Genomic DNA, 70,468 nt, shown 5'->3' with positions numbered 1-70,468 from the left:
AGGCGAGGCTGAACTGCGTTGATGGAACGGCTTTAGCCTCAAGTGATGGACTGCAGATGGAATACCCCTTTGGTCTCTACCCTGAACAACCTAAAATATGTTTAGAGCAACTACATGCTGTTCTCTTCCACTAGAGACGTCATGGATGCCTCTAGATTTACACATAGGCCTGCCGTGGAATGTTAGTGGCAGATGCGATGTTATAGACAGATTCTGTATGCATGTAATGTGCTTTCTTCGCAGAGAACTTCTTTCCAGGTTTGGTCCAGCCATGTCGAACTAGCGATGGATTGTTTGCTGTTACGGGTGTTCTTTTGGTGGCTATGGTGATTTTGGGGATTTGGTGAGTACATAGTATTTGTATGAAAATGAGATGCTTTCATTTATTAAATGATTTGCCAACTCTCGAGGTACGATGAGGTGCCAACTCTCATAATGTTATGTCCAGCCTACAGAAACATTCGTCGAAACTCCCAAAACGAGATGGATAAGAGGGTTGTGTCTGGCCAATATGAAGATTTGAGATCCTTATACAGAATCACACAAGCTGCCACTGCCAACTATGTGCCTCTAGCTAGCTGCTACTGCTCGCTATGTGTCCCTTGCTAGCTGCTACTGCCCACTTTGTGCCTCTAGCTGGCTGCTAATGCTCGCTATGTGTCCCTTGCTATTTGCTACTGCCCACTTTGTGCCTCTAACTAGCGGCTACTGCTCGCTATGTGCGTCTAATGGCGTTTTTCCAACGCGGGTGCGTTTAGGCCCAGTACGATTTAGGTCTGGTAGTGTAGGTGGCGGTTAGGCACAGCCCCGTTGCGGCTCGCGTTTCCACCGCCGACAGTACACTTTATGGTAGGGTGGGGTTTAAGCCGGATGGCGATAGCCGCGGTAGCTACTAGGGGTGTGACGAGATCTCGTGCCACGAGATCTCGCGTGATTAAACTTGACGATATTACCCGTCGTGTAAAAAAATCTGTCTCGCGAGATTTGTGATTTATCCAAACTTCTATTTGTCGCCTGTAGGGGCAGTAATGCGCCTTTGCTACATCTAGGCTGCCAGAACCTAAAGAAGGAGAAGGAAAAGAAGAGGAGGAGAAGGAGGGGAAGCAGGGGAAGCATCAAAAGCAGCCATAAGCTGTGTTCGAAATCGTTCCCTATCACGGATATAGTGTACTATATAGGGTGCTCGCCATTTTGTAGTGGTGTTCGAATTCTCAGTGGTTAATTTCATGCACTATATAGTGCACTTAAAATACCCAAAATTTGAGTGTACATACGATGTAGCCTACATGTTACTCCCGTATACCACAATGCAATGCAGTCGTGTTTTTCCGGAGGAGAAGAGGCTGAATAACCGCGAAAACGAATACATTTAATCAAAGTACATTTTGGGTACTTTGATTTGGTTTTGCACATAATATTGTTTGCAATATTGTTTATTTAATTTAAAGGTTGGGTATGGGATTTGCGAAACTCCAGCAGATTTTGAAAATAAACAACTCAAATGGTCCTACCCCCTCTCCTTCAACGCTGACTCTGACTCCACCCATTCCAAGTACCTCGACGCACAATCATGCACGAGCGCGAACAGAGATGCGCAAGAGCGAGCCAGGCTAGCGTAGGTTTTCATTTAACAACATGGCACTACATTCAGCTGTAAGTTGCACCCAGTACCGCGGGAAGTAGGGGTGCTGGGGGTGCTGCAACACCCCCTGTCTGAGGCCCTGTCTTATCACAGAAAACGATCATTTCTAAAAACTCCGGCCAAAGTGGAGATTTCTGAAAACGCCGGTTATGTGTTGTCGTGTCAACAGGGAGAAACGGGATTTTAGGTTCTGAACGTCACATTATGCACCAGGAAATGCTTGACGTCATGTGAGCGCCCGCTGTACCGTATTGGTCCGAATATAAACACAAACCCCATTGTAAGACGACCTATATTTGGAAAAAAGATTTGAAGACCAGATCTTGTTTTTATGAATAAATAAATTGTATTCATTTAAATTGTTAGCAGGTGCACTACTAACACAGCAGGAGTCCAACAGTGCAACAACAGAAAAGTAGACGAGACGAGTTTTAATCTTCAGCCTCAAGGCATATTTATTTTATAGTGAATAACTAAACTGCTCTTCCAGCCTTCATGTTGGGAGCGGGCTAAGAGAGTGATCAAGTCCGGAACATTCATATTTATATGGGGCATGACGTCACCAATCATATCACATCTCTTATCAAACTGATAACACCCCCTTGTGGTGTGGAACAGATATACAGTACAGAATACATCACAGTCAATCATACATACTTATGTCAACATAAATAATATACGAAAATAAAAAGGCATAGAATAAAACACTGCATTGCCACTAAACAGTAGTGCAAATAGGCCGTACTGATGTGTACACCAAAGACTATTCCTGACACTCCTCTGCCCCGCTGTGTTCGCTCTAGCTGTGGTCGTTCCGAACTGTTTCGGCCCGTGGCAAAGCGAGTCATCCTCGCTGCTGTCCAAGGCATTTTGAGACGCAGCATTTATTTAATGCTCATATGACCTAGTGCTGAAAAAAGGTTAGATGAAAAAGTGTGAGGGGAGCGGTGGTGCGCTAAACTTGTTCTGTGAGCAGCTGGATGTGAACCATGGTGTGACGGAAGTGAACACAACGATCGATTTTCAACTGTGCGCTCATGCACTGGTGTAATTTGAGCTGCGCTGCTATATATCTTTTTTATCAATGTAACGAGTTGCGAGTCTAGTGCAGGCCGAGGTTTTTTTTTCCAGCACCCCCTGCTGAGAACATTACTATTTTTAGAAAATGTATGTTTGTTTCATATAATTGTATTGGAAGTCCTGGTTTTTACTAGGGTTGACGCGGTGTGGACATTTTCACACCGAGTAATACACTCGTCTCAACACCGGTATTACCGAGTATAAACGGTATCAACTTTGAAACTAGGTCAACCGCCACACAAGCATCGGTTTTTAGACCCTTCTCGTCCTTCAGTTGCCGCAAACGTTCGAAAGCAGCGCCTAGGATTATTCTTGATTTCAGTTTTTCTCTTTCAGCGTTTTTATTATCAATTACTCTCTGAAAAAGAGTTTTCCTTCTCTTTGCTGGTGGTGGTGGTGGTGGTGGGGATGGTGGCGTCTTGTCTGCCATGGAAATTGTCTTCTACTGCTATGTCCAAATGTGGATTAACTAGTTCCAGTAGCTACCGCAGGATAACAACAAACAGGAGCTTGCTCTGGGTCACGAGCTCTGGGTCACGAGTACTGCACGAAGGGGTCGCACGCGGGGCGCGGGGGAGGGGGAGTGCAGTACGACCGTTTGATTGACGTACTTACTGTCCAATGCAACTAGGTGGCTGTGGAAATCATTGGCTGGAGTTTTTCGAGCCCTGCCCGTTCCACAGATGATTGACTTGTTTAATTTTCATGTCAGTACTTCTAACTCAGTGGCCGTAAGTGGGTTATGATAAGGATTTCAAGTAATTCTGCAAAAATGGCCAAAAAAGCGAATTCCATACCCAACCTTTAATTTAACTTTTATAAATTTTAGTTTTAGTTTAAATTTCATGCATGTAAAGAGTTACAATAAAACAAATCTCGTCTCGTTCTAGTGAACCCAATATCGTGTCTCGTCTCGTCTCGTGATCTGAGTGTATCGTCACACCCCTAGTAGCTACGCAAGCATCGTGAAGCATCTGTCGACCAATCAACGGAAGGCGTGTGTAGCTCAAACCTTTTGGCTCCCTTTTAGGCCGCTTGGTGCCCCAACGGATGAGCACTGAGAGATAAGTACGGCTAATCGCGGCTAAGTCTGGACTCCGCACACTTTTGCCGTTGGAAACGCGAACCGTGCCGCACATATTCATACCTAACCGCACTGCTTCCACCGCTGGAAACGTGTCATAACTAACTTCTACTTCCATCTTTAGATGCTTTCCCACATACACATAAGTCCTGCTTCTCCCGCTATTCTATGTGTGAAAGAACTATCCTGACTTTGGTATCCTGAAAAACTCCGGAAAAATGAACACCTGTGGTAGTATTTTATCCGTAGGGAATGTCAATTACCTTATATTTGAATGAGGAGTAGAAAGTCTGTATTTCTCCCACCACTTGCATGTCATTGAGTATTTGTCTCTAACTCATGCTCCAATCTTTCGTGACATGAATTACAAAACAGTTTGATACAACTGCGCACTGTTATTGATCGAGCACCTCACTAGCCACCCTAGGATAATTCTACATGTCTGTGGAAGTGTGCAGGTCATTACCATTATTGACGCAAAGAATCACGTGACAGTGTTTTCTTAAGCCAATATGCTTGACTTTTTTTTTGATGCATAACTTTATTAGACGTGATTATTCTTATGCATATTTGTGTTTTAGTTACCTTTTTGTTAGATGTGTATTTTAGTATTTGTAAGGATGGCACCAGGCAGCTTGAGTGTTATTTCCCTTCCTGAGATGAGGTTGTTTGTATCAGGCTTGTGATGTGGTGTTCTGTGCTATACTTTTTTTGACACAATACAAAACTGTTATTCTGGATGCTAGAAGCCATTACCCTGGCGGTTTGTTTACATTAATGGCATCACAAGAATTCCGTTACCATTTTGACTCTGTTACACTAAAAGGAGCAGTAGGCTACATTTTGATGAAATTCCCCCTGCCCTAAGCACCTCTCAATCAGGGGAAATATTGTGATATTCCTGGTTGGCAGCTACAAACTATCCAGTATTGGTGTTTTTTTATGATATTCCTGATGTAAGTCACTTCGGAAAATGTTCATCTTTTGTATAGCCTTGCTGAGCGTTCGCTAGAATGTTTCCTTGGTGGAGCTGGCATATTCCTTAGCAGCTTTATATTGCTAGTTTCACCCCATTCACCTTTACTCTTACCATGGTTTGTCTGCACTGAATAATGTACTCGACGTCTAATAGTACATACAACATGTGGGGCCAGAGCAACAGCAGCACAGAGACTTCATACCATTGTGCACCAAGTGCCCACCTCTCAGGACATCGTCCTTAAAGCAAGTCAGACTTATTGCATTGAAGTTATATCGTCTCCAAATCTCTTGCAGTGTGCTACAGTCTGCCAGTTTACTTTCACACTTGCATGTCCTTACATTAATGGTCCCGAGCCGAAACGCATGGCTCAGATTTCGCTCCATTCGTATTATATTAGAATAAATCACTATATCCTATTTAACTATTAACCCTATACTAAACAATATATATGATATATCACACATATCGCGCTAATCAGGATCTTCACACTTAATCAGATGGAAGAGAGAATCAGATAAATTGCCTTTCATAAGTCCTATGTATTCCAGAAAGAAATAGGCTAATTCAACTTGCTCTGTCAATGCTCTGTCAGCTCGCCCGACTGCATGTCAGGCTACCCGGTGTACGTATCACACAAGGGGACAGAGGGGGAGCTGACTAGATTGAGTGATGATTGGACTAGGTTGTTCTGAGATCCAGGCTAAAAACGACAGCAAGTTCCTTTATCCTAAAACAATTGACAATTATCCTAAAAATATATATTTGTAGTGTACTTTTCTCATTGTTAAATAAATAACAAAAACCTTCCTGGCTCCAAAAGTGGAACGTTTTAAGAAGCGGTAATGAACCGGTTGAATGAATAAATAAAAAAGGTAAAATGTACAACATATAAAAAAAGAATGCTTAGTGTGATTCATTCTTTCTTTATATGTCTGGAGACCATTAGTATTCTCTGCTCCAACAACTCAACATAACAGGTCGATATACAGATACTAACATAACAGTTTACATACATGGTTATGTTTTACCGATATTAACACTACAGTTTACCATACATGGTTTTGTTTAACGGGAGGAATATTATGTTTCGTATGCACATTGTTGTGTGTGTGTTTGTGTGTGACTTCTATGCAGCTTTAATATCCCTATATTATTTGCCATTTCTAGCTTTCTATTTTCTATGTTTTGACTGAACATCCCCTTTCTAGAGGGGATGTATATAAAAAAAAGGAATATGTTTCTGCCGGCGACCCGCCGCCCACTCTCGCGTGAGTCTCGGGTCTCGCGAAGTAACGAATTGCTTTACGGCACAGACCCCCAAACACGGAACCGGCTCGATATAAACACGAGTCATAAGGGATTGTTATATTCATCATAGATCAGCCGACTAAAAATAGACTGAGAAACCCAATGTCGGAGGAACAGAAGAAGAGAAAAGGGAGACTGACCGGCAGAGAGGCCAGACACGAGCTGCAAATCAGACGCCGACCCGGCCGTGTTTGAAATTGAAAGTACCCTTGGGTGGCCTTTGTCTTCGTGGTATTCTTGATGTTGATAGTCTCTGTACAAATGTGTTTGCTCAACCATTTTGTTGTGAGCCCTGTAAAAAATGTTTTCTCGACGGTTTTGTTGTGAGCCCTGTATGTTTCTAGCTTGCTTGTTTGCAACCATATAAACACCTTTGTTTCCATGGGTGTTTTGCTGTTCGTCTGTCTCGTCCCCCAGATACAGACTGAATCCCCGAATCCAGGTTCTTGTTTATTTAGATTATTATGTTGGCCAAACCTCTTACACTGATTGTTCTGTTCAACCTAAGATAAAACAATTATAATCTAGGATATAAACTCTCCCCGTCAACTATAAAAAAGGATGGATTTATGTTTATTGCAATACAAATACACCCTTTTAAAAATGTATAACCTTGCCTACACTTTATGAACATCTACTTTGGACATGGCGCCACGCATTCGCCGGCTTCTTTGAAAACAAATGCACATGGCTCGCGTAGAAGTGCATGGGGAAGGGTCGTCAACGAGTTGTTACGACAGTGTTGTGAAATATCTACTACGAAGCTGTAGAGGCGCTGTGTAGAGAAATGTGCGTGCCAAAACCAAGAAAACAGCGAAGAAATGCCCGAAGTTGCATAGTGGGCCTTTACCATTTCACACCCTGATCACATTGTGATCATATTTTGACAAATATTCAATTGCCTGCAATATGCAGTTTCCAAGCGAGTGTATGAATTTTACTTGTTTTGGATATTCTGATTTGGGTGAAATATTGCTGATAGGATATCCTAGTAACAATGTGTTTGTGTGCACCTTAATAATCGTTCCCTACAACTTCAAGTTTGTGTGCCTGGAATGTCTTGTTGGGGTCATGGTTGGCCTCAGCAGCCCCAGAAAGGTTGAGAACCACTGACGTAGAAAGCACAACAACCCACATCTGACAAAATGTCTTCTTTATTTTACAGTTCAACCATCATCAAAGTAGTGAGACACCTGATAAGACTAACTAAAACACATCAAACTAAACTACCTACATCCCTTATCTCTATTTGTGATGATAACATTATATGTTTATCTCATGTGTCCAGCAGTAGTTACCACAGGCAAATGGCAAACCGCACCACAGGTACCACAGTGAACTCAAGTGGATCTTCAACCCCATGTTTTTACACTTGATAAAAGATCCAAACTAAAAGCTGTATATGGTAAGAATCAAGCACAATACATAAGTGATTTAGAATTTGTTCAAGCATGTGGAAGGACAGATCTTATCGTTTTAAATTCTTATCAGGAAGCCACAATTGTTGACATTTTGTGTCTGCAACAGACTGCAACGATCTGTTGGAACTAGCAAGACATATTTGTGGTTATGCTACAAATAACCAAACCATTCATCAGAACATTTCTTCTCATTAAACAAACACAAAAAACATTATTCCTAATAACGGCAACATCACGTAGAACGTATCATTCCATCCTTTTGGAATACATAGTTTGCCTCTTTTTGAACATCATTTGACAGCTTCTTACCCCAGGAGACTGTAGAGAGGTGGATCTGGTATTCTGATGGGCTGGGGTTGCAGACTTTCTCCGTAACTACATGTAGACTCGCAGTCTGACCTATCTCGCTCTGTGTAAAAACAAATTGATCGCACTGACAAGAGAACGCTCGACAGTTGATGACCACAATGTAAAAAATTGATAGATAGGACAATAGGGGAAGTTTGAGCCCCGACCACTGTGGCCTGCTAGTTTTGAAAATGATAAGCACTTTGAAAAATCACCCACATTAGCATTTCACCTTTCACACATTGTGTGTTAACAGGGATTAACGTGTTCTATAGTTACACTTTGTGTGTATTTGTTTCCTGACCTTTTTTCTTTGTTTTATTTTGGACTAAATCCGCATGAACCTCATCCTCTGAGGCAGCTTCTTCGGCTTCTGAAACACAAACATTTAAATCGGTCAATCGTTACATAAGGACGAGGAGAGGAGAAGTTACTCTGTTGGGGATGAGTCATATTTGTTGTACAGGAGGAGAAGGTGTGATTGATTAAGGGAGACTTAGGAGGAGGTGGAGGAAGTACCTTTGCGACTCCTTCTCCAGCAGCATCCTCCCACTACTCCCAGTAGAACCATCAGGAGGAGGGGCGGTCCAGCGTAGACAAAATGGGAGGAGCAGGTGGTGATTGGTGGGGGGGGGGGGGGTTCGGTGAAGGTGGTTGCTGAGGAAAGGAGATCACCTCATAAGCAGAAAGACAAGCAAGCCTGCTTTGCTATTCAATCATCCGAAGACCAATCAACAGACGCCCACTGAAAGAAGTTCACGGCTGATATCACACTACAGATGACGGATTGCCCCACATTGTTTAATGGTAATTTCATAAACGTTGTTTTGATTATTAAATGATAAAGAAGTTCTACCATAGTCCTCCTTTAATGTGACTGTAGAACTTCACCATGTGGAGACCAAGCAGAGCTCACCTCTGACAGCCAGCAAGCTCCCTGGAGACTCAACACCAGAGAAGGTACACGTGTAGAGGCCTTCATGAGATCTGTTGACAGCAGCAAAACTCATCTCTCCCGTCAAACCGACCCCAAAGAGCCGTCCATCTCTGGAGAAGGTACAGGACTGGTTTATCCGGGTCACAACAACCAGCTGTTTACTGGACTTGTGGGACGTCAGGCAGCGAAGTGTAACAGGACTTCCTTCTGGTACAGGGTGGACAGGACTCCCTAGGATCACAGACCCTGCTATAGAAACACAGCAAACTGTCAACCCAGGTCTCAGGGAATTAAACTATTGAACCACAACGCAGGTTGATGAACGACGTTAAGGCCAGGTGTAAAACTGGGTCACATTGTCCATAGGGATCATTGATCAATAGTTCAGTGTTATAAATGGTGAATAATGTAGTGAGAGAACCAACTGGTGACAAAGAGACACACATACCAGTCACTGTGATGTTGACCGCTTCCCCTCGTTCTCCAGAGTTAGAGCCACACCAGTAAGAACCGCTGTGATGTTCTCCTGCCAGTGTAATATTACATTCATGGATCTTCTGAGAGCAAGTAACTGATTTAGAGTTAGTCATTATACGCTCATCAGCTCCGCAGTATAACGTGAAACTCTCCCGTTTGAAGAACTGAGTCCTGGATGGGCTGATCCCCAGAGACCGGCCGAAACATGGACCTGTAGTCAGCCGATCAATACATCAGAAATACAAACAATTAATATAGACACAAATCAATCAAAAGATTATAGATAAATCAATACAAAATTAACATTAGGAATCAATAAATAAATCTCGAAATCAATGAATTTGAATGAATCAATGCATCAGAAATCATTCAGTCAATACTTGTAAGACGGTATAAACTCACTGTTTTCCCGGGTGAGGTGCAGCAGGACCAGGATTAAAGTCAGCCCTGAAAAGCACCATGAGCATTAATTCATGATCACATCACCCAGCCCTGCTTGATGATTAGTAGGAATGTGTAATATAGTTCAGATAGATATCAAAAATAAAATAAAAGAGATCTAAAAAATGCATTACTGACCAGAAGAATGTGTCATGCACATGTATAATTTTCTATATATAAACATATTCAGTATAGACATTTTGAGACACTGCAGTTTAAAAAAAATTCTGAAATATTGCACGGATAGATTAATAACATCCTACTTACAGAACATTGGACTTCATAACATGCTACTGAGCGTTAGATTCATAACACTGACTGATTCTCAGACAGACTGATTCTTGCTGTGATGTCTTGTGAGCTCTCACACATGCAGTGACAGAAGGATGTGCTTTGCTTTGGGCGTTCAGTTCCTCCTGCCTGTGCGCCCACAAGTAGTAGGTACAGGTGTGATGTGAATCAAATGTTTCGTAATATGTTATCAATCCAACTTTGTGCAATATTTATCATCTATATATATTTATATATATATATGTTTTTAATTGATTACTAAATGTATTTACTGAATTTTAATTAATGTAATGTTATCTAATGTATTTATTGACTTCAGATCAATTCTTTTGCCGGGCTTGGTTCTTCAGACGCGAGAGTTGGACTTCATACTGTGGAGCTGATAAGAGAGGAAAGACTCACTCTTCGTAGTTTTTTGTTCTCAGAGGATTCTCTCCACATGGAGTTCCCAGTCACTTGAAAATCATGTCATGGAATGAATGGAATTAACTCCTCTATCTCTATACCTCTTCGTCACTCTTTGCCACATCGTCCTCTACTTAAAATCATTCATGACATTGTATCCCTTGCCCATCCCCCACATGATGTAAATATTGCTGGTGACACATGGGATAAACAGAATGATGTCAGAGGAAATGGTTCAAATAATTATTTGGATGGATTTATGTAATTCTGTATCAGGTGACTGAGTAGAGAGATGGTTGTGTAACACAGAAATAAACTTGGCTATTGGTTGTTCTGCTTTCAGTGACACTAACATGGACGGTGGAGAATGCAGCTTAAATTTTGTGGAACTACAGACAACAGTGCAGACAGCGGTTGGTGTGTGTGGGCGTGAGACTGCACGTATGTTGAGCTTGTGGTGAGAGTTCTGTGTATCTGGCGCTGTATGGTGCGATACTTGACATTGTTAGCTGCAAGAGCTCTTATGCATCGTAATTCTGACATTCTTTTATCCCATCAGACTATAATCAAATATTTATTTATTTGAACAGTAAATATATATATATATATATATATATATATATATATATATATATATATATATATATATATATATATATATATAAAGAGTGAGAGATAAAATGCATATGCTGAGTGAGTTCACATCTGTTAAGGAAATAACCCCCCCCCTCCCTACAATGTATTGAAATGTTGCTGATCCGATGATCACATGATGGACGTATTCGCAAATTATTTCTGTGCTCACTTTGAAATGTTCTAACGTTATGCGCGCGTTCCGTTGACTCACTCAACATGAGCCCCCCTGGTGGCGAGGCCCAGGGCTGCAGCCCTTAAAGCCCATTTTTCATGGCCAGGATGGACAGTCCTGTCCATCCTGTCCACGGGATGGACAGGACTCTCTAGGATCACAGTCTCTTCTGTAGAAACATAGTAAACTGTCAACCCATGTCTAAGGGCATTAAACCCTTGAACCACAACGCTGTTCGATGAACAATGTGGAAAAGAGATGAGCAAGTTGATATTCTGGCCAAACAAGCACTCAAGGTATTACATGTAGATCTCCAGGTTCCTCTGAGCAAAGCTGAGGTAAAATCCTTCATCAGGACATATGCACAAAATACATGGCAGGGGCATGAGTGAAACAGGTAGGCATTTGTACAGTATCCAAAGACACGTTGGTGATTGGAGGAAGGTGGGCTTCAAACGTAGGGATGAAAGTATAATCACTCGTCTTAGAATCGGGCATACAGGTCTGAACTATTCGCTGCATAAAATAGGCAAGCATCCTACTGGGAAACGCCAACACTGTTACCAGCCAGAAACCGTTGAGCATGTTTTAGTTAATTGTAGTGAGTACAATGCCCAGAGAGACCACCTTTTTCAGACATTAAGCAAGGCAGAACACACCAACTTTTAATTATCAGGGCTTTTGGGAAAAACAGCAGGCAATGCCTATCACAGCATTATTAAGTTCCTAAGGGAAATTGGTCTAGTAGAAAGAATCTAGTTTTGTTTGTTTGTTTGAATCTTTTATTCGTATTTTATTTTATTTTTATTTTATTTCCTTTTATTAGCTGCAATATCTCTCGTTCACACTCCAGTCCAGTTGGATGCGGCAATGCACCTACCAGTTGGTTTGCTAACCGCCAATAAAATCTAAAGAAGAAGAAGAAGTTTGGGTGTGGTTGGAATTGCATCTGTGAAACGAAAGCGTATTAACCTGCATGTTAAAACGTGCACATCGAAAACACATTTCCAAAGAAGTACAAAGGTAAATATGTATTATGTTGGGACATCCTCTCCATCTGTAGGCCTACGTGTGTGCCCTGTGTGTCCGTCCTGCGTGTAATAAAGTTATTTAGGCTATTATATCATACAATAGCCTACATAACTATTATCAATCCGGACTTTCACTATTGCCACGTGTTAAATTACCCAATCAACTCTCTGGTATCTCAAGTATTCTCAATTTGAGAATAGGCCTATTTTGGATACCTGAGTGTTGATTCTGGTGCCTGTGAATTAAAGCTCTGGTATCTCAAGTATTCTCAAATTGAGTATACTTGGGATACCAGAGAGTTGATTCACAGTTAACTTATTTTCACACGTTTACAGGTGTAGAACCTCAAACATCTACACCACAGGCTGCTGACTGTAGGACTACACCTGTAAATGTGTCTCATTTTGAAAGTTTAGCTAGTTTGTCAAATAGTTATTGTGTCAATAGATATGAGCGCATCAACGCACTTCCCTGTCTCTCTTCGGTCCTGTTTTAACAGCTCGGTGAATACAGTTGAAACACCCCAAAAGCTGCCCTGGCCCCGACATTTACAACACAAAACAGTTGAAAACAGAATGAATTCACACATATGCCTGCATTTAAAGAGATCGCTGAAGATTTCCCTTTGTCTTGGGGGAACTTCCTCCTTTACTTTCGCACTTCAGGAAACAGGGAACACGTTAAGCTCCGCCATATGGTTTGTAAATAATATAGATTTTACGCATATCAAACGCTACATTATCAAACTATCCAAATGAGTCGAACGCAGGTACTAGTCAATAGCACTAGTCAACATGGATTAACAATTGTGTTGAGGTTATTTTTTAATCAATGGCATTGAATTGATATAGATACGTATACGTATATAGATTTTATTGTTCATAAATGATACTATTATTATTATTTATAAAATAATAATAATAATAATACTGTGCAACTTTGTCAATCATGTATAATTGTCAGTTTGGGTAAGGATGTGCATGTTTTAATAACATTTATTGTTCTATTTCAGGTAAATAAATAATAATAATGTATTATTAGTCAGAGCAACCTCTTCAGGACTTCTCATGGAAGTCCTCGTTCTCCTGTTGATCTGCTTTTCTGCAGGTAAAATATCCCATAATTACCAATACTCTTTTTGGATGTCATACAATGTCCATATGTTACTACTAGAATCAGAGGAGAGTGTCCAGTAGCAGATCATCTCCCGGCCAGGTGTAGCAAGGTTAATGATAGATACTTGGGCTGTGTTCCCCAACCTCACCTCCTCTTTCTCTTCCTCGGGTCATCTCTCTGTCTAGGGGAAGCTCTTAACGTGAGGGCACTGGTCGGTGACGACGTCACTCTGTCTGTCGATACTCAGACGTCGTCAGACATCAGCGAGGCTATAGTGGAGTGGTCCAGGACAGACCTGAATCCTGATATTGTCCATCGGCATGAAAACCGTCGGACCATTTATGAACATCAGAATCCGGCATACAGAGGCAGGACGATGCTGTCAGCAGAAGATCTGGACAGGGGAATCATCTCCCTCAAACTGTCAAACGTCCGACTGGCCGATGAGGGGAACTACACCTGCCTGTTCAAGTCCACAGAAAACATGTACTCTGTCCATCTCCTTGTAGGTAAGACTGCCCACGGTAGGTTGGAACAAGACCCAGACCATTTTATAGTAGGTGAGACAGATTCTACTACGAATATAGTAGAAGTACCCCCCCTTACCCCACCCTCAGGGGCACCCTCCTCCACCCATTCATAACCCTAACCCCACCCTCCTCCCAGTCATAACCCTAACCCCACCCTCCTCCCAGTCATAACCCTAACCCCACCCTCCCAGTCATAACCCTAACCCCACCCTCCTCCCAAGTCATAACCCTAACTCCACCCTCCTCCCCAGTCATTACAAAGCCAACGAATGTCTTACCCCCAGGTGCAGCCTCCTCCCCAGTCATAACCCTGGAGGAAGTCAAGGGTGAGGTCCTGGTTCTGGGCTGCCGGGCTAAAGGCTGGTACCCACAACCAAAGCTCTCCTGGTGGACAACTGAAGGAGCCCTCCTGCCCGCTGTAACCATGCCTGCAAACCAAGAAGAAGACCGACTCTACAACATTTCCAGCACCCTGGTGGTGGAGAGGAAGAGTCCGAACAGACACCTCATCTGTAGAGTTCATCAGGAGCTCTTCAACCAGACCAGGGAGACAGAGATACACCTTCCTGGTAGGTCCTTTTTTGTCTTGTGATGTGGTCACTGGATGTAGCATCTTTGACATCACCCATTGGTTAATGCAAGAGTTCTATGACTGTGAAGACTTCATGGAGCGTCAGCACTTAGCTAATATGTTAGCAGTCAACAACAGACACCATCTATTTCTGGCAGCACAGTTTATAACATTGAGAGTCTGGCCAAAATGTATTTGCATTTAATCCTTTATGACAATTTGAATAAATATAATTGTCAACTAGGACCTTGGAAAACGGATCCTTACATACGAGGAAGACATTCGTTGGCTTTGTATTTAAATAATGAAATCACATTCCTTCCCGTCAAATTAAAATGGAGCCTTCGCTTTCTGCAACATGCTTAATACTGCAAACCACCTACAGGCCATTACAGGAACTTTAGCCTCTACCATGGACCTCTAAAGGCTCATTTATGCTCTACGTTAGATACGCATTCAGATACGGACGGAGCCTTCTGTCCGTACTCTGCGTACATTTCACCCGTATTTCTGCACGTATCCTGCAAGCTTGCGGATGCGTGCCAAAACGGACCAAACGTTGCAGTACCACCGGGAATCATGGGGGCAGTGTCGGGCATTGTACACAAAATAGTGCCATGAATAGCATACACAATCTTCTCGATCTGGCTTCCCAGAAGAAAGAGATAATCTCCCCTCTTAAAAAAGCCTTTAAGGATTCACAGAGGGTGGATTTACTAACATCCGACATTTCATGTATGGACAAGAAAATATCGATTTGCGTATAATACACTTAACAAACGACTCATCCCCAAGCAGAACATTACTAAAACGCCAAGGGCGCCGCGTAGCTTTCTTTGGAAAAAAATATTTGCAGAACCACAAGCCCATGAACAGAGATGACAATGCCCTCATATCTGCAGTCCTTAACCGAGGGTAATAGCTGATTATCAATTAAAAAGCTTTTTCGGACATTTGATCCATGATTCGACATTCACGGTTCTGGGCTGGTTGCATATCTCATGAGCGCTCATAATCCACGCCTGAGCAAGGCGAGGCTGAACTGCGTTGATGGAACGGCTTTAGCCTCAAGTGATGGACTGCAGATGGAATACCTCTTTGGTCTCTACCCTGAACAACCTAAAATATGTTTAGAGCAACTACATGCTGTTCTCTTCCACTAGAGACGTCATGGATGCCTCTAGATTTACACATAGGCCTGCCGTGGAATGTTATTGGCAGATGCGATGTTATAGACAGATTCTGTATACATTTGCTTTCTCTACAGAGAACTTCTTTCCAGGTTTGGTCCAGCCAGGTCGAACTAGCGATGGATTGTTTGCTGTTGTGGGTGTGCTCCTTTTGGTGACTATGGTGAATTTGGGGATTTGGTGAGTACATAATATTTGTATGAAAATGAGATGCTTTCATTTATTAAATGATTTCCAGCCTGGTGCCAACTCTCATAATGTTATGTCCAGCCTACAGAAACGTTCGTCAAAACTCCCAAAACGAGATGCATAGGAGGGTTGTGTCGGGCCAATATGAAGATTTGCGATCCTTAGACAGAATCACACAAGCTGCCACCGCCAACTATCTGCTATTGCTCGCTATGTGTCCCTTGCTAGCTGCTACTGCCCAATTTGTGCCTCTAGCTGGCTGCCACTGCTCGCTATGTGTCCCTTGCTATTTGCTACTGCCCACTTTGTGCCTCTAACTAGCGGCTACTGCTCGCTATGTGCGTCTAATGGCGTTTTTCCAACGGCGGGTGCGTTTAGGCCCAGTACGATTTAGGTCTGGTAGTGTAGGTGGAGGTTAGGCACAGCCCCGTTGCGGCTCGCGTTTCCACCGCCGACAGTACACTTTATGGTAGGGTGGGGTTTAAGCCGGATGGCGATAGCCGCGGTAGCTACGCAAGCATCGTGAAGCATCTGTCGACCAATCAACGGAAGGCGTGTGTAGCTCGAACTTTTTGGCTCCCTTTTAGGCCGCTTGGTGTCCCAACGGATGAGCACTGAGAGATAAGTAGGGCTAATCGCGGCTAAGTCTGGACTCCGCACACTTTTGCCGTTGGAAACGCGAACCGTTCCGCACCTATTCTTACCTAACCGCACTGCTTCCACCGCTGGAAACGTGTCATAACTAACTTCTACTTCCATCTTTAGATGCTTTCCCACATACACGTAAGTCCTGCTATTCTCCCGCTATTCTATGTGTGAAAGACCTATCCTGACTTTGGTATCCTGAAAAACTCCGGAAAAATGAACACCTGTGGTAGTATTTTATCCGTGGGTAATGTCAATGACCTTATATTTGAATGAGGAATAGAAAGTCTGTATTTCTCCCACCACTTGCATGTCATTGAGTATTTGTCTCTAACTCATGCTCCAATCTTTTGTGACATGAATTACAAAACAGTTTGATACAACTGCGCACTGTTATTGATCGAGCACCTCACTAGCCACCCTAGGATAATTCTACATGTCTGTGGAAGTGGGCAGGTCATTACCATTATTGACGCAAAGAATCACGAGACAGTGTTTTCTTAAGCCAATATGCTTGACTTTTTTATTGATGCATAACTTTATTAGACGTGATTATTCTTATGCATATTTGTGTTTTAGTTACCTTTTTGTTAGATGTGTATTTTAGTATTTGTAAGGATGGCACCAGGCAGCTTGAGTGTTATTTCCCGTCCTGAGATGAGGTTGTTTGTATCAGGCTTGTGATGTGGTGTTCTGTGCTATACTTTTTTTGACACAATACACAATACAAAACTGTTATTCTGGATGCTAGAAGCCATTACTCTGGCGGTTTGTTTACATTAATGGCATCACAAGAATTCCGTTACCATTTTGACTCTGTTACACTCAAAGGAGCAGTAGGCTACATTTTGAGGAAATTCCCCCTGCCCTAAGCACCTCTCAAACAGGGGAAATATTGTGATATTCCTGGTTGGCAGCTACAAACTATCCAGTATTGGTGTTTTTTTATGATATTCCTGATGTAAGTCACTTCGGAAAATGTTCATCTTTTGTATAGCCTTGCTGAGCGTTCGCTAGAATGTTTCCTTGGTGGAGCTGGCATATTCCTTAGCAGCTGTATATTGCTAGTTTCACCCCATTCACCTTTACTCTTACCATGGTTTGTCTGCACTGAATAATGTACTCGACGTCTAATAGTACGTACAACATGTGGGGCCAGAGCAACAGCAACACAGAGACTTCATACCATTGTGCACCAAGTGCCCACCTCTCAGGACATCGTCCTTAAAGCAAGTCAGACTTATTGCATTGAAGTTATATCGTCTCCAAATCTCTTGCAGTGTGCTACACAGTCTGCCAGTTTACTTTCACACTTGCATGTCCTTACATTAATGGTCCCGAGCCGAAACGTCCCGAGCCGAGCATGGCTCAGATTTCGCTCCATTCGTATTATATTAGAATAAATCAATATATCCTACTTAACTATTAACCCTATACTAAACAATATATATGATATATCACACATATCGCGCTAATCAGGATCTTCACACTTAATCAGATAGAAGAGAGAATCAGATAAATTGCCTCTCATAAGGCCTATGTATTCCAGAAAGAAATAGGCTAATTCAACTTGCTCTGTCATTGCTCTGTTAGCCCGCCTGACTTCATGTCAGGCTACCCGGGGTGTACGTATCACACAAGGGGACGGAGGGGGAGCTGACTAGAGTGAGTGATGATTGGACTAGGTTGTTCTGAGATCCAGGCTAAAAACGACAGCAAGTTCCTTTATCCTAAAACAATTGACAATTATCCTAAAAATATATATTTGTAGTGTACTTTTCTCATTGTTAAATAAATAACAAAAACCTTCCTGGCTCCAAAAGTGGAACGTTTTAAGAAGCGGTAATGAACCGGTTGAATGAATAAATAAAAAAGGTAAAATGTACAACATATAAAAAAAGAATGCTTAGTGTGATTCATTCTTTCTTTATATGTCTGGAGACCATTAGTATTCTCTGCTCCAACAACTCAACATAACAGGTCGATATACAGATACTAACATAACAGTTTACATACATGGTTATATTTTACCGATATTAACACTACAGTTTACCATACATGGTTTTGTTTAACGGGAGGAATATTATGTTTCGTATGCACATTGTTGTGTGTGTCTTTGTGTGTGACTTCTATGCAGCTTTAATATCCCTATATTATTTGCCATTTCTAGCTTTCTATTTTCTATGTTTTGACTGAACAGCCCCTTTCTACCCTTGCTTCGAAAAGCCCTTCATACATTTCATCACATGTACTTAAATTATCTGCATTTCATTCTACCATGAATAAAAAAATAATTGATTCTCGGCTGATGCGTTTTTATCATTATTTATGATAAAACTTGTTTTGCCCACCTTTTCATGAGTCTCTCTGTACCAATTTACTACAGGTGGAAAATAGCAGCATGCTAAAACCTGCTACAATGCATCTCTCCTTGTTTTAAACAAGGTTAATATTTCTTTTGTACATTGTCCCTGTTCAAATTTAGTCTTAGAACGATTCTATACAAAGCAACTATATAATTAATGTGATGGGTCGTTTGCTGATCAACGTCGCCCTCTGCTGGCAGTTGTTAAAACACGACCAACCTTTCATATCAACAGATAAAACAGGATTACGTCACGAGCATGCTCTCAGTTAAACTTAGCATTAAAGGCTATAAAGTTAACAATGTTTAACTATCAAATGTTTGGCAACATGTTATCAATCCAAATTTGTGCAATATTTATCTGCACATTTATATCACTTCAATATAAATGTCATCTTTTCAATATTGATTATTTCATGTGCAATAAATACCTGCCTGGATCAATTAATGCATTTAAAGGGTATATTTTCCTGTACATATATAGCCCTTCTGTATTCAAGTGTAATTCTTTTTGTATTAATTGATATCTAAATGTATTGAGTGATTTCTAAATGTATTTATTTATGATGTATTGACTGAATTCTAAATGCATTGATTTAAATTCTAATGTATTAATTGGTTTCTAAATGAGTGTTATGGTATCTAATGCGAACCAGGGCTTAACCAGTAACCATTGGCGTAAATTCCAGTACGGTAGGGCTGAGCGAACTGGAGCCCCGGGAGGCTGGTGGAACATGGAATGCAAGTCATATTTAACATGGGGAGCTAGTGAAACTTGAAGTATATTTATTGTTTTACTTAAAGTATTAACAATATCATTTTGACTTAATGTTTTAAAGGTCCCATGACATGCTATTTTATGTATTCTTTAATATAGGTATTAGTGGGCAACTAACACAGTATTCAAAGACGTTCCTGAAATTCAGCCGTGGTGCAGAGTTACAGCCACTCCGAGCCAGTCGCACATTGAGCTTCCCCCAAATGCGCTGTTTCGGTGGGCGTGTCAAGGAGGAGGGTGGGGGTGTGGCCCTGAGCAGCTTGCAGCCACGGACGGTACCGTGCGCTCTCTTTACAGTGGATGTATCGCAATGGCGAGGCGCACACAGCCTTAAGCCGTGTTCTGTAAATATTCTAGAACACACGGGAGTCCTGGAGCTCTATATCTAAATATTATCATATAGCCTACACAGATATCTATATCATATAGCCTAATATATATTATCACGGCCAAAAGCTGTGTGAGCCGATATTATGAATCTCAAACGAACGCGTTGGGTTCTCCGACGTTCCTGGTTCTTCAACGTCCACATCAATGTGAATACACACACTGTAACGCAAGTGTTTCTTGTCGGTTCTTTGACGTGTCTTGTATTTCCACAACGAGACTGTCGTGGGGGTTATCTGAGCCATGGTTGAGAAGGAATTGGGGGAAAGGAACTTTGGTTTGACTCGCTGAAGTACATGAACTACGAAAAGGCAGCCGGCAGCAGGCAGCGCGCGGTTCAGTCGACTTCAGGTTGATGTGAAAGTGGAAGAACCAGAGACGTCGCAGAACCCGACAAAGTCGTTTGTGATTCATAATATCGTCTGGAGGCGCACACAATATGTTATATGATATAGATATCTATGTATTATGATATTATTTAGATATAGAGCTCCAGGACTGTAACGCAAGTGTTGTACACTTCCTTGTTATTTGGATAACCGTTCTGCTGTTGGTGTGATGGCGCATAACACGTCGGACTCTCGTCTCTGGTATTTCTACAACGAGACTCGTATTGGGGGTTATCTCAGCCAAAGTTGAGAATGAATTGGGGGGAAGGAACTTTGGCTTTGACTCCCTCAAGAACATGAACCACGACATGGAGGAGAAAGGGATTGTTGGCGGCGAATGTCTCCCGCTTGAGCCCCGCTGAAGCGCTGCCCGGCAAAGATCCCTTTCTCCTCCTTGTCGTGGTTCATGTTCTTGACTTGAGGGAGTCAAAGCCAAAGTTCTTTCCCCCCAATTCATTCTCAACCTTGGCTGGGATAACCCCCAATACGAGTCTCGTTGTAGAAATACCAGAGACGAGAGTCCGACGTGTTATGCGCCATCACACCAACAGCAGAACGGTTATCCAAATAACAAGGAAGTGTACAACACTTGCGTTACAGTCCTGGAGCTCTATATCTAAATAATATCATATAATACATAGATATCTATATCATATAACCAGTGGCGGGCCGTACTATTAGGCAAACCAGGCATTTGCCTGGAGCCCCGGGCCCCATAGAAGGTTTTTGGGGCCCCCAATTTCTTTTTTTTCTTTTTTTTTTTTTACCTTTATTTTTCCCGATAAAACATTAAGAACAGTTTCTTATTTACAATATTGATCTGGTCAAGAGGGCCCCAATGCATATATTTTGTCCCCATATTTATTATTTTTATAAAAATCTCTTCACAATAGTAGCATCGGGATGTCTAATTATTACTCATGTTTTGACGATCTTTCCGTGTGCACCCCCCTCCTTCTGCACTACATGGACTATTCCATGTTACGCGCATCACGCTCATCATGCGTATGCGGAAATTATGTCAAATTCAAAACAGTAAGCGGTAAGAGAGAGAGAGAGAAATCGAGTGAGACATAAATCGAGTGAAACATGAAGCGATCGTACGAAAGCGGGTCACATAAAAAGAAAGACCAAAGGCAGGACTTTTCTTTCAAAGCTGCCAAAGCTATCCAGCTGTTTTACAGCCACCGCAGTGGCAGCGGGACCATCGGCGGATCAAGAGCAGCCGTCAACGTAGTTTGCTGTCACGTTACTGCTCCTTTCATTCCAAGTGGCTCTGGCTCAGCCAGCAGCGATGCTAATGACGTGTGTCAACAAACTGACGGAGATGATGCACAACTGGTAGTGAATATTTCTCACTCTCCTTCTTCCACTTTGGTTATTGAAATTTATGACAATAACGATAACAATGACTGCGAGACACATATTCCTGTGGATGACCCAGCACTCTGGCCCAAGCTGCTGTGTCTTGGGCAGATGCACACATATTCTTGTGGATGACCCAGCACTCTGGCCCAAGGGCCGCAGATTCACAAAAGCATACTATTACATAGTAATGAAAAATGACAGCAGATAGCTGCTGTGAGCTACTGGAAACCCTCAGGTAAATGAGGACTTATGGTTAACAGTCAGTGTAATGTGTCAACATAACTAATCTTATTGTTTTGTATGTTATTCTCAATTTGTAAATAGATAATTAACATTTGCATGAAAGAAGGATAGTGACTTTTGTTCATCCCTTGTATGGAGTATCTCATTATGCGATATAAGGTACTGAGACCGGTAGATGCAGGGGCCCCAAAATGACTGTTTGCCTGGAGCCCCCAAAGGGCTAAGTTCGCCACTGCATATAACATATTGTGTGCGCCTCCAGACGATATTATGAATCACAAACGACTTGGTCCGGTTCTGCGACGTCTCTGGTTCTTCCACTTTCACATCAACCTGAAGTCGACTGAACCGCGCGCTGCCTGCTGCCGGCTGCCCGCTGCCGGGCGATGGTGCCTCGCGGCAACCGGCGGCATGTCGCAGTTCATGTACTTCAGCGAGTCAAACCAAAGTTCCTTTCCCCCAATTCCTTCTCAACCATGGCTCAGATAACCCCCACGACAGTCTCGTTGTGGAAATACAAGACACGTCAAAGAACCGACAAGAAACACTTGCGTTACAGTGTGTGTATTCACACACACACATGTGCCGCTCGCACGGTCGAGTCTCATTGGCGGGCCAACGTCTCTGGGAGGGCCAGGCAGAGTAAGGGGAGGAGCTGAGATTCCTCATGACGTCATGAGCACAGACATTCCAAATCAGCGCGCTTGAGCCTCCGTTTTTTCAAAGGCGAGCAGAACAGCTAGTGCTCGTTTTACACCAAACGCAAGTTTTAGCCACTGGGGGACCATAGGCAGGCTAGGGGAACTCATATTTATGTTAGAAAACCTCACAAAGTGAGATTTTCATGTCATGGGACCTTTAACTTTTTTGTGTGAGCTGCATTTAGTCGCGCGGTCGGATCTATTTAACACTTGGATCGCCTTGAAACGAGAACATTCGACAGTTGATGAACTGCTAGTTTTGAAAATGTCAAGTCCTCTGCAAAATCACCTCCATTAACATTTCACACCCTGATCACATTGTGCAACTCAAATGCATATTTTGACAAATATCCAATTGCCGGCAATATGCAGTTTCTATGAGTGTATGCATTTTACTTGTTTTGGATAATGTGATTTGGGTGAAATATTGCAAATATTGTTGATAGGATATCCTATTCATAATATGTTTGTTTGCAGCTTAATAATAGATACATCTCTTATCTCTCTTTCTTACGCCTCGTTTCCACATACGTATGTTTTTCGTGTCTGTGCTTCCGTAAATTTACGGAAGGAGTCGCTCGTGTTTTACGTACGGGCATGAATTTATTTACGGACAAAAGATGTGAGGAGAAATCAGCGGATTGTTTACTCCGGGTAGGAAATGAGTGCCCAAATGAAGGAGTTCAAGTACCTCGGGGTCTTGTTCGCGAGTGAGGGTACTATGGAGCGTGAGATTGGCCGGAGAATCGGAGCAGCGGGGGCGGTATTGCGTTCGCTTTACCGCACTGTTGTGACGAAAAGAGAGCTGAGCCGCAAGGCAAAGCTCTCGATCTACCGGTCGATCTTCGTTCCTATCCTCACCTATGGTCATGAGGGCTGGGTGATGACCGAAAGGACGAGATCGCGGGTACAAGCGGCCGAGATGAGTTTTCTCAGAAGGGTGGCTGGCGTCTCCCTAACTCGGATTAGAGCCGCTGCTCCTTTACTTAGAAAGGAGTCAGCTGAGGTGGTTCGGGTATCTGGTAAGGATGCCCACTGGGCGCCTTCCTTGGGAGGTGTTTCAGGCACGTCCAGTGGGGAGGACACCTCGGGGAAGACCCAGGACTAGTTGGAGAGATTATATCTCAACACTGGCCTGGGAACGCCTCGGGATCCCCCCGTCAGAGTTGGTCAATGTGGCCCGGGAAAGGGAAGTCTGGGGCCCCCTGCATGAGCTGCTCCCCCCGCGACCCGACCCCGGATAAGCGGATAGGAGACCGGTACTTTGGAACATGAGGATCGACATATACAGAGATAAAAACAAAACCAACAGGCTTGGAAAGAGATCGCTGAGGAGTTTGGCCTGCAAGGTACTTAGCCTACAAGTTTTGTGAAAAACATAAAAACTTTCATACGGTATCTCCGTAAAACGACAGCGAAAGTTAAATTTTTTGAACGTATATTACGGACATACCGGACAGAAATTTTACGGAGGGGAGGAGTCTCGGAGGAAAAACTGACATTACGGAGAATCACATAGGAATGAATGGACTTTCGGTCGGAGACGGTTGGATCGCATACAGCAGTAGTTACCCCAGGCAAATGACAAACGGCACCACAGGTGCCTGTCATGGTCCGCCCCCTGGTTTTCCCATTCACCTGCCTGCCACCCTGATCTCTCCTAATTAACCCAACCAGCTTCACCTGTGCTCCCCCTATATCAGTCTTCTCCTTCCAAACATTCCCTGCCAGATTGTCTCTTGTGTTTCATAGTGCTTTCCCGCGACTCGAATCCTGACCCACCTCCGATCCTGCCTGTTCTCTGATCCCTGCCTGTCTGACTATCCTGCCTGTTCTCTGATCCCTGCCTGTCTGACTATCCTGCCTGTTCTCTGATCCCTGCCTGTCTGACTATCCTGCCTGTTCTCTGATCCCTGCCTGTCTGACAATCCTGCCTGCCGCCCAGCCCCTGTCGGCCTGTCTGCTCCTCTGCCCCTGACTCCTGATCCACCAGCCTGCCTCCCCTGCTTTCGACCCTTCGCCTGCCTGACCACCCGATCGCTGTCGAGTCCCTGTCGGTCTGTGTGTTCACCCGTTCCCTACCGCCCATCTGCCCTCCCGTTACCGACCTCTGCCGGCTGACTGCTCTCTGCCTGCCGATCCTGTATCTGAATTAAAGGTTGGGTAGGTGATTTGCGAAACGCCAGCAGATTTTGAAAATACACAACTCAAATGGTCCTACCCCCTCTCCTTCAACGCTGACTCTGACTCCACCCATTCCAAGTACCTGGACGCGCAATCATGCACGAGCGCGAACAGAGATGCGCGAGAACGAGCCAGGCTAGCGTAGGTTTTCGTTTAACAACATGGCACTACATTCAGCTGTAAGTTGCACCCAGTACCGCGGGAAGTAGGAGTGCTGGGGGTGCTGGAACACCCCCTGTCCGAGGCCCTGTCTTATCACAGAAAACGATCATTTCTAAAAACTCCGGCCAAAGTGGAGATTTCTGAAAACGCCGGTTATGTGTTGTCGTGTCAACGGGGAGAAACGGGATTTTAGGTTCTGAAGCGTCACATTATGCACCAGGAAATGCTTAACGTCATGTGAGCGCCCGCTGTACCGTATTGGTCCGAATATAAACACAAACCCCATTGTAAGACGACCTATATTTGGAAAAAAGATTTGAAGACCAGATCCGTTTTTTATGAATAAATAAATTGTATTCATTGAAATAATATACGAAAATAAAAAGGCATCGAATAAAACACTGCATTGCCACTAAACAGTAGTGCAAATAGGCCGTACTGATGTGTACACCAAAGACTATTCCTGACACTCCTCTGCCCCGCTGTGTTCGCTCTGGCTGTGGTCGCTCCGAACTGTTTCGGCCCGTGGCAAAGCGAGTCATCCTCGCTGCTGTCCAAGGCATTTTGAGACGCAGCATTTATTTAATGCTCATATGACCTAGTGCTGAAAAAAGGTTATATGAAAAAGTGTGAGGGTAGCGGTGGTGCGCTAAACTTGTTCTGTGAGCAGCTGGATGTGAACGATCGATTTTCAACTGTCCGCGCATGCACTGGTGTAATTGAGCTGCGCTGCTATACATCTTTTTTTTATCAATGTAACGAGTTGCGAGTCTAGTGCAGGCTGAGTTTTTTTTTTCCCAGCACCCCCTGCTGAGAATACGTTCTCGCTGCAATGGTTGGACCAGATGTTATAAACATTAAACGGTCACATAAATCATTACTATTTTTAGAAAATGTATGTTTGTTTCATATAATTGTATTGGAAGTCCTGGTTTTCACTAGGGTTGCCGCGGTGTGGACATTTTCACACCGAGTAATACACTCGTCTCCACACCGGTATTACCGAGTATAAACGGTATAAACTTTGAAACTAGGTCAACCGCCACACAAGCATCGGTTTTTAGACCCTTCTCGTCCTTCAGTTGCCGCCAACGTTCGAAAGCAGCGCCTAGGATTATTCTTGATTTCAGTTTTTCTCTTTCAGCGTTTTTATTATCAATTACGCTCTGAAAAAGAGTTTTCCTTCTCTTTGCTGGTGGTGGTGGTGGTGGTGGGGATGGTGGCGTCTTGTCTGCCATGGAAATTGTCTTCTACTGCTAGGTCCAAATGTGGATTAACTAGTTCCAGTAGCTACCGCAGGATAACAACAAACAGGAGCTTGCTCTGGGTCACGAGCTCTGGGTCACGAGTACTGCACGAAGGGGTCGCGCGCGGGGCGCGGGGGAGGGGGAGTGCAGTACGACCGTTTGATTGACGTACTTACTGTCCAATGCAACTCGGTGGCAATGGAAATGATTGGCTGGAGTTTCGAGCCCTGCCCGTTCCACAGATGATTGACTTGTTTAATTTTCATGTCAGTACTTCTAACTCAGTGGCTGTAAGCGGGTTATGATAAGGATTTCAAGTAATTTTGCAAAAATGGCCAAAAAAGCAAATCACCTATACAACCTTTAACTCTTGAAACTGTTCTCGTCGCTCGTCGTCAGTCTGTGCACTTGGGTTCTGCCAAATGCCCACGTTACAGGTACCACAGTGAACTCAAGTGGATCTTCAACCCCATGTTTTACACCACAGATCATTCATATTTCGCATGGTGAGCAAGTGAAACCTAATGTATACTTTAAGTATATTCATTGTTTTACTTAAACTATTAACAATATTATTTGTTGTTAAGTTCATGCTTTGTTTTTGTTCACTATACCTCTTATATAAGAGGATATATATGTGTGTATATATGTGTGTGTGTGTGTGTGTGTGTGTGTATATATGTATGTATATATGTGTATGTATATATGTGTGTGTGTGTGTGTGTGTGTGTGTGTGTGTGTGTGTGTGTGTGTATATGTATGTATGTATGTATGTATGTATGTATGTATGTATGTATGTGTATATATGTATGTGTGTATGTATGTGTGTATGTGTATATATATATATAATACATATGTATGTATGTATGTATAATAAATATATATATGTGTGTGTGTGTGTGTGTGTGTGTGTGTGTATAATACATGTGCAATACATTCTCTTTGGGTCACTAAATAGTAATATATTTCTGATTTAACTATTTGACACATTCATACTAATCAAGCTGGGCTGGATGATGTGATCATAAATATTGTTCACGGTGCTTTTCAGGGCTGACTTTAATCCTGGTTCTGCTGCACCTCTAGAAGGTAGGTTTTATTTTACTTATTGTTTCATTGTGTTATATATTTTTTATTGTTTGTTGGATGTTATTGTACCTTCATTACCCAAATATATGACCATAACTATTATACGTTTGGATGACTCTTTATCCTAGTCAGTTTAGACAGGAAATGATTGACTTGGTCTGGAATTCCCATCAAACTTCCTCTTATAACAAGATTCACACTCAGAGACCATGAAGATAAATTCATCAAATATTGACACCCATGTGTGGGTGTCAATATTTGTGGTTTTCAGTTCATGGTTTCAGTTTTCCAAAATATGCCTCTGTTACCAATACAGTTAACTAATGACAACAGTAGGTAGGAAAAGCCTTCCTAACCATACTTATGACATCATTTATTTAACCATTACAGATACCCAAAACAGTATCTGTACTGATAATGACAATACATTAGATAACTAAAATGGTATCTACTGATATTTATAGTACATTAGTTACCCAATACAGAGTTTGTTTGAACACGGATTCACTACAGATACTAAGCAGGCGACACAGCTCAACTGGAACATCGTGGTGAGCGGTTGATGAGACACCCCCTAGTTGCTGTTGTCTCCGGTGCAGAAACACCTGCACCGGCAGGTAACCACATACAGACTACTGCTTTCTCACCATCCACACCTCCCCACAAGCTTTCTGGAGTTTTGTGCAGACACTAAGTAGGCCACCCGACTTTTCCGTAGTAGACGCTATACAGGCCGCCCTAAATCTGTTTCTCAAATAGATAAATGACTCTTAAACCAGTGAGAAAATGCAAGCTGTTGGACCGCGAAATGCAATTAATATTTAACATGGTCAGCTAGTGAAACCTAATGTATACATTAAGTATAGATATATTTTTACTTAAAGTATCAATATAATTTGTATTAAATCTTCTAAATTTGCCTCATTATTGATTCATTATTCCACATAATGCCAGTTCATGCTTTGTTTTGGTTCAATATGCTTCTTATAATATATATGTCAATATATATGTATATATGTACAATACATGTGCAATACATTCTCTTTGGGGTACTTAATAGTAGTGTGTTTTTTATTTTATTTTTGATATCTGAACTATTTGACACATTCCTACTAATCATCAAGCAGGGCTGGATGATGTGATCATGAATTAATGTTCACGGTGCTTTTCAGGGCTGACTTTAATCCTGGTCCTGCTGCACCTCTAGAAGGTAGGTTTTATTTTACTTATTGTTTCATTGGGTGTTATATTTTTGCTTTATTGTTTGTTGCATGATTGTTTCATGTTATGGTACCTTTTATTACCCAAATATCTGACCTTAATTGTTATACGTTTGGATGACTCTTTATTCTATTCAGTTTAGACAGGAAATTATTGACTTGGTCTGGAATTCCCATCACACTTCCTCTTACAACAAGATTCACACTCAGAGACCATGAAGATTAATTTATCAAATATTGACACCCATGTGTGTGTCAATTTGACATGGGGCATGAAAAAAAATAAAAAGAGCACTTGAAGAACTTTTTTAAACGTATTAACATTTAAATATTCCCACATCCATTTTCTTTGAAGACACCAATTTTCACAAATCTAAATTAAGGAATTCACATTTATACAATGACAGCGGCAGACTTTTCATCCAAAATGTACTTTATTTTTATTTTTAATTTACTATATTTTTCAGTGCAACACAATATGGTGACAACCTTTTCGAATAGGTAACTTCACTAGTGTGTTCCCCCGCCTAACAAAGAGAAAGATCACACCGTGACTTTTGCAGCACTTTCTGCGATAAATGTGTTGCAGAACTTGACTTTATAGCCGTAGGAATTTAGGTGTACAATCAAATTAATTATATATTTTATCTTTTAATTATATATTACCACGGAATCCCCCAGGCCCCCAGGTGTTGTGTACATGTATATATATGCATATGTTTACGGCCTATGGCCATCATTTCAATTTCTGTGACTTCCACAATGTCCATGGTGATATCTTTTCAGTGGTGAATGTCAAGTGGAGGATGTAGTAATAACAGTGGCACTAAGAAGTGTTGAAAAAGTATACTCTTTTTTCAATGTGTCAATGCATTATAAGCCTATGGATATGTGACGAGTGGTATGTTACAACTTGTTGGTGTATTTATAGGGAGTGGAGTTAGGTAGAGCTCAGGTATGAGAAAAAGAATAGAATAAATAATAGAATAACATTACTGTTGTTTCTGCGGGACTGATCAAATAAAAAACTAGAGACTAAATGTCTAAAGAAGTCTTCCACCATGTCCCTGTCTGTATTATTGAAGACTTCCAACGTGTCCCAGGTGGTACTGCTGAAGCCTTACACCCTTTCCCCGGTGGCACTGAATGGACCATTTTCTGAGGTTTTCTCTGGTGAAGATGTGGTTTCCGGTTCACCGTTTCAGTTTCCAAACTATAACTCTTACCAATACAGTAAGATAATGACACCAGGTAGTAGGTAGGTTCGGCCTTCCTAACCTAATGACATTTATTTAACCATTACAGATATCCAATACAGTGTCTGGACTGATACTCACAGTACATTAGATACCTAATATGGTATCTACAGATATTCAAAGTACATTAGCTTACCAATAAAGTGTCTGTTTGAACACGGATTCACTACAGATACTAAGCATTCACCACAGCTCAACTGGAACATCGTGGTGAGTTGTTGATGAGACACCCTAGTTGCTGTTGTCGGTACATGCAGAACCAAGTTTACCGGCAGGTTAACACATATAAACCACTGCTTTCTCACCATCCACACCTCACCACAAGCTGTCTGGAGTTCCGTTTAGACACTAAGTAGGCCACCAACTTTTCTGTAATAGACGCTATACAGGCCGCCCTAAATGTGTTTCTCAACTAGAGCAGTGACTCTTATCCAGTCAAAAAATGTACGCTGGTGGACCGTGAAATGCAATTCATATTTCACATGGTGAGCTATTGAAACCTAATGTATACTTTATGTATATTTATTGTTTTACTTAAAGCATTAACAATATCATTTGGACTAAATGTTCTGAATTTGTCTCATCATTCATTATTCCACAAAATGCAAGTTCATGCTTTGTTTTGGTTCAATATGCCATTTCTATGAGCCTGTATGAGTTCTACTTACTTGACTTTTTTATGTGAACTGCATGTCGTATCGCTGTCGGATCTAATTAACACTTTATAAAAATAAATGGATCGCCCTGAAACGGGAACATTCGACAGTTGATGACCTGCTAGTTTTGAAAAGGTCAAGTACCCTGCAAAATCACCTCCATTAACATTTCACACCCTGATCACATTGTGCATCTCAAATGCATATTTTGACAAATATTCAATTGCCTGCAATATGCAGTTTCCAAGCGCGTGTATGAATTTTACTTGTTTTGGATATTCTGATTTGGGTGAAATATTGCTGATAGGATATCCTAGTAACAATGTGTCTGTGTGCACCTTAATAATCATTCCCTACAACTTCAAGTTGGTGTGCCTGGAATGTCTTGTTGGGGTCATGGTTGGCCTCAGCAGCCCCAGAAAGGTTGAGAACCACTGACGTAGAAAGCACAACAACCCACATCTGACTAAATGTCTTCTTTATTTTACAGTTCAACCATCATCAAAGTAGTGAGACACCTGATAAGACTAACTAAAACACATAAATCTAAACTACCTACATCCCATATCTCTATTTGTGATGACAACATTATATGCTTATCTCATGTGTCCAGCAGTAGTTACCACAGGCAAATGACAAACGGCACCACAGGTACCACAGTGAACTCAAGTGGATCTTCAACCCCATGTTTTTACACTTGATAAAAGATCCAAACTAAAAGCTGTATATGGTAAGAATCAAGCACAATACATAAGTGATTTAGAATTTGTTCAAGCATGTGGAAGGACAGATCTTATCATCGTTTTAAATTCTTATCAGGAAGCCACAATTGTTGACATTTTGTGTCTGCAACAGACTGCAACGATCTGTTGGAACTAGCAAGACATATTTGTGATTATGCTACAAATAACCAAACCATTCATCAGAACATTTCTTCTCATTAATCAAACACAAAAAACATTATTCCTAATAACGGCAACATCACGTAGAACGTATCATGCCATCCTTTTGGAATACATAGTTTGCCTCTTTTTGAACATCATTTGACAGCTTCTTACCCCAGGAGACTGTAGAGAGGTGGATCTGGTATTCTGATGGGCTGGGGTTGCAGACTTTCTCCGTAACTACATGTAGACTCGCAGTCTGACCTATCTCGCTCTGTGTAAAAACAAATTGATCGCACTGACAAGAGAACGCTCGACAGTTGATGACCACAATGTAAAAAATTGATAGATAGGATAATAGGGGAAGTTTGAGCCCCGACCACTGTGGCCTGCTAGTTTTGAAAATGATAAGCACTTTGAAAAATCACCCACATTAGCATTTCACCTTTCACACATTGTGTGTTAACCGGGATTAACGTGTTCTAAAGTTACACTTTGTGTGTATTTGTTTCCTGACCTTTTTTCTTAGTTTTATTTTGGACTACATCCGCATGAACCTCATCCTCTGAGGCAGCTTCTTCGGCTTCTGAAACACAAACATTTAAATCGGTCAATCGTTACATAAGGACGAGGGGAGGAGAAGTTACTCTGTTGGGGATGAGTCATATTTGTTGTACAGGAGGAGAAGGTGTAATTGATTAAGGGAGACTTAGGAGGAGGTGGGGGAAGTACCTTTGCGACTCCTTCTCCAGCAGCATCCTCCCACTACTCCCAGTAGAACCATCAGGAGGAGGGGCGGTCCAGCGTAGACCAATGGGAGGAGCAGGTGGTGATTGGTGGGGGGGGGGGGTTCGGTGGAGGAGGTTGCTGAGGAAAGGAGATCACCTGATAAGCAGAAAGACAAGCAAGCCTGCTTTGCTATTCAATAAACCGAAGACCTATCAACAGACGCCCACTGAAAGAAGTTCACGGCTGATGAAGGATTGACCCACATTGTTTATGGTAATTTCAGAATCATTGTTTTGATAATTAAATGATAAAGAAGTTCTACCGTAGTCTCCCTTTAATGGGACTGTAGAACTTCACCATGTGGAGACCAAGCAGAGCTCACCTCTGACAGCCAGCCAGCTCCCTGGAGACTCAACACCAGAGAAGGTACACGTGTAGAGGCCTTCATGAGATCTGTTGAAAGCAGCAAAACTCATCTCTCCCGTCAAACCAACCCCAATGAGCAGCCCATCTTTGGAGAAGTTACAGGACTCGTTTATTGGTTTCACGACATCTAGCTTCTGGGACAGGCAGTGAAGTGTAACAGAAGTTCCTTCTGGTACAGGGTGGACAGGACTCTTTAGGATCACAGACCCTCCTGTAGAAACCCAGCAAACTGTCAACCCAGGTCTCAGGACATTATACCATTAAACTACAACGCTGTTTGTTGAACAATGTTAATGCCAGGTGAAAAAGGGGTCCCTTTATCCATAGGGATCCTTGAACCATAGTGCAGTGTTATAAATGAATGATGTAATGAGAGAACCAACTGATGACAAAGAGACACACATACCAGTCACTGTGATGTTGACCGCTTCCCCTCGTTCTCCAGAGTTAGAGTCACACCAGTAAGAACCGCTGTGATGTTCTCCTGCCAGTGTAATATTACATTCATGGCTCTTCTGAGAGCAAGTAACTGATTTAGAGTTAGTCATTATACGCTCATCAGCTCCGCAGTATAACCTCAAACTCTCCCGTTTGAAGAACTGAGTCCTGGATGGGCTGATCCCCAGAGACCGGCCAAAACATGGGCCTGTAGTCAACCGATCAATACATCAGAAATACAATCAATTAATTTAGACACAAATCAATCAAAACATTATAGATTAATCAATACATTTATACCAAAAAATATATATAGATTAGGAATCAATATCTCAAAATCAAAAATCTCAAAATAGATACATTTGAATAAATCCAAACATCAGAAATCTGTCAATCAATGCATTTAGAAATCTGTCAATCAATACATTTAAGACGGTTTAACTGACTGTTTCCCCGGGTGAGGTGCAGCAGGACCGGGATTAAAGTCAGCCCTGAAAAGCACCCTGAACATTAATTCATGATCACATCATCCAGACCTGCTTGATGATTAGTAGGAATGTGAAAAATAGTTCATATATATCAAAAATTAAATGAACAAATATTTTTACCGGTACTATTAATTGACCAAAAGAGAATGTATTGCAAGTATTATCTATGTATATATATATATATATATATATATATATAACATTGCACAGATAGATTAATAACATCCTACTTACAGAACATTGGACTTCATAACATGCCACTGAGTGTTAGATTCATAACACCTGACTGAATCTCAGACAGACGGATGTCTTGTGAGCTCTCACACATGTGAGTGACAGAAGGATGTGCGTGGCCTGGGGTGTTCAGTTCCTCCTCCCTGTGCGCCGGCAAGTACTTCTTTAGTTTTGATGCTAATCAAATGTGTGGTAACATGTTATCAATCCAACTTTGTGCAATATTTTTCAGTATAAAATCGATTATTGCAATATAAACATGCAGCTTTTCAGTATTGTTATTTCATGTGCAAGACATACCCTGGAACAACTTGTGCATTTAAACGCTATATTTCCCTATGCATGTATTTCCTTTCTGTATTCAAGTATTTTACATCATTTTTCATATTTGCATTGAGTGATTTCTAAATCTATTGATTTATAATGTATTTACTGAATTCAAAATGTTTTGATTGATTTATATTGTATTTATTTGGTTCTGAATTAATGTAATTGTATATAATGTATAGATTGACTTCAGGTTCGAGTTATGGCTAGACTCTGTGGATCAGCCCTGCAGGACTCAGTTCTTCAGATGGCAGAGTTGGAGTTTATACTGTAGATCTGATAAGAGTGAAGAGAGGAAAGATCTTGTTCATTATTTGTTCTCAGAAGATTCTCTCTTTACCACATCCTCCTGTACTCCTGTAAATCATTCATGACATTTTATATCTTGGAGACATGGGATAAACAGAATGATGTCAGAGAAAATGGTTAAGATAATTATTTGGTTGGTTGGATGTGTTTAAAGGGGACCTACTATGCTTTTTCGACTTTTATGACCTATAAGCGTGTTATAATGATTGATAGTCATGTTTAACCATACTAAAGTGTCAAATAATGACATACATGCATTTCGACGTATTCCCTGCTGACAGTCTGGGGTGGCTGTGCAGAGCGCTAAACACTCGGGACAACGTTTGCGATTCACTTGTTCACATTTCCGGGAAATCATCTACGTAGAGGCACTCCTGCCACGCCCCCATATGCTTGGTCAAATCTGCCCGCGCACGCTTTAAGGAAGGTAACCAATCACAACGGAGTTGGGTTGGCAGGAGGGGGGCGAGGGGGCGGAGAAGGACGAAACCGAGCGTTGACAGAGAAGGCTGAAAGCGCCCAGATGAGAGGAAGAGTTTCCCGAAAATCTACATCGTTTTTTGTGTATGGTTAAACATGACTATCAATCATTATAACAACGTTTATAGGTCATAAAATTCGAAAAGCATAATAGGTCCCCTTTAAGTAATTCTGCATCAGGTGACTGAAGAGAGATGGTTGTGTAATAGAGACGTTTTCTCTTCTATTGGTTGCTCTGCTTTCAGTGACACTAACATGGACAGTCTAGTGTCTATGTTGTGGTACTACAGACCACAGTGCAGATAGCGGTTGGTGCGTGGGTGGGAGACTGCTTTTAGGTTGAGCTTGTGGTGAGAGGTCTTTGTACCTGGGACTGGATGGTGCAAACTTTGACCTAGTTAGCTGCTAGAGCTCTTATGCCCCCTAATTCAGACAGTTTTATCCCATCAGACTATAATCAAATATTTATTTATTTGAACAGTACGTAGTATATATATATATATATATATATATATATTGCTTTGGGTCAGGCCGACTCTGCAATTTTCCGCCAACCTTAAAGTCTCTCTGATACTCTCTGATAAGTATTCCAAACTCCAGAATCCAAAAGCCGAATTAGCCGAATTTCGTTGGCCCGTTTAAGCCCGATCCAACTTCACCAGAATGGTATCCACTTTGCGATTTAGTTCCAGAATGATGTGGATACGATCCTAGAATCAGCAGCCAAGGGCGATGCAGACAGGAAGCTCAAAATCCATGGCAACCATCATCATCAGCCTTGCTGTCGAGAGGTTTGGTACAGTGTAGAAGTTGGGTACCAAGACCCCCTACATGAACAACCGTAGGGCAGAGAAGATCAGCCAGGGTTATTCTTCGCCATCCTATCCCGTCCTGCCTTGGCCATGAACATGCTGGTCAAGTCAGCAGAAGTCGAGTGCAGAGGTCTGGAGTCTTGAGTCCAGCAGCCCCTCATAAGAGCCTTTATGGACGACCTGACAGTAACAACAACGTCAGTGCCGGGGTGCCGATGGATCCTTCAGGGCTTGGGGAAGATCATCACCTGGGCTCGGTTGTGTTTCAAGCCTGCAAAATCTAGGTCCCTGGTGCTCAAGAGAGGGAAAGTGACTGACAAGTTCCGCTTCCTTCTGGACGGCACCCAGATTCAATCAGTCACCGAGAAACCTATCAAGAGCCTCGGAAAGACCTTTGATTGCACCCTGAACGACGCTGCATCCATAAAGGCCACAAATCAGGAGCTGGAGGCGTGGCTGATAGCAGTGGACAAGTCGGGTCTGCCTGGTAAATTCAAGGCCTGGATTTACCAGCAAGGTGTTCTCTTCAGGATTATGTGGCCCCTGCTTGTGTCCGAGTTCCCAATAACAACAGTACAGGGCTTCGAGAGGAGGATCAGCCGTTGGCTCCGTAGTGCCACGAAGCCTGAGTAGCATCGCTCTGTACGGGCACAACAACAAACTGACAGACATGGGGGACTCGAGTCACATGACTTGACTCGAGTCAGACTCGAGTCCCAAATTTGAGGACTTGAGACTTGCTTGACTAACACTGATAAAAGACTCGACTTGACTTTGTCTTGGTCTTCATGACTTGAAACTTGACTTAGACTTGAGACAGATGACTCAAAATGACTTTTTTAAAGTTAGATTAAGTTCGAAATGATGTTGTATTTATATATTAATATTTGTAATTTTATTTTGAAGCATGATCGGGTGATTTTACAGTGCAATGAATGCACGCATCTCGGGTGATTGTGCTCTGCTTGGACAAACTGCCGCTGGGTGAGTAGGTCATTACAGGAGCAGCAGTCATGGAGGCGGCAAGACCAAAAATAATTAAATTTGGGTTCAAGGATTACATTGTCGATGATAGTAAGAAAAAGAGGACAGCGGTATGCATGGTCTGCAGCTCAAAAATCAGTGACACGATCACCACAACATCAAACAAATTACACCGTCAGAGCCAGAGCGTCAGACTGGGCTGTTCTCAGCATACCGCAAAAAACGTAAGATGGATTCAAGTTCCAGTCCCCAAATTCAGTCGAACCAATACTTGGACATTTGTGATGGACAGAGCTGCCTTCAGTTTTGGGCCATGAACAGGCGCACTCTCCCCTCTTTGTTCAAGGTGGCGGTAAGAGTTAGGGCAGTCCCTGCATCAAGTGCACCTGTCGAATGTGTGTTCACTGTTCAGCCATGGCGGGGTGATAATGCGACCCCATCGTTCACAACTCAGTGACTAAGTACTGTCAAATTACATTTTTTGCAAATGCAATGCATTGTAAGACGATGTATGTCGCTAGGCAAGATCGCTACCAGCTTTCAGGCTTGTGTGTTACTATTTCCCCTTCCTACAGTATTTGTATGTAATATTACTTTTGAAATATTCATTTTTTTCATGTCTGATGCCATGTGTTGCAAATAATATTCTACAAAATGTAGGGAGATTGACTGATTGACTTGAACTGTTCTTGTATACAGCCACCTAGAAGTTCTATTTGATTCTGTTCATAGGTTGGAGGTAATGATCATAAAAACATTTTCAAACTATTCACATAATGGTTTTGGAATGTTTTGAATAGTTTGAGTTATTAATGTTAAGACATTGTTATCGTTAATGTTGAAATAAAACTCAACTTATGAACCACTCTCTTTGCCGATTTTTAAATGTGGAAACTGGGTTAGATCATCAGATTTTTGTATGACTTGACTTGTGACTTAATTGACCTGAGCAATGACTTGACTTGTGACTTGCTTGATTCTCACCAGAGTGACTTGGGACTTGCTTGAGACTTGAAGGTTATGATTGGAGACTTGCTTGTGACTTGCACATGAGTGACTTACCCCCACCTCTGCAAACTGAAGCTGCCCATTAGCAGCCTGAATGAGGAGTTTATGGTTATGTTGTGCATGGATTTAAGCTAGACCAGGGTCACCTAAACAAAAGGACTTAAAAGACATGTATTAGGCCTATTATGAAATACTTTGAATGAGTTATTCACATATAGTCGGGAATGCCAGTGTGTTGTTAGGCTCACCATTCAAAGCAAATATACGCCTTTAGGCCTAATAATTAAATAGTTTGTGTATTCATGAGTTCAGCCTTGAAGAGAGGCCAGTTGTAAGGCCCATTTGATAAAGTAAAATAATATGAATAGTGCATCAACATCAAATGTTGAATTGTGAAACAATAAACATAATCTTGACTTTGAACATGCAACAGTGTAGCCAATGATTCACTTTTACTCAATGCACACTAATTGCCTACTTCATGGCTGGTGATTATTTCATATTTTTGCATTTAAAAAATAATCTCTGGTTTTAAAGTAGGGCTTCCCTACCTGTCTGCTTTAATTCACTGTTGCAGTCAGAAGATAATTGATTGGATATTGGAACATTTAATAATTACTCTGTAGCCACCAAGTTCTGTGAAAGATTCATTGTAAAAACTTATGTTAAAAATGTGTGCATCTGTTTTGTCTCTTGAATTATGCTGAGGCTATACATCTCCACTGAGCCATGGAGAAGCCTGATCGTATAAAAGTATAGGCTATATGCTCTTAATGATTGCGACTTTTCGTTTGTTGCTTTGTGGTAGTGGTGGAAGGACCCTTGAGTCTTGCTGCCTGCAGGGCACAGGAAATTGTTAATCCGGCCCTGCCTATCCCCCATAATGCATAATTCATGCAGTGGCCAATGAGATCACAGTTGCCGCTAGAATAACCCTGCATGCATCGAAAACACATTTCCAAGGACATACAAAGGTAAATTGCCTACGTATAATACTTTTGGACATCCTCTCCATCTGTAGGCCTACGTGTTTGCCAGGTGTGTCCTTCCTGCGTGTTATGTAGTTATATAGGTTATTGTATCGATACAAAAGCCTATATCATTTATCAATCCGGACTTAATCTTTCGGATCTGTTTCACTATTGCCACGTGTTACCAGTGAATCAACGCTCTGGTATCTCAATTATTCCTTATTTGAGAATAGCGCTACTTGAGATACCAGAGCGTTGATTCTGGTACGCTACCTGTGAATCAACGCGCTGGTATCTCAAGTATCCTATTCTCAATTTGAGAATAGGATACCAGAGCGATGATTCACAGGTAACTTCATTTCCACATTTAGAGGTGTAGGCCTACAGTGAGCAGCCTGTGGTGTAGATGTTTGAGATTCTCAAACATCTACACCACATGCTGCTCACTGTAGGCCTACACCTGTAAATGTGTTTCCCTTTTAAAGTTGAACCAGTTCGTTAGGTAGTTATTGTGTCCTTCGATGTTCACGAGGATCAACGCACTTCCCTGTCTCTCTTCTGTCTGCTGTCTTAACAACTCAGTGAATACAATTTTAACACCTTAAAAGCTGCCATGACCGCGACATATACAACACAATCGCTAAAGATTCCCCTTTTTCTCTTGGGAGAACTCCCTCTTTCACTTTCGCTCTTCAGGAAACAAGGAACACGTTAATATCCTCGATATGGTTTGTATGTATAGTTTACACAAACGAATCAAACGCTGCATTATCAAACTATCCAACTAACTATCCAAAAAGTCGCACGCAGGGTACTTGTGTCGTTGTGTAACTTCTATGAGCGTTATAATGTACGATATCATATGAAATGCGCCTGCCCTAAAGGCGACCGTGGGTGTGGTCGCCCGGTTCCGTGTTCCATGGGGGAGCCACAATACTATTTGTGGCCTGCCTTAACCTGCAATTGGGCCCTGGGGCTGAGCGGTATCGTAGGCCCCCTGAGAGGGGGTCTTACAATGAAAACGTGTAAATGCATGTGTCCAGAGTGCAAAACGTATTAAAAAAAAAAATCATATCAAGTGATGGACAGAAAATTCGACAAATACCAAAGCAATATGATTTTTATTAGTATTTTCAAGCCCTATGATCTTTGTAGGCCCCAAGAAATCACATTGTTTTTGGCCTACGCCGATCGGGGGCCTATCCTGAGCCAGTATATTAAATAAAGCTCATGATGGGCCCCTGATCGTTGTAGGCCCTGGGGCTTTGGTAAGCCTGTGCATTAAGGCGGCCTTGCCTGGACCCGGGTATTAAATAAATCGCATGAGCGTTTTGAGCACAGTATCGGGCCGAGCCCTAAAGTCCTACTGCATATCCCTACGTGCAGGACATGTTCTAAAAATAGAAATAGTCTACACGAGGTAACAATTGTGTTGAGGACGTTATTTTTAAATCAATAGCATTGTAATGATATAGTTTAGAGATTATTGTTTATACATTGTAAAATGTATTATTATTATTACTACTATTATTATTATCTATACAAGGGGTACCGTGCAACTTTGTCAATTATGTTTAATTGTCATTTTGGGTAAGGATGTGCATGTTTTAATAACATTTATTGTTCTATTAGAGGCAAAGGCAGATGTCCATGTTCCACTGATTAAGTCAAGGGAGCCTGTCCAGGCCTCTCATGGAAGTCATCTTCATCCTGTTGATCCACCTTTTTGAAGGTAAAACATCCCATAATTACCAACACCCTTTTTTGGTTGTCATACTGTTGCCACATGTTACTACTAGAGTCAGAGGAGAGTGTCCAGTAGAGTGTCCACTACATGCTCTGCATGTAGCAAGGTGGATGATAGAGAAGTGGGCTGTGTTCCCCATCCTCACAACCTCTCTTCTTCCTCTTCATTGGGTCATCTCTCTGTCTAGGGGAAGCTCACACCATGAGGGCCCTGGTCGGTGACAACGTCATTCTGTCGGTCGATACTCAGACGTCGTCAGACATCGGCGAGGCTATAGTGGAGTGGTCCAGGAAAGACCTGGCTCCTGATATTGTCCATCTGCATGAAAACCGTCGGACCATTTTTGAACATCAGAATCCGGCATACAGAGGCAGGACGATGCTGTCAGCAGAAGATCTGGAGATGGGAATCATCTCCCTCAAACTGCCAAACGTCCGTCAGGCCGATGAGGGGAACTACACCTGCCTGTTCAAGTCCAAAGAAAACAAGTACTTCGTCCAGCTTCTTGTAGGTAAGATAGCTACCGGTAGGTTGGAACAAGAAACGACCCTTTTTTAGCGGTCGAGACAGATTCTACTACTAATATAGTAGAACTACCCCCCCCTAACCCCACCAAAAACGGACCTCCTCTTCCCTGTCATTACCCTAACCTCACCCCCAGGTGCAGCCTCCTCCCCAGTCATAACCCTGGAGGATTACACCAGCAGCGGCCTGGTTCTGGACTGCCGGGCTAAAGGCTGGTACCCAGAACCAAAGCTCTCCTGGTGGAACGCTGATGGACACCTCCTGCCCGCCGTAACCATGACTTCCAACCAGGACCCCGACCGACTCTACAACATTTCCAGCACCGTGGAGGTGGAGTGGGAGAGCCTCAGCAGACCCTTCACCTGTAGAGTTCACCAGGAGCTCTTCAACCAGACCAGGGTGACGGAGATACACCTTCCTGGTAGGTCCTGTTATGTCTGGTGATGATATCCCTGGACGTAGCGTCTGGGACGTCACCCATTGGTTAATGCAAGAGTTCTATGACGGTGAAGACTTCATGTACCGTAATTTTCGTACTATTAGCTGCGGCTTTTTTCCCATTTTGCGATTCTGTGGCTTATATAACGGTGCGGCTAATCTTTGAATTCTATAGCTAACGGCCACTAGGTGGCCCCCTAAATCTATGGATTTTTAAGCGGCGGGCTCCAGTGCGGCTTATGTATGTAAACATCATTCAATTTAGCTGCTGCGGCTTAGCCTATACTCCGCCTTATAGTGCGGAAAATACGGTATATGGAGCGTCAACACTTCTATATCTGGCAGCACAGTTTATAACATTGAGGGTGGTTGTATGAATGCCTCGCACTAGCCTACGGCCAAAACGTATTCGTATTAACCAGACGTCATGAATGTCTCTAGATTTAGGCCTGCCGTGGGATGTTATTGGCAGATGCGATGTTATAGACAGATTCTATAAAAATGTAAATGTACTTGCTCTGCAGAGAACATCATTTCTGGTTTGGCCCGGTCTTGTGGAACTAGCGATGGATGGATTGCTTTTGGGATGGTGCTCCTTTTGGTGGCTGTTGTTGTTATTATTATCGGTGAGTACATAGTATTTTTAAGATAATGAGATGCTTTCATTTATTAAATGAATTTCAGCCAGGTGCCAACTCTCATACTGTTCTGTCCAGCCTACAGAACCCTTTGTAGAAAATCCTAGAACGAGATGGAAAGAACGGGCCAAAATGAAGATTTGAGATCCTAAGACACCCACACAAGCAGCCACTGCCCACTATGTGCCTCTAGCTGCCTGCTACTGCTCGCTATCTGTCTCTTGCTTGCTGCTAAAGCCCACTTTGTGCCTCTTACTAGCTGCTACTGCTCGCTATGTGCCTCTAATGGCGTGTTTCCAACGGTGGATGCGTTTAGGCCCAGTACGATTAGGTCCGATAGTGTAGGTGCAGTTAGGCACAGCCATGTTGCGGCTCGCGTTTCCTCCACCGACCGAATACTTTACGGTAGGGTCGGGTTTAAGCCGGATGGTGATAGCCCCTGTAGCTACGTAAGCATCGTGACTTCATAGAAGCCAGACGCAGTGTTGCCTGCTAATAAATCCAAGGAAAAAGAATTGGGTGACACAATAAACAAAAATGTAGGACGTCCAAGAAGGACAGCAAACTTTTGCTTTCATCCTTGTCCAGAAGTACCTTGGGGGTACTGTGTTTGTTTGTTATTATCCCCAGGGCTGGGTATCGTGGCCAATTTCCTAAATTGATTCGATTTCGTAAGGTTCATAAGGTTCTGACTCGATTAATCACTATTCGATTCAATCTGCTCTTAAACAATGAAAATAGCTCAACTGTGTTACAAAATACAATTGTACTTTAATTTTTCTCTTCATCTTAAACAACAGGTTTTAAGTGCAAACTTGTAAATTGGAGCTGTAAACAAAACTGTCTCATGTCTAAAAAGGACAATTTTGAAATAAGAAAGGAATTGCAAGTGAAAGGGTACTTGAACAACATTCCATCACTGCATATTGCATTAAGGCATTGTTTATTAAGGTACAAAAATAATAATAATGGTAACAAAAAAAAATATATATATTCGATCTCATGCCCTGTGAATCGATATTGCAAAATGTAAATTAAATCGATTTTTTTACCCAGCCCTAATTATCCCCCGGTCGCACGGAAGTGATGATTCTGTCGACCAATTAACGGACGGCGTGTGTAGCTCAAACATGTTGGCACCCTTTTAGACTGCTTGGTGCCCCAACGGATGAGCACAGAGAGATAAGTACGGCTAAGTCTGGTCCCCGCACACTTCTGGCGGTGGAAACGCGAACCGCTCTGCACCTATTCATACCTAACCAAACCGCACCCACCGGTAGAAACGCGCCCTAACTAGCTTCTACTTCCATCTATAGCTGCGTTCACACACACACGTAAATCCTGCTATTCTCCTGATGGGCCTTATGTTTGAACGACATATCCTGACATTGCTATCCCGAAAATCTCCTGAACCCCTGTGCCTGGGGTACTTTATCCTTAGGTAATGTTAATTACCTTATAATTGAATGAGGAGTATAAAGTCTGTATTTCTCACACCACTTGAGTTGGCGTGTTGAGAGTTCAACACGCACGTTCAGAGTCATTCTTGGCGAAAGCTAAAAGATAGGTCTTATCATAACCCTAAAAGTACACATCATTCAAAAAACGACATAACATGAGTTCACAGCTGCACGCGTATATATCATTTTTTTATTTTTTTTTTATTTACAACAATAGCTGAACATTATAGGGTCCCGTCCTTTTACTCCCTGTTTTGTCAGTTAAACACAGAAATCTATTACATTTGTCCCTGCAGTCATTTGCAATGCCTTTTTCTTCGTTGTTTCTTCTATTTGTGTCTAACTCATGCTCCAATCTTTCATCGATCGATGTGGATGCAACGGAATACTATCTGATGCATCGGTGCAGCAACATTTAAGATGATCGCAATGAGTTCTTTCCGTTCCACCTCCGTGCTGTCTGTGGTCAAACCAAAACCACCTGGATTGACAGCGGCCGCACTTATCCCGCCTCTTGCAAGCCCAGTTCGCCGAGCTCTGAACCCCTTTTTGATTCTACTGATGTTGCAATAACATCGATGTCCGCATATCAAGCGTGAATAAGTGTGAATCACCCTCAGGCTCAAATGTCCTGATTTACAAATGCGGCGAAAAGGCAGAGGACATGTGTGAAAACGACTTGTGTCTCTAACTGAGCAGGCGCGTTGTTAGACCTGGGCATTCGAGGCTATAGCCCTGGATCTTTTGGGAATAGCCCCGGATCGCTGTGCCGTCAAAAGTAAAAAGAAAATAATGATGAAGAAAATACCCCCGTAGAGTATACTTCTTTGTGGTTGCATTACCAGTAGCCAGAGATGCAACATTGTAAACAGTGAAAACCGCAAAATTCTGACGTGTCCATATATGGGCAGATTTAGAATAATTTGTTGCAAATTCACCGGTATTCTTTCTTCTCTATGCATAGTGTATCACGTCGATATGGCTGTTTCGTGCTGCCAGCCTTTTATTAAGATCGGAGAGTGTTGAGAAGGACAGTAATAAAATATCTTTGGTAAAACTCTTGCAGAGGCAAAGATGGGAAATACTATCAAATGTATTATTTAAACCAGTATGAATATTACCGTAGGTTACCAGGCAATTGAATAACGCCTACACACACACACAAACACACACACACACCCGACCTGAGTCTGACATGATGATTGGTCCTTCCTTTCCTTCTCAAACTACATTACAATTGCATATTTCGTCAGCCCGATTTTCAAATTTTCTCGGAGGACAGACCTCCGAACCCCCCTTTTAAAGGACTGTAACTCCTGGGCTACAGCCCCGAATGTTTACAACTGCTAGCCACGCTCATGCAGTGGAGGAACTATAAGTTCACTTGAGATGTCAATTATATTATAAATTAAATGGAATATAGTAATACATCAGGCATCTGATATGAATTAAAATACAGTTTGATCCAACTGCGCATTGTTTGGTTGAGCACCACCTAGCCACCGTAGGATAATTCTACAGGTCTGTGAAAGTCTGCAGGACACTACCATTATTGACGCAAAGAATTGCAAAGAATTACGAAGCTCACTTCGATGAGCCAGTATTTTCTGAAGCCAATATGCGTGACTTTTTTATTGATGCATAACTTTATTAGAACTGATGATTCTTATGCATATTTGTGTTTTAGTTACCTTTTTGCTAGATGTGTATTTTAGTTTTTGTAAGTATGGCACCAGGCTGCTTGAGCGTTATCCCTGTTGGGGATGAGTTTGCTTGTATCAGGTTAGTGATGTGGTGTTCTGTGCTATACTTTTTTTGATACAATACTATGTAGATCAACTGTTATTCTGGATGCTAGAAGCCATTACCCTGGCGGTTTGTTTACATTAATGGCATCACTAGAATTCCGTTACCATTTTGACTCCGTTTCACTAAAAGGAGCAGTAGGCTAAATTTCGAGGAAATTCCCCCTGCCCTAAGCCCCTCCCAAACAAAGGGCAAATATTGTGATATTCCTGGTTGGCAGCTACAAACTATCCAGTATTGGTGTTTTTTTATGATATTCCTGATGTAAGTCACTACGGAAAATGTTCATCTTTTGTATAGCCTTGCTGAGCGTTTGCTAGAATGTTTCCTTGGTGGAGCTGGCATATTCCTTAGCAGCTGTATATTGCTAGTTTTACCCCATTCACCTTTACTCTTACCATGGTTTGTCTGCACTGAATAATGTAGCCTACTCGACGTCTAATAGTACGTACAACATGTGGGGCCAGAGCAACAGCAACACAGAGACTTCATACCATTGTGCACCAAGTGCCCACCTCTCAGGACATCGTCCTTAAAGCAAGTCGGACTTATTGCATTGAAGTTAAATTGTGAGCCAATCTCTTGTGGTGTTCTGTCTGCCAGTTTACTTTCACACTTGCATGTCCTTACATTAATGGTCCCGAGTCGAAACGCATTACTCTAATTTCGCTCCATTCGTAGGCCTATTATATTGGAATAAATCACTATATCCTACTTGACTATTAACCCTATACTAAACAATATATATGATATATCACACATATCGCGCTAAACAGGATCTTCACACTTGATCAGATAGAAGAGAGAATCAGATAAATTGCCTCTCATAAGGTCTGCGTATTCCAGAAAGAAATAGGCTAATTCAACTTGCTCTGTCAATGCTCTGTCAGCTCGCCCGACTGCATGTCAGGCTACCCGGGGTGTACGTATCACACAAGGGGACAGAGGGGGAGCTGACTAGAGTGAGTGATGATTGGACTAGGTTGTTCTGAGATCCAGGCTAAAAACGACAGCAAGTTCCTACCCTATGTTACCTGCTCCACCTCACCGGCTAGACCCGACTCAACAGCAGAATCCTGCTCTATAATATCTCCTCCACCTCACCTGTTAGGACCTTGACTGAACACAAGGTTCCCTCTCCAAGACCCTTTTAGAGAGGGTGACATTGACTATTTACAGCCAATCAAAAGACAATTATCCTAAAAATATATATTTGTAGTGTACTTTTCTCATTGTTAAATAAATAACAAAAACCTTCCTGGCTCCAAAAGTGGATCGTTTTAAGAAGCGGTAATGAACCGGTTGAATGAATAAATTAAAAAGTAAAAGAAGGTAAAATGTGCAACATATAAAAAAAGAATGCATTGTGCGATATATTCTTTCTTCATATGTCTGGAGACCATTAGTATTCTCTGCTCCAACAACTCAACATAACAGGTCGATACTAACATAACAGTTTACACATGGTTATGTTTAACCGATATTAACACAACAGTTTACCATACATGGTTATGTTTAACCGAAGGAATATTTTGTTTCGTATGCACATTGTTGTGTGTGTGTTTGTGTGTGACTTCTATGCAGCTTTAATGTCCCTATATTGTTTGCCATTTTCTATGTTTTGACTGAACAGCACCTTTCTACTCTTGCTTCGAAAAGCCCCTCATACATTTCATCACATGTACTTAAATTATCTGCATTTCATTCTACCATGAATAAAAAAATAATTGATTCTCGGCTAATGCGTTTTTTATTATTATATTAAAAAAAAAAGGTTTATGCCCACCTTTTCATGAGTCTCGCTGTACCAATTTACTACAGGTGGAAAATAGCAGCATTCTAAAACCTGCAACAATGCATCTCTCCTTGCTCTAAACAAGTTAAATGTTTCTTTTGTACGTTGTCCCTGTTCAAATTTAGTCTGAAGACGATCTTAACAATGAGGTATTCCCACTCTTTTATCCCTGCAACTATCAGGTTACTAAATGATGACAAAAGTAAGGAGTAGGTGGAGAGCACACCAGTGTTGCTGGGTGTTTCCGGGGGCAGGGTGGTTGTTACTGACGGGCTGAAATGAATTGTGAGTTAAATGTGTGTGTTGGATTGCCTTTGATATATGTTTTTGTCTACCTCCTATTGCTATTTATTGTATTTATTAAGTAATCTATTATGTGAGACTGGAAACTGTGAACGAAATTGCCCATTTTGGGATAAATAAAGTTTTCTAATCTAATCTACAAAGCAAATAAATATAATTAATGTGATGGGTCGTTTGCTGATCAACGCCGCCCTCTGCTGGCAGTTGTTAAAACACGACCAACCTTTCATATCAACAGATAAAACAGGATTACAATGCTCTCAGTTAAATTTCGTTAGCCTTAAAGGCTATAACTTTAATGATGTTTAACTCTATCGAGGGTTGAGTCTTTTAATCAAGACGCACACATTAGGGATTGAAGGAAATATGTTTAACTGGGTTCTGGATTTTTTTAAACAAGAGGAGTATTCAGGTTAAAATGGGCCCAGAAATTTCTAAGAGGATTGGGGTAGAAAATGGTACCCCTCAAGGCAGTGTGGTAAGCCCATTGTTGTTTAATATCATGATCAACGGTATTTTTTCAAATGTACAGCCTGGAATTGGTAGATCTTTATTTGCAGATGATAGCAGTTTATGGAAAAGAGGGAAGAATGTTAAGCATATTGTGAAGAAACTGCAGGAATCAATAACACAAGTGGTGGAGTGGGGAGAAAAGTGGGGATTTAGGTTTTCTATGGATAAGACCAAAACTATGTTCTTTACAAGAAATAAAATAGATGAAGAGATAAAGGTGAGGCTCTATGATAAGAATGTGGAGAGGGTTAAGAGTTTTAAATTTCTGGGGTTGTTTTTTGATGAAAGAATTACCTGGAGGGTCCACATCACAAAAGTTTGACAAGTGCAAAAAAGTGCTGAGTAGATGCCTATCTGGAATGGATTGGGGGACAAAATGCTGCTTCATTAAAGCAAATATGTGTATATTTGATAAGATCTATGGAGTATGGAAGTATTGTATATGGGTCTGCGTCTGAGTTGGATATAATTCAAGCTAAAGCACTTAGGATATGCTTAGGAGCTGTGAGAACAACCCCAGTATGTGCATTGCAAGTTGACGCAGGGGAGATGCCACTTTGGTTGAGGAGAAAACAGTTACTGGATAATTACTGGGTTAATTTGATGGGACAGAGGGAAGATCATCCAGTTAGAGTGGCGACTCAAGCAAGCTGGGAGAGAGGGGTAGCAAAGATCAAGAAACTGAAGCAACAGGAGCGGCTTTTATGGTTCAGAGGTTAAAGGTGGAGTCATATGAGGACATCCGATTTTTTGCATGTTTTTACTATTGAGTTATATGCTATTTTAATGGCAATAAAGTGGTCTGAGCAACTTGTAAATCAAAAAGTATTGATTTGTAGTGATTCTGTTTCAGCCATCACTAGTATTGGGTTAGGGACAGCGAAGAGCCATCAGGATCTTATATATGAGATCCTGATGGCAATTAGAAGTGTGTCTTTGAGAGGAGTGGTGATCTCTCTGAAGTGGGTCCTAGCCCATACAGGAATCTCAGGAAATGAGAAAGCGGATAAATTAGCTAAAGTAGCTGTAAAGAAGCAAAATGTGGAAGTAACATTACATCTGTCTAAGGCTGAGGGGAAATGTCTTGTGTGGAGGGGGATCATGGCCCAGTGGCAACAATTATGGGAGAGAGAGACTAAAGGGAGACATTTATTCTCAGTAAATGGAAGAGTGACTGAGTCAACTAAACCTTGTGGGATGAGAAGAAAATGATGATAACGCTCCCTCGCAGCCACTATCTTTTCACGTAAGTAACTGCCAGCTTCAGTTCGGAGCGGTATCTGTTAAGAATTCCCCAGACTTCTAGTGGATGAAAATATTAATAACAAACCTTGATTGTAATGAGCTCATGAAGTAAATATAGCTGCATGATATGAACAGAATTATGTCCGAGGAAATTGAAATGGCAATCATTTGGTTGAATGTGTTTTGGTCATTCTGCATCAGGTGACTGACCGGAGTAAATATATATATATATTCAGAGAAACGTTCTATTAGTAAACGCAGTCGAAGAAATTCTTTCAATTGAAATGCTTTGGTTTGACTTTCGTTCTGTGTAGGACGCAATAAGTCAGACAATCGTGTGAATCGTGCAGATTCAATAGATTAATTTTCTTGAGCATAAGCACGAAATAACGTTTTTCCGCATTTACAGGTGGGTCACTGACTCACAGAATACGATGGTCTGTTATGAACCGCAGATTGTGACCCATCGGATTGTGACCCATCGTGGATTGTGACCTATGCTTCAGATCGCTCAGCATCACACCAAACGTAGGCAAAGGGACCTCTGACCGCCCTAAATTGGTGCCGTAATAAATTGTGCTTCTAATCAAGGGATAATTAAAAAATATTGGATGCACACGTAAAGCTATGGAGAGGGCCTCCGACAGTGTCTTCCACGACCGAGAGGGCTCTCCGTCTCTACGTACAACACTTTACGGAGTAGGATGAACTGGCCTTTATGCTGCATGCAAATCCACCCAAGCCACTGCGATCACACACACACTACACACACTTATTTCATAAACTACAGTAAAAAAGAACAACGGTGGGCATTATAACAACCCCCCCCCCCCCCCACCTTGTTATTAAATGTGCTTAATAAATACATTTGATTTCATTTTATTAGCAATAAAGACCTATACTATGGACAGGGGCAGGGTGTTTACGGTCCACCACCATGAGTTTCCCCATAACAAGTAACAACAATCTGTGTTTAATTACATTGATTTAGCTTTGAGGCCAGTAGGCTATTTTTCCTATAGGCTACTGTGTAAAATGCTGTTTAGAATTAACGTTTGTATCAACAAAGACCCATCAGCATGCCGCCACAGAGGCATGATGCTGATGGGTCTTTCTTTCTTGATACAAACGTTAATTCCGAAAAGGCCTTTTTGCTCCAGCCACTCAACGTGCTGTTGCGCACACACACACACACACACACACACACACACACACACACACACACACACACACACACACACACACACACACACACACACACACACACACACACACACACACACACACACACACCCTACATTAGGATTAGAAACAACTCATGAATGTTAGGATCCAAACTCATGAAGGTTTGGTTACTTCTTTACCAACTCAGTCAGCCTTTGTCTTGTGGGACCTGTAATGATAGCTCGGCTATACTTATTATCAACCAATAGATTGCGCTATGAGTCTTTATTGTTATAGCCTGACTGGCGTGAAGGTCAAGCGGAAATCAGTTGAACCTGTACATGCAGGGTGAAGAGATTAAAGAGAGAAATGTTTCCTACCATGTAGCATCCATCTCCTCGTCCTATATAAAACGTATATGGTATGAGGTGTTCGTCGAAAAATTGATTATATTAAGCCACCATGTCCTTTGAGTTGCAACAATGCAAAGGTCGATGATACAGCGATTTCAACTGTATGCTATGTTGCAGTTTTCAGAATGGAAAAATGGCATGATGAGAGAAAAAAAAGCTGTTCTGCTAAACCGAAGCGCTGGAAGTCTTCAACATGTTTGTGTTCGCAATGGAATGGGACGACGACATCTTGGAAGAGGTTGGGTTAAACTACTTGTTGTCAATGGGTCATTAAGAACATTACAGCTTGACAATGGGGCAAAGGCCAATTTAATAAATGTCAATGACGTCAAAGCACTAAGCATAAAGAAGATGATAAGGAACATTGTTAAAAATGGCATAAAATAATCTGCTGACTGAGGGAGCGTGTAGACCTTGACTGAACACCAGGATCCTTATGTAACAGCCTTTTACGGGGGTGACCAATCTATGGTGGCAAAAGTAATCCCTTGCCATTTACTGGGGTTCCACTTTTGGGACAACTGATCAAAGGCCAGATCATTCAAATTGACAGAAGTTGTTAGGGCTGATTATGGTCCCACGTTCACGCAACACAAGGGGGTTACGGACCCCTTACGTCCTTGCGGACCCTAATGCGTCCATCGCAAGTGCCTGACGTGCGCCTCCCAAAAATGTTAACCTTCCGTCGAGGCGACGCAGTAGCAAGGCCTGTGATTGAGGTTCACGACTGCGCTAAAGCGTCTGTGTGGTCATTGCGTTGCGTGAACGTGAAACCATAAACAGCCAGTCCAATAGTCCAAAATTCCGAACCCTCCCAGGATTCTTTGCAGCTCACGGAACACGGTGACCACGCCCACGGTCGCCACAGTATTGATCGTAACCCTGGAGTTTTGTCAAATGCTGTAATCGACCCTCTGTTGGCCGGTAGTCATTTTGAACTTGACTTCAGTCAGCCACAGGACTGTTCTGCAAGGTAAATCTCTCTCTCTCTCTCTCTCTCTCTCTGCGGATGTGGGACCGTTTGAGATCGATTGTTTGCTGTCTCCGAGGAATAAATTACTTTCTTCAAACTTAGATTTATATTTTAAATGTTTGGTAAATTGTAGGTTTTTCTATTCGTTTTTCTGTAGGAGATCATGTTAAGATGTTATTGAACGTGGTAGCCTACTGTTATGGATATGCACGAGTGGCATATTGAGGGGGTAATTGGCCACTATTTGTGTGAGGCGGTGGCCCCCTTATTGATCATCACTATGGAAGTAAATCTGTCTGATCGGATTTTGAAAATAAAAAGCCATTGAATTTTAAGCACTGAATATTTGTTCATGGCAAAACGTTTCTGGATTTTTGGCCTCTGAATTTCAGCATTTAAATGTTCAACAAAGAATCTAGTATTGAACGTTAAAAAATTCAACTTAAAAATGTTCAATGTCCCCAAATTCAACATGCCAAAATCAGCTGCAAAATTCAATGTATGAAATTCAGTGTTAACATCTGGAGACCCAAGGAATAGCAATTGATCCTAGATGCTAGATCGCAATCAAGCAAGGAGAGCGGAAATAAGAGCTTCATTCGTTTGATAGTGATGTGAGTTTCGTTCATTCAGTTCGCGTTGGTCAGTTCGCCAAGAAGAATCTTTCAGAATCGTTAGTTAGTTTGTTCATTCAGTCGCGTTTCCGGTAGCGGTGATTCAAATCATGGAATGCACGGTTCTCAGCTGAGTCAGTCAGACTCAGCTCCTCCCTTGTTCTCATTCTCAAATAAACCTGCAAGTCGGTCATCAATCAACACAACATTACAACTAATGCCGCTTTTCCACTGCATGGTACCAGCTCGACTCGACTCGACTCAGCTCGCATTTTTGGCGTTTCCACCACGAAAACATGGTATCTGGTACCTGAAGTGGCTGCTTTTTTTAGTACCGCCTCGCTCTAGGTTCCAAGCGAGCTGAGCCGATGCTAAAAGGTGACGTCGGCAGACGGCCGGCCACTGATTGGCCAGAGAGTGTGACGAAGTCACGAGAGCGACATGGCAACCATGCTGGTAACAGCCATAGCAGCGCCGCAGCCAACATATTCCACTTCTTCAACTTCTTCAACATGCCAGCTAATAATAGTAATCGCATCGATGTCCTCCATTGTTGTTATGTGGGTTCTGTCCATGTGTGGGTTGCGTAGGTGTTGTTTGCGTCGCGTACAAAAATACGTCACGGCCCTTTCGCGCAGCCGACCCCGCCCACGTCCCGGAGGTACTATTTGCATTGTGGAAAACGACCCGTGCTGCTACCGTGTCGAGTCGTGTCGAGTCGAGTCGAGCTACATGTGCGGTGGAAAAGCGGCATAAGTTCCTTTCAGATTAGGACTAATGGTGTAATCCATTTGTATGGTAAGCGGGTACGTCCAAGTCGTAAGATACAAATCTCCCAGCTTTCTTGCGGCATTTGCGGAGGCCCGTCCCCTTTCGGTCGTAGTCGCTTTTCCGTTTCTCATTGGCAAGTCATTGTTATTGATATCAACATTAGCCTCTTAAGCAAAAGCTTTAAGCTTGTGCATGTTTCCGCACGTGAATGACTTCATGTCTGTCTACTCTTCAAACTCACACTTTTCGGTTGGTCGCAAGTTTCAGTTTAATACCCGCTCGCTCTCCTTGCTTGATCAAGATCTAGCATCTAGGATCGATTGCTCTTCCTTGGGTCCACGGATGTTAACACTGAATTTCATGTATTGGATTTTGCAGCTGACTTATGTTGAATTTGGGGATGCTGAACATTTAAATTTCAATTATTTAACGTTGATTGAACAAATAAAGAGTTAAATTGAGAGGGGAAAAATCCAGATACGTTATTTCAATGCATAAATATTCAGTGCTTATAATTCAATAGCTTTTTATTTTCAAAATCCGATGAGATAGATTTACTTCCAAAGATCACGCAGAAAAAAACGAATTTAGTGCCATGCATAAAAAGCATTGAGACGGAGACAGCCTTTGCTAAAACAGCACTGCTTTAGAAACAAGTTGGAATTCGCAATAGCTTCCGCGATCACGTAGGTCGTAGGCTGTTCTGTGGACCAACCAACCGACCGACCGAGTGAGCTAAAAAGGCATTCACAGTGCATCTGCAAGCTGTTAACAACCATTACCAGTGGCGTGCACAGACATTTTGGGGGGCAGGTGCTCAGGGAAAAATAAGGGCACATTAAAGTGTCATTTCGAAGTGAAGAGTGATCATTACCACTTTTCTAAAGCAGCATCCTCCTCAGTGCCATGTCTTGATGTTGATGACCTCACTATGATTGATCTTGATATATTTTTCTATAGCAAGCAGGAGAAGGTCAGAGAGCCGTTCTTCTCCACACAGACTTCTTAGTTTAGTTTTGATAATTTTCAGCTTTGAAAATTATCTCTCCACAGAAGCAGTTGTCACTGGCAATGTTTCATTGATTTTTATCATCTTCACAAAGGCAGGAAAGATGAGCCGGCCACTGTTTTCCCTCAGTATGGCAAAGATTTCTTTGAGGTCTTTTGCAGGAAAGCTGGAGTGGAACACCTTTAGTTCTGTCTTCAGCTGGTCCTCGTCTTCTCCATAGAAATCAGGATGTGGACGGCTTCCTTGGCTTCTGCGTTTGGCGTGCTTACCCAGTTGGCATGTACCGTGAAGGGGTGGAAGGACTGAATGATTCTAGCAGTGGGACTTCAGCTCCCCAGTCACAGTATCCAGAAAGGAGGCTTAGGGGGCAAACAATACACTCTAGACTCAATTCATTTATGTGTTACATCGCCGGTTGGGCAGGGCAGGGGAGTAGGTGTGTGTGGGCAGCAGCTGTGAACTACAGCTGCAACGCGCCTCCGTTTGTGTCCGCTCTGCGCGTTCACGTTGACAAAGGAAGAGAATTGTGTGCGAGGAGGAGGGGCATATATATTGGGCCATTATTATCACACGTTTATAATTGTCGAGCTTTTATAGATGATAATGTCGGCATGGGCCACATACACTGTTTAAAAAAAAAAAAAAATCAGATTATTTTATTTTTTTCAAAAGGGCACTTGATTGGGTCAGGGGGCAAAGGGCAGGTGCTATAGCACCACCTTGGGTCTACCTGTGCACGCCACTGACCATTACCATTAGCTGACTTTATTAACCTGGCCACATGAAATGGCACACACATGTACCCTATCAGCTGCTTAATTTTCTAATGATTATTTTTATGGGTCAATAGAGGTCAATATATATTTTTTATTGTAAGAAAAGTTGAATAAGGTCTGGCCAATCCAGGGCCCCTGGGCGCCTGGGCTGCAGCCTAGCAGGCCACTGCGTTTATCTCTGTCACAAGGATCACATATTCAAAGACAACATTAAATTATTCATTGGCACATAGAGCCAAAAAAAGGCAAATGGAAATTGACCTAACATTTAGGGAACATGTGTTGGCACACATGTTGTAAAAGGATGGATAATATTGTTAAGATCTTTCGGAATCTTATCAGTTCAGATAGGTTTTTATTGTTTTGAATTGTCAGTTGTATGTATTAAATGATCAATCAAGAATATATCACCCATCATCCATACGAGGATAACGGCCCTCTTAACCTACTGGTAGGTATAGTAGGCACCTCATGACCACTGATAACGTCCATTCAATGGAGTGATAACGTAACATTGTGTGGTGATAAGTTATTACCTTTCTATGCATTTCTATGCGTTACGTCATCTCTTGATTGGATGTTCTTGTCTGTGGTTATAACTAATATCCACTGATAACATCCATTCAATAAAGTGATAACGTTCAAAACGGGTGACACATGTCTGTGCAGTTTGGAAGAACACATTAAGGTGCATAGTCCTATACAAGGTACAAGGTTCCTTTCTTTGTCATTCTACAACACAGGGATGCACAACGAGATGCAAGATAAAGTCAGGTGGTACAACAGTGGCGGCTTTAAACCATGTTTATAGGTGAGGCACTCGCACATTCAGATTTGTGAAATAGGCAGAGGTTCCCAGATGCAAAACTAAATAATTGTATACATGAATAGAATATGTCCATGTTGTTTTTCGTCAAAATATCATGTATAATTGTTATGTTGGGTACGGATGTCCATGTTTTAATAATATTTATTATTCTATTTCAGGTAAAGGCAGATGTCCATGTTCCCCTGATTAAGTCAGAGGAACCTCTTCGGGTTTTCTCATGGCAGTCCTCTTTCTGCTGTTGATCAGCTTTTCTGCAGGTAAAATATCCAATAATTACCAATACACTTTTTTTGGTTGTCATACTGTTGCCATAATGTTACTACTAGAGTCAGAGGAGAGTGTCCAGTAGCAGATCCTCTCCTGGCTCCGCATGTAGCAAGGTGGATGTTAGAGACTTGGGCTGTGTTCCCCATCCTCACAACCTCTCTTCTTCCTCTTCATTGGGTCATCTCTCTGTCTAGGGGAAGCTCACACCATAAGGGCACTGGTCGGTGACGATGTCACTCTGTCGGTCGATACTGAGACATCGTCAGACATCGGCGATGATCTAATCTATTGGTACAGGAAAGACCTGGATCCTGATGTTGTCCTTCTGCAAGAAAACGGTCGGACAGCTTATGAATATCAGAATCTGGCATACAGAGACAGGACGATGCTGTCAGCAGAAGATCTGGTTAGAGGAATCATCTCCCTCAAACTGTTCCACGTCCGACTGGCCGATGAGGGGAAGTACAACTGCTTTGTCAGGTCCAGAGAAAACGCGTACTCCTTCCAGATGTCGCTTCTTGTAGGTAAGACTGCTACCGGCAGCGGTGTCAAGTTACGAAGTACAAATACTTTGTTACCTTACCTAAGTAGACATTTTGGGTATCTATACTTTACTGGAGTAATTATTTTTCAGCCTACTTTTTACTTCTACTTCTTACATTTTCACGCACTTATCTGTACTTTCTACTCCTTACTCATTACTCTATTTAATTTCGGCTTGTTTGTATTCCGCCTGGGTTCAAAAAAACAAACAAAAAAACCTATTCAGATAATTCGCGCCATCAGATAGAGTGAATTTGATTGGTTTGATGAGAATAGAAACATATACCATTCTGACACCCTATTGGTTTATACGCGAGCCATGGCACCTGCGCATGACCAGAGCCCGTCTACATTCTCTGACATGACATAAATCGCGCCACATTCCAGCTACAAAATAGCAGACGTAGATGAGCGAAATGTCCCAACCAAGCACTAGTCATCATATCTTCCGCTCCATGAAACACATGTGAATGCTCAGTAGTACACATATATGGTTCTTTAATGTATTTGCATTGTACTAATATGCGTTCATTTTCACAGGTGCATCCCAATTTTTTCAACATTGACATTATAGCCATTAGGTGGCCTTTAGAAAAAAGTTTTTTTGGGGAAGTGGGGCTATAGTGTGCTATAGTTGTGTGCTGTGTGTGTGTCACTAATTCACGGATGGGATAAATACAGAGACCAAATTCCTTGTAAGTGTGAGCATGGCAAAAAAGCTGATTGTAATTCTATAGGCCCCTGTGGCACGGCCTAAGCTTTTGCCCTTAATGGCATTTTTTTCCCCTTGCATTACTTTTACTTTAATACTTTAAGTAGTTTTGAAACCAGTACTTTTATACTTTTACTTAAGTAAAAAGCTTGAGTTGATACGTCAACTTCTACAGAATTATTTTTAAACGCTAGTATCTATACTTCTACTTGAGTAATGAATTTGAATATTTTTGACACCTCTGGCTACCGGTAGGTTGGAACAAGAGACGGCCCTTTTCTAGTGGGTGAGACAGAATCTACTACAAATAAAGTAGAACTACCCCCCCTAACCCCACCCTCAGGGGCACCCTCCTCCTCCCAGTCATAACCCTAACCCAACCCTCCTCCCACTCATAACTCTAACCCCACCCCCAGGTGGAGCCTCCTCCCCAGTCACGACCATAAAGCATTTCAACAGCCACGGCGTGGTTCTGGGCTGCCAGGCTGATGGCTGGTATCCACAACCAGAGCTCTCCTGGTGGAACGCTGATGGACTCCCCCTGCCCGCCGTAACCATGAATACCACCCAGGACCTCGACAGACTGTACAACATTTTCAGCACCTTGGAGGTGGAGTGGGAGAGCCTGAGCAGACCCATCACCTGTAGAGTTCACCATGGGCTCTTCAACCAGACCAGGGAGAGGGAGGTCTACTACTCTGAAGGTGGACGTAGCGTCTGGGACGTCACCCATTGGTTAATGCAAGAGTTCTATGTGAAGTCTTCATGTATATGGAGTGTCAGCACTTAGCTAAGACGTTAGCAGTCAACAACAGCCACCGTTTGTAACTGGCAGCACAGTTTATTACATTGAGGGTCGTTTTATAAATGCCTCACACTAGCCTATGGCCGAAACGCATTCGTATTAACCTAAGCTTATTATTAAAAAACGTAATAACAATTTGAATATGTTTTGAATAATAATTTAATAAACATAATTGTCAACTAGGACCTCGGAAAACAGATCCTAACAAACGAGGAAGACAATCATTGGCTGTGTATTACAAGAATGAAATCCCATTCCTTCCTGTCAAATTAAAATGATGGTGGGTCTTTCTACGTCCTGATCAATACTGCAAAACACCTACAGGCCGTAAGAGGAACTTTAGCCTTCACCAGGGACCTCTAACAGGACATCGGAGGTATCTCATGCTGGCCTCTATCCTGAACAACATAAATAATATTTAGAGTAACTATGTGCTTTTCTCTTCAACTCGAGAAGTCATGAATGCCTCTAGATTTACACATCGGCCTGGCCTGGGATGTTATTGGCAGATGTGATGTTATAGACAGATTCTGTATACATGTAATCTGCTTGCTCTGCAGGATACCTCTTTCAAGATTTGGCCCATCGCAGTCGAAGTACTTATGGATGGTTGGCTTCTCCGGTGGTTTTTCTTTTGGTGGTTTTGGGGGCGTTGGTGATTGGTGAGTACATAGTATTTGTAAGATAATGAGATGCTTTCATTTATTTAATGAATTCCAGCTAGGTGCCAACTCTGATACTGTTATGTCCAGCCTGCAGAACCATTCATGGAAACTCCATGGAACAGAAGGTCAAGAATGAAGATTAGAGCTCATCCTAACACACACCCACACAAGCTGCCACTGCCCACTACGGGTCTCTAGCTACCTGCTACTGTTCGCTATGTGTCTCTAGCTACCTGCTACTGCTCGCTATGTGTCTCTAGCTACCTGCTACTGCTCGCTATGTGACTCTTGCTAGCTGCTGCCCACTTTGTGCCTCTAACTAGCTGCTACTGCCATCTATGTGCCTCAAATTAGCTTCTACTGTATGTGCCTCTCACTATCTTTCACTTCAACAGATTTTCATCAGGGTGGACAAAATCATTCGGAGGGACTATATAAGATCACATGAGATGCTTATAATATTATAAATGAAATGGAATATAGTAATACATTAGGTATCTGATATGAATTACAAAACAGTTCGATCCAACTACGCATTGTGTTTGGTTGAGCACCTTACTAGCCACGCTAGTATAATTCTACAGGTCTGTGGAAGTCTGCAGGACACTACCATTATGGCCTTCTATTTAGATAACGCTGAAGCAAAGAATCACATTTTGTAACTTCTAACATTTGCAAATTTTTTGAGTTAATTATTGAATATTCATTTGTTTACATTGCAACATGCGTTTGTTTATTTATTTAGATGCATTTCATTTGCCTAATTGCATATTCACAGGGTTAGTACTGTGGAGATTTACATTGCAAAAGAGTTCCTGTGGTTAAAGGACTACGTACCCAAGATGCATTGCACTGTACTAAGTGTATGTGCTAAGTGACTAGAGTGAACAAGCGATGCTTTGAAAGATGTACATGTGCGAGATTGCTCAGTAAAGTTACCTGTCTTTTACAAAGGATTCCGACTCCATTTAATTTGCAAACTAGTTATAGATTACAGAACATTATTTGGTGCCGAAACCCGAGAATGTCTAGTTTTGCAAACGACGAAAGAAAATGGAATAACAACTTGAAAGATTAGTAAGAGCTACAACAAGACTTAGCCTGGTCCTACCAGACCATCGTACTTCATATCATTTGTACAGAAGGTCTGGAACAGCTCAATTGACAAACGTTCACTCACTTGGAGGCGGGTAGATGTAGAAGTTTTAAAATGATTGGATCTTTCCAGTGCCACACTGGATCTGCCATAACCAATCGCATAGCGTTTGGTCGTGACGTATGTCATGCGACGGGACCTGCTCCTTCACCACTAACGGAGCCAGCTGGAAAATCAAACTTTTCCCGAACCCGGGGGGAGAAGCGCCACAACATCATTGCCACCAACAAAACTCTGCAAAGCTTTTTCTTGCTCCGGCTTTAATTGATCGATATTCGGCAGCGGTCCCACAACAGACCGAATAGCTTCTCTCGTATTCTTCTCCATTGTCTTCCTCTGACTACAACTGAAACTGGTGCGCGACCTAGACGTCATCGTTCTCAGCCACTCCCTCTGTTCGCTGATTGGACCGCCAGAAATCTGGTTTACATGGAACGCATTTACATCAAGCAGACCAAGACCTATGCTGCGTTCGAGTATTCTCTGCGAACCGACTCGGATCTCGGATCTGATGCCACGCCCACACTTCAAGCGTTTTATTATTTTGCTCGGTCGTTGGAGGAAAACATGGACGCCACCCGGAAAGCTGTTGTCGCGGTAGCATTGGCAGAGGACCAGGCGCTCCAAAATAAGTAGGCTAGGCCATAGGCAGAGATACGGACGCAGTAAGGTATTGCAGTAATACGGGTGATTGAAATTGTCATTTAAACCAACAAAGTGGTCCAAGCACAATGAAAACAGTTCATACTTCAAGTCACAATGGGCGCAGCCATCTTGAATTCTGTCTCGGAATTTTGTCACCACTGAGTTCAACCGAGACGGCGAGTTCGCCGTCCGAGGAAAAGGGGCGTGTTTGTGCGTGTCGCTAGGCAACGTCCTCGGACCTCCGAGACGGATGGATATTAAAACGCAGCAATAGTACTGAAGTGAAATGAAAATTTAGCGGAAGTAGGTAGGTGGGCGGTGCCAAGCTAAACGAGACTCCTGCAAGTTATCCAAACGGAGCAGACCCAGGAAGATGTGGATATCGGACGTTTGCGTGAGCAAACGAGCCCCGCAAGGGACATGGAGGAAAAAATAATTTGGTCCAAAAAAAATAAAAAAAAGCAGAGAGAAAAAAGAAATTTATCTTGCAAAAACAAATGCGAGATCTCGCAAACCACCTTCTGGGTCAGAACTTAACTTCCGGGTTAGAGGAAAAACTAACAACCACAACAATGGAGCTTGGGAGATTTATCGACGTTTATTTTGAGCTTGGCAACAAATATTAGGACATTAAATTAATACTTGCCAGTAGGCACGCCTTCCACATAAGTGAGAGACATCTGAAGAGGATACTGCGAGATAGGGGACACTCTTGCCGCAAGGCGTACTCTAACCTGTCGGTCCTGGTTAATTTTATTAGCGACCAACTGCAGTAGGCTACTCTGGACAGCTTCACGGGTACCGATGGATGTACACTAAATGCAGGGAGCATGGACTGCGTGTGAGGAAAGAGGGTGTGCGGTTGTTGTTGAAAGAGCTCGATCCCAGAGGAGTGTCACGAAGGCTAGCGAGACGTCTCAGACGACGAAACTACTTCTCTAAAGGGCCGAACTTCATATGGCACATTGACTCTTATGATAAACTTAAGCCATATGGCATTTGTATCAATGGAATTATCGATGGCTTCTCAAGGAAAATGATTTGGCTCAATGCTTACACGACAAGTAGTGACCCAAAGTTGATCGGAGGGTATTATATAGAAGCAGTGCAGCGTTTGGGGGGCTGTCCCAGAGTTGTGCTTTCCTAATGGCTTTCCTCGTCCCCATCCAGCCAGACTGCACCATTGACAGTTACTTGGAGGGAGCCAGCACCGCCCATCAAAGGATTGAATATTCGTGGGGTTTTCTCCATAGGGAGTGAGTGGAGTTCTGGTTAACGTTGTTTGCAGACCTCAGAGACGACGGTTTCTTTGATGGTGGGTTTCTTGATAAAGGTCTCCTTCAGTTTTGTTGCATGGGACTCATCCAGGTGAGTAAATTAATTATGTGTATATATGTGTAGCCTATGTGAGTGAGATATAAGGGGTAGGATTAGAGGAAGAAGAGGAAAAGTAGAAAAGGGAGAAAGGGAGAGATAATCAGAGGAGTTGACAGAGAGGGACATGAAAGGAAGAAACAGGTGAGGGTGAATGCTACAATGTTGTGCTTGATTTATTTGGTAGGCTAATCGCACTAGTGCGACAGGTTGTTAATGAACAGATGCTGTCTTTGAAACACAGAGAGAGGAGTGATGCACATCACTGCTTAGAGGGCTCAAAATTAACACTCGCCAAACTGGGTAAAGTAGTCATAAAGTTATTGAGTCCACCCGCCACTTTGGCTGGACACATCTTGTCCTTCAGCTGCAGAGAGCTGAGAGCAGTCAACAGTAGCCTATAGACAAATTTTGAAATAAGCCATGGAAGAACTACTCCAAAAACATCCACAACAACCTATTTAATTTATCCTAAATTGTAGAAATATGTATACTTACTAATTGAATGGGCTGTGTTCAATGTATAAAGTTTGGTTTTAATTAAAAGGAAATGTTCTAAAAATGTTTATCATTATTATAATAATTATGTGTCTATAAAAACAATATACTGATATAGATATTATTATTATTGTTTTATGGGGGGAAAACAATTCTGAATCAGCAAAAGTTGGTATTGGCAGGTTAGACTCTTGTCTAAATAAGTGAAGCCCTATTAATTGTTTCTACAATTATTACTGCACACAAGGATATAATATTGATTGTGAATCTCAAATAAGACCAAGATGACATTCTCAAAGGTAATTAGAGTGAAATGCAAGGGTTAAGGTTATGCAAGTTTTCGATCACACTTTGTGTGCTACAAAATTAATTTTTATGCTACTGAATTTTTGTGCTTGCTGGCACCAGTGCTCCCACTTAAAAAAAATAAGCGAACAGCCCTGGATATGCATTTATAGTTCTTCCTTAATGTATTTACTGTTTTTATATTCTTGCTTTTAACAGGATGAGTTGGATGACACTGCACAGGTTTGGAACACACACACCATCAGGCCATCGAAAAACCTTAACGTCCCCAGCGGTCGGCCGAACGTGATGTTTGCATTACCTGAACTCTGTGGGACAAGAGACTTCCTTTCCCCAATTCAAGATGGTGATTTTCAACTGTGCAAAAATGAATGTTTCTTTCGCCAGACCAAACCGTGTGATCCAGATCTATATGAACTGTGCAACATCTTTATGGCTGAGTCCAATCTCACTCTAGCAACAGATCCATATCAGGCAGTGAACTTGTACATGTACCTCAGAGAAGCCATCAGGGCATGTGTGTAGGTCAGACGTATTTAGTTGTGTCCTGTGTTGAGCTTCGAAGTGGCAGGATTTTTTGGTCACATAAGTAATTCACCTTGCTGTCCTTTTCCTTTATAAAAGTTTCCTTTTAAAGTCATAGCTCAACATCTCTAGCTTTTGGCAAATGTTATTTTCCTTTAAACGATAGTTAAGAAACACAGGAATGAGGGGGGGCTTTATAGACAAAGCCTGTAAAAAGTAAATCAAATCTATCAATTTCAGAACATTACTTTAACAAATGTATCACTTTTTTCCGTTAGATTTGTATTTAACGGTAGGTAAATGGCTTCAGCAACTAATTGTGAATACTTATTCTCAGTCTTTCATGATAGAATATCATTGGATGAAATAGATTATTTTTATGATCAGATGTCTGTAGAATAGAAAAAAATAAAGAGTATGCGTTTTGGAATGCAGGGAACCCATGTAGCTCGCAGGTAAGTGACTGTTAATTCAAACGGAACTGGTAAAACGAAAAAAACACACAGTCAATGACAAACCAAAATAAATAAATATTAAATTAAATTAAAATAAGATTACAACTTGTATTATCAAGCCAGTTAAGACCATCCAAAAGTTTAAAGTATGTCCATATTCAAGTAGTTTCTGGACAGTATGTTGTCAAACTCAGTGCGAAATTCGGGGTATGAACTGTTAGTGCACGGTACTTCAAGGGTAGCTCCACAGGTATGACCAATGGGCCTTCTGCTGAGCCCGGTTTCAGCGTTGAAGCAAAACAATATTTTGCCAACACGTATGACAGAAGACCCAGTGCAGAAACGCAGGATTTTATCTGCTTGGGTTGGTTCAGCATTTTTCACACACCGTTTCAGGTGGTTAAAGGTTGTCTGTTCTCTATGAGACAGCACCACTTTTGATGTTTCAAACAGTTGAAACACTCTTTTGCTTGTGGCCTTCTTTGACTCATACAGAGACAACACACTTTGCTTGTTTGACAACCTCATCTGTACAAGTGCCATGGATGTGGAGAAGCAATCGAGTATATATTTTGGCTCTTCGAGAATGGCCTTGTGAGCCATTATTTTGATTGCAGGCTCCATGTTGTTCTTTGGAGGTAGGATATGGGAACCCATCCTTGTGAAAAGGTCAAGCAATTCCTCTTTATCACTTTCCTCCATTGTGCCCTGGAGAGCTTTTTCAACAGCTGATCTCTCAACAGAAGGGAGGTATTCGAGAAATGAGCTCATCAGGATGTCAGTATCAACCGAGTCAATTCCATGGACGCAGGCTAAAATGAAAGCCTTTGAAAGCCTCACTGGCATGACTCCATGTTCCAGGAATCCTTTCACCCAGATTCAACCAACTGCTTGCCATTCAACCTCAGAGAAATCTGGCTTCAGCTTTGGAACTCGCTCCGATTCCCCTTCACACTTTTCAAGAAACTGCTCCCAGAATGCAGTGTAAACTTCCCTTGACACTCCGACGTCATCAATAGCTTTTGCATTGACAAAGTCCATTGTCAGAGTCAAATTCAAAATGCTGCTTTCCATAAATACAGCCACAAGATGGTCAACCACATTTATCCTGCAAATTGATGCTTGTCGTGGACTCTGGATTTCCGGAGCAGCCAGCTGAGGTTGATGAGAAAGGTTGGCTGTATGAACTTGACGGGACATTTTGTGGGGTGAAAGTCCATCCACTGTCCTGCGAGAAAAAGACAACAATTGTTGAAAAAGAGTGGTCAATGAGTGAAGGAAAATTTTTTGTTTGTGTGAGAATAGTGTATTTTGGATTAGTAAACACTCCTACAGATATTCTATTTTCTAAAGTCCTTATTTTTGCCTTATTTAATTTAACAGTTATTCTTCTTGTTATTTGTATAATTTTGAAGTAGACATGTGTTCCAATTATCTTACACAGGCATAGAATATGATTCATGTAGTACCTCATTTCCGCCACAGGGTGGATTTGACCTGTTATTGCACTCTCTGTCCTCCTGTGAAACCTACACATGTAGTGCAGTTCTGAGACGGATGGTGGACAGAAACGTGTCTTAAAAAATGTGTCACTATGTCTGTGTATATTTACAGATAATCTATTAAAAGAAACAACTATATAAATACAACTCTTCGAGCCGCTCTTGAGTTTGATTATTCAAGTGTGCTACATTGGTGTCAAAGTACAAATAATGTTGGAATGCTATTTCTACTCATGAAGCTCGAAAGCTTCCCTTCATTACCCTCAAACAGCACACCGTCAGTTTATGACGCAGGCTATCACATTTCTATATCCAAATATGAGTATGTGAATGTATTTTGAAGATGGATTTGAAAGACAATGAATCTACTGTTGAACATGATCTCCCTACTTTTATCCTTTTATACCATCCAGATACACAATTGTATCGCATCTTAACAGTTCTCTAAAATCTTACACTAGTTGAAATTATGTGTTCAGGGTTTCTTGTAGTGCTTAATCTTACTTGTGCAGTTTGCAATGCATTCTCGTGTATGGACTGCACATTTGGTGTAGGCAGGCCATAAGCTGGAGACAACCGGAGTGGTATATCCTGAATAGGTTCTCCACTCAGGTCGACACTCTGAAGGATAAATTAAGGATACAGTATTATTTGACAGCAGACACTTTGACCCTACATATATAATATGTGATTGCAGATTGCAGATTATAAAACAGTTTCTAAACGAGTCTTCTTCATTATCCAGTGTTCTGTTGAAATCCAGGAACTCTGGTGAGATGGTAAAAATTCCACTTACATTTTTATAAAATGAAGAAAACAGAAAAAATAAAATAAAAACATAGGCCTATCTACATAGGACCGGGACGCTGAGGACGCCATGTTGCACCGCCATTTACTGCTGTATCACAGAATGGACAAACAATGGACCAACTTACATTTTTACAGTTTTTTTATATTTCTACTTCCTTTGCTTATTTTAATCAAATTACCTGTGTGACTTCCTCTTTGTTGCCAAACCTCAATGTTATGACATCTGTCTCATCATAATTTGCTCCAACAAGGTCATCTTCTGGATCCCATTCAACAGTGTCTGGCTCATCAGAGTAAGACTCCGATTGTGGAACTGCACTGGTCTGATCAATAGTTTCGAAGCAGGAGTCAGGCAAATCAGAAGATGGCTCGAGATGATTCAAAACATCATCATCACTTGAATCAGTATCCTGCCCCTGGCCGATGTGGGCTTTTGTATTGTCTTTTGGAGTTGAATGAGTGCGATGTGATTTTGTTGAACCTTGTGCAGTCACTATCTCGGATGTACCTCTATGTTTTTTGGACTTTGGTTGCATCTGGAAAAGCAGGTTCTGTAATGGAAGAAATCATGTTTAATTTTTTTGAAAGCGGTTATTTCAAATATGGCAGGGTGAAACACGTTTTCACAATGTACAGTATATTCAATAGTGATAAAAAAAATATTTCTCAAGAAAGCTCCATTACTCTATTAAGCATAATATTTGAATATTTTTCAGATGTAATTCATACACACACCCACATACACAAATATATCAGTACAACAATCTATTTTGATCGGTCTCCGTCATTATTACTACTTTATTTTTTGCAAATATTTTTTAGGGCCACAAACCTGATCAGTGATGTCGCTGTGTGATGAAGGCACAGGCTTCAGGACATCATTAAATGCTTAATCTGCATCAATGGGAGTGATGGCAGATACATCCTCATCTGAAGTGGATGAACACTGTTGAGAATCCTCATCTAAGGACTGATATGTTAAAGCTGCTTGTTCTTTGGTGCAGATGTAAAATCTAAGCAGCTTTAACTTAGTTTGCTCGTAAAGACTGCCGATAGATTCATTTAAAGCAATCTCCTTTCTTTTGAAATCGCAGACAAATTCAAAGTCTTCTGCTCTGCCCTTTGTCGAGGCCCCATCTGGGAAAAACAGCTGCTTTCCCAGTTCGAGGATCTGAGACACAGTTGAAGCTTTCTCCATTGTCGCGTGCCTTGTCCCCCCCCCCATTTTGGGTCCTGACTTGATGGTAATCGCTGCCAGTAAAATGAAGCAATCCGATTTCCTCTCCACCACACCTGATTGTGACACTCCTTTTGTCTTTGATTTCATTTTCCGTGCTCCTATTTTAGCTCTTAATTTCTGTAGAAGCGTCTCTTTATCGGTGGGTGCTGGTGTTTGATTGTTGAGAGAATGAGAGGACAGCTATTCTGTCACCATATGAAGTGATGTATTTAGCCATTTGCTCATCACTCATGGTGGATAGCACTGCCTTGTCAACCTGCAAATATAAGAAGAAATACTTAATATTCTTATTTCAAACATACCAAAGCTAGGTTAATTTGAGATTGATTGCTTAGTCGTTCATATTGTATGCACACACCCCCCCCCCCCCCCCCCCCCACACACACACACACACACAAACTAAAGCTAGGTTAACTTGAACTTGATCACTTAGTTATTGATTTTGTATAAAGATCCATTTACTAGCAGTAGTGTTTGCAATGGTAAGAAGATATGTAAGGGATAATGCTAGAAATAAAGTCCTGCAAGCTGAACTCCCTCTTCAGCTTGTCTGTCTTTTTCTAGCAAGTGACCCGTTCGCTATACATTATCCAACTTATCACATGTCATGGCTACTACAAAAAATAAAGCAATTTATTGAAGCAGCATGAAAGAGATAAAACACACATAGCACCTCATAAAGCAAATTAAAAGATATCTGAAGCTAATTTACAACATCTACAGTGTTGGACTAGCATAACTCAGAGCAGGGAAGCTATGAGCGCTATCGGCTACATGGTTAGCTAGAGCTAACGTGACGCTAGTCCAATTTCTGTTAAATTAAGTTCCTGCCCACCTTATCTCTTTGCATTCGCATGATGTCCTCTCTTGGGACCCCTGTGGACCGAAGTAAATGCTCCAAATCCTCCTCCATGATTATTTTCTGGTGTACGGTTTATCATAGATGAATAGATATGACTGTTGCATGGACCGTTGGTGAGTGAGGGCTGCGGAAAGAGGTTTGGGATATCTCGCAAAGTTTTTTTGTTATCTTGCAAACCAAATTTTTTTTTTCTCTCTGCTTTTTTTTAAACCAATTTTTTTTTTTCTCCAGTTCCATGTTGCTGAAACGGGAGCTTAAAGGCCCATTCACACTGTAAGATACTCTGGTCAACAGATACGCTTTCGTCTTGGAGTTGACAGGAGGTTTATTAAACTGCGCATGCGTACAAGCGGCACTACGGGTACCCAGGCGGGACAGAATAGACCGTAGTCATGGGAGTAAATCAAACAAGACATTACATCTCCCTTCTTATCAAAGAAAAGGCATAAAATCTAGGAACAGATCAGAATCATGTTAGCAGCTTAAATGTCCTGACTTTAACTTTGAAGTTTTTGATCAGGCTAACTGGGAAGGAGAGGTTACCAGCACTTCACTTCCATAGGTGTCTTTACCACACCTTGTCCCTAACTAACTTCATGCACACAACTCATAAAGTCAGTCTGTCGGGCGGCTTGACCGCTCTGCCTCTCCTGGTGATGTACAGTTCACCTGCCCGGGCCTGGGCATGGCTCATGGGTTCTCTGGGAGTCGAGCGAGGCTGTTCAGATGGGGTAGGAGAAACTGTTCCTTTTCAGCTGTCTGCTCTGGCGGCTCAGTCCATAACTCATTACGTATCCAGTGGCGTGGACGGTTGGCGGCTGGAGTGCTTGTGCGAAGATGATGGCTGTTGCGGCGGTACTCCTTGTTTCCACTGTCCACAATATAGGATCGTGGAGCACTGTGCTGTCTGACTACAACCGCTGGGGACCATGTGCGGCTACCAGGATAAGGCTGCATTCTGACCTCATCTCCAGGCTTGGGAGAGACACAAGGTTTGCCTGCTCTCTTGCGGTCATAATAGTACTTTTGATTGTCCTTTGTCTGATCTAGCAGACGCTTGACTTTCAGTGGGTCATAGGCCGTTGGTGCAAGGAGCTCACGTGCCATAGGCAGCTTGTTGCGTGGCCTCGTTCCCATGAGCAGTTGAGCTGGTGAAAGGCCTACTGACTCAAGGGGAGTAGTCCTGTAATCCAGTAGTGCAAGATGTTTGTCTGGTGCCTTGTTCCGGAGCCTCTTCACAGTTTGCACGGCACGCTCCGCTTCACCGTTTGAGTGTGGCGTGTGTGGGGAAGACGTGACGTGTAGGATGCTGTAACTCTTGCAAAAGTCTTTAAACTCCTCTGAGGAGTACTGTGGGCCATTGTCGGTCCTCATGGTTGCAGGGATGCCGTGCCTGCCAAACTGCGCCTTAAGTGTGTCTATGACAGTGCGACTGCACGTGTCTCTCAATCCATCCACTTCAATGAACTTTGAGTAGTAGTCCGCAAGCAGTATGTACTGTTTCCCTTCAAATTCGTAGAGGTCTGATGCTACCTTCTCAAAGGGAAGGTTGGGTGTTTCCGTTGGTTTGAGCGGTTGTCTGGGCAGTTTATTTTGAAAATCTGCACACTAACTGCAATTTCTGACTACTTCTTCAATTGTGCACTCATACCTGGCCAGTAGAGGGCTTCACGAGCTCGCTGTTTGCTTTTCACTATTCCCAGGTGTGATTGGTGTATGAGCCTCAGCATGTGCTCACGCATGGTGGGGGGTACTACTATTCGGAGTCCCTTGAAGATGAGTCCATCGGACAACGCAGGTTGACTTCTCGAGTCCCAATATGGCTGAATCTGAACAGGCACCTCACGCCTGTGCTCTGGCCAGCCACACTGAATAATCTGTTGGAGACAGCTGAGCTCTTCTTTTGTGCGTACTTGTAGTTCTGTATATTTCTGATCACTGACAGAGACAAAGTTCAGCATGGAGATGCACTCTAAGCCATCCACCTCTGGTGTGTTCTCCGATAGCTGTGCTCTGGACAATGTGTCCGGGAGCTCCATGTCTTTTCCTCTTCTATACTTTACAGTGAGATCCTACCACTGCAAGCGAAGACGCATTCTCTGAATCCGCATGGGTGTAGACAACAGGGATTTCTTGAAGATGTCTTCGAGAGGTTTGTGATCGTTGTACACTGTGACATGTGTTCCAAATATGTAATTGTGGAACTTATTGCAGGCATGGACAATGGAGAGTGACTCTTTTTCAATTTGCGCATAGCGTCTTTGCGTCAGTGAGTGACCTTGAGGAGAAAGCGATGGGCTGATCCTCTTGCAGCAGGACCGCTCCTAGTCCGCTGCTGCTGGCATCACAGAATATCACAACAGGCTTTGCAGGATCAAAATACTTCAGCACTGGGGGATGTATTTTGATCACCCCATGCGAACCGTAGAGGAGGTTGTCTCAATGATACCAG

General features: G+C 42.2%; 6 protein-coding genes across 13 annotated transcripts in view; 4 read left to right on the top strand and 2 right to left on the bottom strand.

The window, feature by feature from the left end:
• The window catches only part of LOC115529482 (butyrophilin subfamily 1 member A1-like), a 9,704-nt gene extending 8,787 nt beyond the window's left edge, over positions 1-917 (top strand). For both annotated transcript variants that reach the window (XM_030338248.1, XM_030338246.1), the window contains 2 exons: positions 244-343; positions 449-917. In XM_030338248.1, the coding sequence (XP_030194108.1) occupies positions 244-343; positions 449-491 (143 nt within the window). In that variant the 3' untranslated portion in view covers positions 492-917. The remainder of the gene's footprint in view (positions 1-243; positions 344-448) is intronic.
• A 6,436-nt stretch (positions 918-7,353) lies between these two features.
• On the bottom strand, positions 7,354-10,171 carry LOC115529464 (Fc receptor-like protein 5). Of its 2 annotated transcripts, XM_030338216.1 has the most exons (8): positions 9,988-10,171; positions 9,682-9,726; positions 9,251-9,490; positions 8,782-9,051; positions 8,385-8,522; positions 8,170-8,238; positions 7,827-7,926; positions 7,354-7,643 (listed from the first exon to the last, which is right to left on the bottom strand). In XM_030338216.1, the coding sequence occupies exons 1-8, from the start codon at positions 9,992-9,994 to the stop codon at positions 7,565-7,567; spliced, it is 948 nt and encodes a 315-aa protein (XP_030194076.1). In that variant the 5' UTR covers positions 9,995-10,171; the 3' UTR covers positions 7,354-7,564. The 2 variants fall into 2 exon arrangements, with proteins under 2 accessions (XP_030194076.1, XP_030194077.1); XM_030338217.1 differs by lacking the exon at positions 7,354-7,643 and having other exon boundaries at positions 7,823-7,926.
• Positions 10,172-12,116: 1,945 nt separating this feature from the next.
• Positions 12,117-18,802, top strand: LOC115529480 (butyrophilin subfamily 1 member A1). The gene is made up of 6 exons (XM_030338244.1): positions 12,117-12,247; positions 13,269-13,363; positions 13,558-13,881; positions 14,187-14,471; positions 15,741-15,843; positions 15,934-18,802. The coding sequence occupies exons 2-6, from the start codon at positions 13,324-13,326 to the stop codon at positions 15,974-15,976; spliced, it is 795 nt and encodes a 264-aa protein (XP_030194104.1). The 5' UTR covers positions 12,117-12,247; positions 13,269-13,323; the 3' UTR covers positions 15,977-18,802.
• Positions 18,803-31,003: 12,201 nt separating this feature from the next.
• Positions 31,004-34,046, bottom strand: LOC115529465 (uncharacterized). 3 transcript variants are annotated; one of them, XM_030338218.1, is made up of 8 exons: positions 33,742-34,038; positions 33,466-33,510; positions 32,988-33,227; positions 32,538-32,792; positions 32,159-32,311; positions 31,944-32,012; positions 31,601-31,700; positions 31,004-31,417 (listed from the first exon to the last, which is right to left on the bottom strand). In XM_030338218.1, the coding sequence occupies exons 1-8, from the start codon at positions 33,746-33,748 to the stop codon at positions 31,339-31,341; spliced, it is 948 nt and encodes a 315-aa protein (XP_030194078.1). In that variant the 5' UTR covers positions 33,749-34,038; the 3' UTR covers positions 31,004-31,338. The 3 variants fall into 3 exon arrangements, with proteins under 3 accessions (XP_030194078.1, XP_030194079.1, XP_030194080.1); XM_030338219.1 differs by having other exon boundaries at positions 32,159-32,293; positions 33,742-34,033; XM_030338220.1 differs by having other exon boundaries at positions 31,235-31,700; positions 33,742-34,046.
• Positions 34,047-38,526: 4,480 nt separating this feature from the next.
• Positions 38,527-46,983, top strand: LOC115529483 (butyrophilin subfamily 2 member A2-like). 3 transcript variants are annotated; one of them, XM_030338251.1, is made up of 7 exons: positions 38,527-38,635; positions 40,265-40,364; positions 40,567-40,890; positions 41,041-41,325; positions 41,867-41,968; positions 42,059-42,064; positions 42,097-46,983. In XM_030338251.1, exons 2-7 carry the CDS (start codon positions 40,325-40,327, stop codon positions 42,114-42,116), a joined length of 777 nt encoding a protein of 258 aa, XP_030194111.1. In that variant the 5' UTR covers positions 38,527-38,635; positions 40,265-40,324; the 3' UTR covers positions 42,117-46,983. The 3 variants fall into 3 exon arrangements, with proteins under 3 accessions (XP_030194111.1, XP_030194109.1, XP_030194110.1); XM_030338249.1 differs by having other exon boundaries at positions 42,059-46,983; XM_030338250.1 differs by having other exon boundaries at positions 38,583-38,699; positions 42,059-46,983.
• A 4,542-nt stretch (positions 46,984-51,525) lies between these two features.
• LOC115529476 (butyrophilin subfamily 2 member A2) lies at positions 51,526-59,585 on the top strand. 2 transcript variants are annotated; one of them, XM_030338236.1, is made up of 7 exons: positions 51,527-51,652; positions 55,566-55,633; positions 55,810-55,908; positions 56,113-56,442; positions 57,590-57,877; positions 58,539-58,640; positions 58,731-59,585. In XM_030338236.1, the coding sequence occupies exons 3-7, from the start codon at positions 55,869-55,871 to the stop codon at positions 58,784-58,786; spliced, it is 816 nt and encodes a 271-aa protein (XP_030194096.1). In that variant the 5' UTR covers positions 51,527-51,652; positions 55,566-55,633; positions 55,810-55,868; the 3' UTR covers positions 58,787-59,585. The 2 variants fall into 2 exon arrangements, with proteins under 2 accessions (XP_030194097.1, XP_030194096.1); XM_030338237.1 differs by lacking the exon at positions 55,566-55,633 and having other exon boundaries at positions 51,526-51,652.
• The last annotated feature ends 10,883 nt before the right edge of the window (positions 59,586-70,468 follow it).

The sequence above is a fragment of the Gadus morhua genome, chromosome 17 (assembly GCF_902167405.1).
Source record: "Gadus morhua chromosome 17, gadMor3.0, whole genome shotgun sequence".
Classification (NCBI taxonomy): Eukaryota; Metazoa; Chordata; class Actinopteri; order Gadiformes; family Gadidae; genus Gadus; species Gadus morhua.
Note: the sequence above shows the minus strand (reverse complement) of the source record. Positions and strands in the feature narration are given on the sequence as shown.

Excerpts from the sequence above, each read along its gene's own strand:
- LOC115529464 (XM_030338216.1), bottom strand. Across the intron at positions 9,491-9,681 it reads GCACCTCACCCGGGAAAACA|GTCCATGTTTCGGCCGGTCT; the intron begins GTGAGTTTATAC and ends GGCTGACTACAG. Across the intron at positions 8,239-8,384 it reads CTGGAGAAGGAGTCGCAAAG|AAGCCGAAGAAGCTGCCTCA; the intron begins GTACTTCCTCCA and ends TTTGTGTTTCAG.
- LOC115529480 (XM_030338244.1), top strand. The coding sequence starts at position 13,324 with ATGGAAGTCCTCGTTCTCCTGTTGATCTGCTTTTCTGCAG. Across the intron at positions 13,364-13,557 it reads GTTGATCTGCTTTTCTGCAG|GGGAAGCTCTTAACGTGAGG; the intron begins GTAAAATATCCC and ends CTCTCTGTCTAG. Across the intron at positions 14,472-15,740 it reads GACAGAGATACACCTTCCTG|AGAACTTCTTTCCAGGTTTG; the intron begins GTAGGTCCTTTT and ends CTTTCTCTACAG.
- LOC115529465 (XM_030338218.1), bottom strand. Across the intron at positions 32,312-32,537 it reads GAGCTGGCTGGCTGTCAGAG|GTGATCTCCTTTCCTCAGCA; the intron begins GTGAGCTCTGCT and ends TCTGCTTATCAG. Across the intron at positions 31,701-31,943 it reads AAATAAAACTAAGAAAAAAG|AGCGAGATAGGTCAGACTGC; the intron begins GTCAGGAAACAA and ends GTTTTTACACAG.
- LOC115529483 (XM_030338249.1), top strand. The coding sequence starts at position 40,325 with ATGGAAGTCATCTTCATCCTGTTGATCCACCTTTTTGAAG. Across the intron at positions 40,365-40,566 it reads GTTGATCCACCTTTTTGAAG|GGGAAGCTCACACCATGAGG; the intron begins GTAAAACATCCC and ends CTCTCTGTCTAG. Across the intron at positions 41,969-42,058 it reads TGTTGTTGTTATTATTATCG|CCTACAGAACCCTTTGTAGA; the intron begins GTGAGTACATAG and ends TGTTCTGTCCAG.
- LOC115529476 (XM_030338237.1), top strand. The coding sequence starts at position 55,869 with ATGGCAGTCCTCTTTCTGCTGTTGATCAGCTTTTCTGCAG. Across the intron at positions 56,443-57,589 it reads CCAGATGTCGCTTCTTGTAG|GTGGAGCCTCCTCCCCAGTC; the intron begins GTAAGACTGCTA and ends CCCCACCCCCAG. Across the intron at positions 58,641-58,730 it reads TTTGGGGGCGTTGGTGATTG|CCTGCAGAACCATTCATGGA; the intron begins GTGAGTACATAG and ends TGTTATGTCCAG.